Genomic DNA, 72,089 nt, shown 5'->3' with positions numbered 1-72,089 from the left:
AGAAAATATTATAAGCTATTCCAGATAGGAGGTGTTAATGGAATTTCTTCCAGGGAATACATGTGGCATCTCCTCCTCCAAGCAGCATTAGCAACATGGGGCACTACTGTAGATTTCCCTGAGACTTTGGGGATGTAGGACCTTACCCATTTAGGTGGAATCCACTTTAAACCAGAGGGGGTGGATAAGCAGGTGTATGCAAGTCCCCATGTAACCAATTTGTAAGGTCCCACCCTCTTCCAAGTCTCAAGGTCCTCTACTAAAACTGGAGGCTTTTCTTTCAATGACATCTGATTGCTCCCCCCAAAGTGGCGTACGATTGGCAGATTCAGGTTGTCAAAAGAACAGTTCAGAAAATTAAATGTGAAAAGGGTTCTGGACAACCGGATGTGGGGCAGTTCCACTTTCCAGACCTGATGTTGCTGGTCTGGGACTCTTTTGATATCACAATGAGTCCCTTCCACCACGGCTTGACCTGTAGGGGAGAAGGGGATGCCTTTTTTGTGCTCTACTCTACTTTTCCACTGGATTCTCAGAGGAAGACTGGACTCATCTCACCCCCACTACAGGATCATCTCTACTCCAACAGAACCATATCTGTCACTCCAGGAGGACTTATTTGGACTGCTTCCAACACCCTGGCTGACAGGTGTCAGGTCATATTCCTGACTCTGTCAGGGTTTTCTAGGACTTTTGTTTGTTTGCTTGCTTGGTTTTTTTTTGTATTACTGCATTTGCATTTTTAATATTCTTAGTAAAGAACTGTTACTCCTATTCCCATATTTTTTGCCTGAAAGCTCCTAATTGCAAAATTGTAATAATTTGGAGCTAGGGGGTTTTACATTCTCCATTCCAAGGGAAACTCCAGTTTTCCCGGACAGATACGTCTTTCCAAACCAAGACACCACAAAGAGAAAGCCTGTAGGAGGTGTTTTATGGCATCCAAGGATGATTCCCCCATGTGGGCAAAGGCATAGACCGCACCTGAAAAGGTATTAACACTGACATGAACATATTTTTGCCGTCTGAATGATTGTATGTGTGTTACATGTTTGCCACAGTTCACATCTGTTCAACCCCCTCAGGTTTGCTCCCATGCTTATCGTAGGGAGTGTGTGTTGTTGGCAAGTGGGGCATGCGGTTACAATCGCTCTGGCCTGTTCTCAAGTGATACAAAATTGGTGAACTAGGCCAGGTGCATTTTGGTGGAAAAGCTGGTGGCTGATTTTTGCCTGTTCAAAAACATTTGGGAGAGGGGCCATCTCTGCAGGTGCAGCAAGAGCATCTGCCCTTCTGTTGCCTTCAGCGATGAACCCAGGCAAATCGATGTGTGACCTGACATGCATCACATAAAATGGTTGCTCTCAGTGGGAGACTAACTACAAGTTTTGAGACCAATTCGAAAAGTGTGATGTTAGACACTTCTTGCAGTATTGCTTGATCTGCCCTGGATACTACTCCTGCCACGTAGGCAGAGTCTGTAACTAAATTGAATGGTTCAGAGAACCTTTTGAAGGCCCTAATGACTGCAGCCAATTCAACAACCTGAGGTGAACCTTCCACCTCAGCAATGTCCATCTCCCACTGCTGAGTTAGAGGATCCTTCCAAGTCACAACAGACTTGTGGGATCTTCCTGGCACAGCTGTAAAGATGGTTAGAGCCTTCAAAGGTCTCGTGCTCTGAGCACTTTCCAATTTCAGAGTGAATTGAAGCTCTTGTTCAAAAATTTTGTGGGCAGGCCGATGGATAGAAATTTGTCCTGAGTAGGAATCCAGAGCAAACTGCAAGGCTTCATTTTCCTGAAGCAAATGTTCTAACACTGCCTTAGTAATTTGGCCCAATTTTAACCCAATTGGAATGTGAATGCACTCAAAGTCACACCCTGCCAGTTCCCTTATCTGGGTCCTAGCTTTCCGGATCAGTTCTGCTACCAGCTCTTGGGGCTTTGTTATTCTCGTGGACCTTTGGTGACTGAGGAAAACCCACTCTATGATCAAGAGAGGGTCCCTCTGGTCCTGGCCCTTTTTAGGTGTTTCTTTTGTCTTAGGTGTTTGTTTTACCTTATGTGTTTGTTTCTGCTCCCACTGGAAAATAATTCCATGGAGGTGTGGCAATTTACCTGAGATGATAAATTTGAATGGCAGATCAGGCCAACATCGGTTGGCCTGTCTTGTGGACATTGCTGTCTGAACTTTTTCTAGAGCTTTCTGTGCCTCTGGGGTAATAGCCCTAGGAGAACTCAGTTCCTCTCCCCCTTTCAATAAATCAAAAAGGGGGTAAGGTCTTCAGTGGTCAGACCTAGCCAGGGCCTTACCCAATTCAAGGACCCACAGAACTGATGGACATCCACAAGGGTCTTGATCTTTGTTTTGATCTCTAATTTTTGAGGAACAATGGTCCTCTTTCCAATTTCCAAGCCCAAATACTTCCAAGGTGGCATCTTTTGAAGTTTCTTTTCCTGGAGCTTGAACCCTGCAACAATCAATGCATTGATTGTTAGGTCAAGAATGTGGGTGAGTAAATCATCAGTGGGGGCACACACCAATATATCATCTATATAGTGATAGATGATGGCCTTTTCTGTGGCTGCATGCACTGGGGACAGCAAGGAAGAGACATACCACTGGCAGATCGATGGACTAGCCTTTAATCTTTGAGGTAGCACTCTCCAATGGTACCTCTTCCTCGGGGCTTCCCTGTTGAGGGTGGGAATTGAGAATGCGAAACACGGGGCATCGGCAGGGTGTAGGGGAATTTGGAAGAAACAGTCCTTTATATCAATTACAGCCAAAGTCCAATTTTGGGGGAGCATCGCTGGAGATGGCATTCCAGGTTGGAGAAAGCCCATATCTTCAATGACATTATTAATTTGTCGGAGGTGGTGGAGGAGCCACCATCTCTTTTTGTCAGCCTTCTGGATGACAAACACTGGGGAGTTTCACGGAGATGTGGTCTCCATGATGTTACCCTTTTTTAACTGCTCTTCCACTAGCTCCTCAAGTGCCTTCAGTTTTTGTTTAGAAAGTGGCCACTGTTCTACTCAGACTGGTGTATCTGTCTTCCAACTCAGTTTTTGGGTAGGGCGCTTCTCAGTGACCGCTGCCCCAAAATCCTGTGGAGAGTCTGGAATGTCAATTGTGACTCCCCATTGGGCCATCAGGTCTCTCCCCAACAAGGGCTCTGGATAATCTAAAACAAACGGACGAAGATTTGCCAATTGTCCATTTGGCCCCTCGATTTGGATGACGGTCTTAGATTGTCTTGCCAATTGCATGCCCCCTATACCTCGAACGTGACCAGCCACGTTTTGCAAAGCCCAATGTGATGGCCAATCCTGTGCTGGGATTATCGTGCAGTCTGCCCATGTCTAAAAGCATCTTAATGCGTTTTGACTCCCCACTCCCTCTGACATTACACCAGATTTTGGGTTTGCCTTTCCCAATAGCTTGGACCTGGGCGACTGTGGGCCCCTGTTTTTCAGTGTCTTCAGGTGGATTCGGCACCTGGATAGCTTGTGCTATGATTTGTCCTTTGGGAAGAAATAGGAGTGGGTGGAAACAGTGCAGCCAGAGAACGAGTTGCCTGGGATCTGATGTTACCATCTGTAAGAGTCGGTCCAAAGATCCCTCATCTGTCTCACAACTGTCGAACAGAGGCTGAGACCCCAAGGACCCTAAACCACAACACAGGAGTTCTGGCCTGACTAAGGTGGGACCCAGGTTTCTCCCTGCAGGTGCATTCACTGGACCAAGACGTCCCTTCAGAGACCCGAGCAGAAACAATGGGACTGTCACGGTATCTGGGCCGTGTTTGCAGAGCTGTGTTTGCTCTGGACTGACTGTGCTGACCCACCGAGTCCAGCCTGCCCTGCTTCTTCATTGTGAGAGAAAATCTGCAACACTCACGAGATCTCCCCTCCTTCCTGGCCTGTTGCCTCTCGCCTCGAAAAAGGACTATAATAAGCACCCCGAAAAAGAGAGCCTCTGAGGCCTCTCTAGTGGGCAAGACGGATCTATTGGCGCACGCCACAAGGACTGTGAAGATGGTCTATTGGCTCCACTTCACGAGGACTCACGTCTGCTGTCGGTAGCTATAACCCCCTCTTTTTCCTCTCTCTCTCTCTCTCTCTCTCTCTTTCCCTTCTCCTCTATTGCGTATTGTGGGTATCAATAAAGATACATTGATTTTACTTGAACTAAGTTCTCTTTGCCTTTTTTTGCACTTTGAAATCAAAACGAACCATCATGATCGTCCATCAGATCGTGACACCATCCCTGGAGCAATTTCAATCTCTTGTGGTGTGTGCTTGGTGTCCCCAGCGACGATGTACTTACAGCCAATTCTGTGCCAAGTACCCTGTTGTTGCCAATCAACGGAGACAAAATGCCACTCAGTGTCCTTCAGGTGGAGTGGTTTCGTCAGCTGCAACCTGAAAGGCTCTTTGAAAGAAGTGGTGGTTAGAATAGGTTTGCTTAAGTCATAGCAAAGGTTGTTTGGTGTCACATCTACCATTGCTGGTCTTTGCTGCTGCCCAGTGTGCCACTGTGCTGATAGAATGGGTGCTGGGCTGGCAACAGAAACCCTCTGTGGTGGTCTTGGCAGCAGCTTTGGTCTGGTGTCTTGAGCCATACCCATCAGAGGCACTTTCCTGTTGAAAACTAGAAGCATGTCTTTTAATGTAGGGGGGGTTCTAAAGGTAAGCCTAAAATTGCAGCTTTACACTGTTCATTACCATTAGCAAATGCCATTTCCTCTAAAACGTCGTCCCTTGCATTCTCTTTTTAAACTTGGATTTCAATAGCTCTAGTCAACCTTTTTACAAATTTCAGAAAAGGCTCTGATGGTAGCTGTTTGATCTTACTATATGGCTTGAGAGGGCCATCAAGTTGTAGGGCAAAGAAAGCTTTTTCAGCTGCTTCTTTGACCTTCTCAAGGACTTCTACAGGGATTTGTGCAGCTTGGGTTGGGGCCAAAGACCATTGGCCCTCACCGGAGAGATGGTCAATGGTAACTGGCAAACCATTGGCATCAATTGCTGTTCTTGGATCAGCATGCAAGTCTGGGAGAGCCTCTTTAAGCAGTTTTTTCCATGCTAGTTCCCATAGTTTGAATTCTGTAGAAGTCATTAGGCATGAAAAAAGCTGTTTTAAATCATATGGGACTGCTACAATTCCAGCTAGATCGGCATTCAAAAGGCCACGGAAGTATGGACTCTCTCAGCCATACTCCTTGTGAGCTTTGCAAAGATCTTTGATTATTTGTTGTTAAAAGGCTTTACAATTAGCATTTGTGGCTCCTCCCCCTCGCCTTGCATGCTGATGTGTAAGAGGCGAGTGATAAAATGGGACCCTGTATTGGGTCTGTTGTTTCTTGCTCTTCATCTTCTGATTTAGAAGCATTGAATGCTATTGCAGGGGTATAGAAACCAGCAATGGGCGTGTTCCCACTGTGGGAACCAGTGAGGGGGGTGGAGAGACTGTGGGAACAGGGGATGGGGAGACAGTGGGAACAGGGGGCGGGGGCATCTGGTGGCATCACGTTGGTTGACTTCCCTTGGGAGGGGTAGAGAGGCAGAGCTGAGTGAGTGGCAGGCAGGGTGGGGGGAGGGAGGGTATCACGAGGATCAGAATGGGGAAGGGGTAGGAAGGGGGTTTTGGAATACTGAAGGGATTTATGGGAAGGAGGTGACCAAGCAGGGCACTGTGCCATGTGGCATTCGCCATTTTCTTGGCTCTCTGGGGACTGGGAGCCATTTTGGGAATCACTGCTTTCAGTAAAGCTAACACGTGCTCGGGGTTTCTGAGCTGGGAAGACAGGAGGTCAGGGAGGGTTCCATGCGGTCTGGCCAGGACCGGGTGGGCTGGGGGTCTCAGACATTTTAAGGGGCTCAGGGAGCCTACTTCCCTGGGCATGAGCAGAGTCTGCTCTCTTTAAAATGCCGAGTTTTGAGACAGAGGTTTTACCGAGGTGGGGAGAGACAGGGGGGACAGGGGTAGATACAGTATCATTTGGCTTTTCTTTCACTCATGCTCACCTAAGCAATGCTGTTCTTATTTGCAAGCTCCAAAACACATATTTTCCAGTGGAAATTTCTCCTTGCTGCCCTAAATCTAGCAGCCGATGTCCCACAGTGTCCTAGATTCAGAAGGATTCATTCCTGTAACCCATTTGCTGTTCATGGTTTTTCCCTGCCCCCCCCCCTCCCAGGTTTGGGTCAGTCCTCCCTCCCCCAGACCCCCAGAGCCTGTCCATCATAAAAGGGGATTTCCCCCTTCAGGAGAATTCCAGAAAAAGGCATCAAGTGATAGGAAGAAAACAAAGGAAGTCCCTTCCCCCCAGAAGAACACTGGCCCCCCGGGTGTCCCTCTACCTTGGTTAACTATCACCGCGAGCCTAGCTAGATAAGGACACTCAGGAGACAGAGGTCTGGGTTCAGAGAGCAGCAGGGCAGGAGAGCGAGAGCCCGAGAGCCCGTGTTTATTTACAAAACTCAGTTTTATACATTTCCTATGGGACCTGTGGATTGGAGGATGGAATTCCACCTCTCAATCCACATTGGCCAAGCCAACTGTCAATCACCTTTCTCCTCCCACCTAGAAATATGTAAACAATGAAAGACAGTTAGCAAAACATGGCCAGTGTTTATAGTAAGGAGCGTGAGAAGCTGCACACTTCTGCTTTTAATATGAACGCTCAGGAAACTGGGAAGAATCATAGCAACAGTTAACTCCTCCCCTGCCCCCTTGTTGGTGGGTTCCTTACCCCCTTGTTATGAATGAATTCTCAGTGAGTGTGGATGCTCCAAAGGCTGCCCCTGTGTAGCTGCCATGGCCTGAGATGTGGCGGGGTTATGTCTCCAGAACTCCTGAGACTGCTGCCGCCGCCCCCAGCCCTGACAGATCCGCTGCCAGATGCCTGCCACCATAGGCGGGGCCCTGCTCTGGGGGGATGCCTTAGCGGCAGCTGGAGCCACTGCAGCTGCTGGTGTGGCGGCTCCCACCCCTGGGAAGTGGCAGCCCCACCAGCCAGCCAGGAGCCGTGGCTGGGAAGGGGGGGAGTGCCGAGCATGGTTCTGCAGGGCTCTGGAGGGGGCAATGGGAGGCGCCGGTGCCCCAGTGCCTCAGAGACAGGTGACTCCCGTCCCTGGCAGGGCTGAGCAGCCATGCTGCCGGTCCTGCATTTCTGAATTAGCATGTTAAAAGCAAGTTGATTGTCCTAGCTGTGTCTAATGTAATTGGAGCTCACCTAGCCCCCCCTCCCCCACGCTGCCTACTCGAGGAAGGCATATGCAAATAAGACGAACACACAGCATGCTGGGAGAGAGTTATTTGGAGATGAAAGGCATCCCAAGATGAAAGACTGGACACGGTGAAAGATCCAGGCGATGCTCTCGACGAAAAGGAGGTGGACGCACCCCCTGACCTGGTTTGAGAACTCGCCATGACCTATTAAGTCTGACGAGCATGGGGACTGGGCCAGCTCAAAGGACAGAGACAGAGAGCAAGAAACTCTTGAGGTTTATCCGTGAGGGTAAAGAGCTGATGTCTGCCGCTTTGCACTTCAGTGACAGACCTCCACCACTCTGCCTTCTGAGGGTTGCCCAGAGAGAGCTTCTAGCTGTTCCAATGGGAACAAGGACTCGGCACCTACTGCTTGCAGCTGAGTGATGATTCCTGCTTGTCCGGATTGCTACGGCAGCATGGAAAAACTCCGTCAGGCTCTACCACCCAGCTGATCACTTTAATAAAGAGCTGAATATTAATAAAGGCATAAGCCCTGTTCATTTCACCCTGCTCCCACTCCTCCCCTGAAAAAAATTATGGCAAGCATTGTGGTCGAGGTTCTGGTGGGGCTGTTGCAAGATTCAGAGGCCCTGCATGCTTCAATAAAGCTCTGGATTGAAACCCCCCCATCAGATCTGACTTCTTCCTTCGCCATTCATCTAAAGGGCTCTCCAGCAGAGGGATTCCTGAGTAAGAGTGGACCCTCTGCAAAAAGGCAGCTTCAACTCTCTGCTGCTGGGGCTCTGGACATGTCTGGGCTTGTCTCCACATACCCGGTTCCACCGCCTGTAGCATCTGGCAAGCCAAAGGCGTCTCTGTGGAAACTACCGCAGCTGCCGCTCTCTGTCACAGACGCTGGATTTCGGGCAAGGCCGGGCTAGTGCTGTCTTGCTCTGTCTTAGCACTAACAGCAACCATTTCTTTTCAAAGCTGACAAACATTCCTATGGCTTCAGACTTGCAGTGGTGGAAGGTCACGGGCTCCCTTCAGTCCCTTTGGGTCTCTTTTCCATAGATGAAAGGTCTCACTGAGCAACTCAGCTTGGAGACAATGATCCATGAAGAGACTCCTGGCTTTCCAAGAAAATTGTCTGTCGAAATCATTTAAGCAGGATAACACCACCTTCGTTCGAGGAAAAAAGTGTCTTTCACTGCCTGGCTTATATTTGTTATGAAAAAAACCACCTTTCATTCAACTTGTAGCACAATGATCTCATCCTACCAGTGCTACACATTCCCTCTGCCTGAGCCCATGTCTCCTAGCATTGGGTCTCCAGCATGAATAATTGCTCTGCACAGGCTGGCAGTGGGCAGGGAGCAGGTTTTCTTACATCCCTACCACAGGCAGCCTTCCTTCATCCCGCTGGCTCTGTTCCCTCCACCGGGCTGGCCGGGAAGGTGCGGAAGAAGCAAGCAGAGATCGATGTGGTGCCACACGATCCTAAAACAAGCACTTCTGCCAGCATCCCTCACTGATCCACAGTGAAGAGACTCCCAAATTCCCCCAGCTGCCCAAAAATCTGGGCACAGTCCTGCCCTTCCAACATGTGGCTGCTTCCATAACTGGCCAAAACTGAGCGCGCCAGGACCATCCCTGACTGTCACCCTCTCTGGGGCTGCATCCAGTTCCTCCTCCACCCTAAAATGAATTAATGGATTCAGCTTCACGTCTCTCCTCCAAGATTAGCCAGAAAGAGAAGCCATTTTTGGCAGAACTAATTAAAGGGGGGGATGAAAATGCTGGTTAAAGGCAATAAATAATGAAACCAACTCTTAGGTCAGTTGTGATGTGCTTACACAATTCCTGACATCTCTACAAAACAGCCCAGATGGAAATGTGAACCTATCTAAAGGATAAGGGATTGTACTAACAAAGAATGAGCAGGATCCTTGATATTCTGACATTTGAAATATTTAAAGTGAAGAGAATTTCTCTATGAAATTGTCAGCCTTAGTTCAGCCAGAAACTCGGCACTTGCCACAGCAAACAACTCAATCTCACCTTGAGGATCTATCACCCTCCTGGCCTTACAGAGCATCATATGCAAGTCCCACGCCATCCAGGCACTAAAAAAAGAGCTTTTTCCCAATAAACCAGCAACCTGAGTGTCATCCCAACCACCTTCAGCCTGGAATTGCTGCCAAACAAAAACTTTCTGCCTGCCTAAAACAGACATCCTAGGTGAGCACCTGCCTCTACTCCATTCTCCATTTTTATATTATATTCAGTATTTTGCTTTGTTTTCCTGATAAGGATTAAGTTATTACATTTCCAGCTATTTCGCCATAGACATTTTCTTAAATAGCTTACTTTGCAATAGTAATAATCCTTTGGATGGTCCAGCTGATTGTTCACCTAATTTCACCAGGGTAGGGCTGTAAATTAGATCTCTCTTCTCCAAAGTTTTCTTAGATGAATGGTTTCATTAATAAAAAAAGGAACAGAAATCAATTCCAGCATTCAAAAGGCTCCAAAGAAAAATAATTTCAAAGTAAAGAGAACTTAGGAAATTACAAAGCCCAGAGAAAAAAAAATAGGACTTAATCAGTTTTCTATAAAGTCTAGCTTAAAAAATAAGGGAGAAATACAGGAGGGTAAAGAAACTTGCCAAAAATGCAAAAAATTTACAGGTAGAGATTTCCTAGTGTTTCTTTCTTGATGATGCTTTTTAGAATAACTTTAGCCTCTAAACCTTTAAGAATTTTTTTTGTTCTTTTGTTTTAAATCTCCCTTTCTAGTCTCCTGCAATTACTGAATTCTATCTGGCCTTTTATCCCTGCATCCCAAGTAATGTTTCTCTCCCTGTGATCTCCCACCTTTGTCAAGCAGCAGGGACACCCATGTCACATCTCACCTTGTTGGTTCTCCGAGGTTTTGTGTCTTCTGTTGAGGAGGAACAGGGGCTGTGAGGTGTAAACCCAGCTCTGCTCAGAGGTTACTCCGTGTTGAAGAGATGCTGGGATGTTCATGCATTCGTGCACTCCCAAATAAAGGGAAATTTGGAAGGAATTTCTGTTTTGTCGATCCCACAGCTGAGCAGAAGTTTTCTACAACAGGAGCTGCTGGAAAACACTTTTGCTGAACAGTCTTCAAAGTGTCACTGGCAGCAAAACATCCCCTTCTTAGCCCTGGATAATTTGTAAGGACGTTTGGAGGCTTGTGCTGGGGCATAAATCATTGGCAGCACACAACTGATTCATGGAGAATTTCATAGAGTTCACTGTCAACTCCAAACAGTTACCACTGGGCTGATTTCAGAAAATGTCTCTTCCCTTGGGATGAAAGCATCTAAATCAAGCTCAGTTTCAAGCCATAAAAAACTAAAGGCAAGTATTGCCATCCCACTGTGCAGGGAGCTGTGCACATAAATCCCACTTTGTGGAATTTTACACATCACCCAGTTTCAAAATTTATATTAAAAGCTCACCTAAAGTATGAAAACCACATTCTCACATTTTCATTTTCACTTAAAGAAACCCCAACATATCAAAATAATCAGAAAGTCATGGGCTTATAAAACCATGTACCTTTGATGTTGTATTATCCCAGGAAAAGCTTGGATATATCAATTTTTAACAGCGTAAAGTACTGCTCATGCAGGGAGTTGGGGTTGAGAGCAAGGTGTCTTCAGAGCATGTTTTTATCACCACCTTGTCTAAAGGACCCAAAAAATGGATTGGAGACTCCTGGAAGGATTGGAAACTCATGGAAGAACATGTGGCCACAGCAAAGGGAAAACTATTTGTGATTTAGTACATTATTCCAGACTTCAGTTGATCCACTTTGTATTTTCTTCCTCTTTACTTTCCAACAATTTAGGGCTTTTTTTTTTTTTAATTAAATACAAAGGCCTTAGCATGTTTCAGAAAATTAATCACTTTTGGCATTTATTAGCTATTCATTTCTGTTTAAAACATGTTTTATAATTCATTAAAGTACCTCAAAAATTAAATTCTTAACAGCCATAGGCCAAATTTATATTTAAATAAGAAAATTAAGCACAGTAATAAATAGTGAAGAATTCTGAAATATTAATTTGGCCTGTAGCATTTCAAATGTTTATTTGCAATAATTAATTTTAAACCAAGTTTACATTGCCTTTGCCAGGAGTTTGCTGGGAACTTTGAGTTAAGTTACTAATTTCCTCAAATCTGCCCTTATTCCCTCCCTGACAAGCACTGCCAGCTCATTTAAATCAATTCTTTCAGCTATTTTGGAGTTTGATCATTTTCCATGGGGCACAGGGAGGAGCAAGCCCACTCTTCCCAGGCTGGTGCAGGGGGAATTAGCAGCTGGAGCTGTTAATTAACTTGAGGTTCATTTTCTGCTTCCCCTTCTGCAGCAGGAGCCTGAGCAGCTATAGGAAATCTCTTCTTTTGGGTTGGAAGGGACCTTTAAAAACCCTTTAGTCCAACCCCTCTGCCACGAGCAGGAACACCTTCAGCTTGATCATAATGTGATTTTCTAACCTGGCAAAGCAAGATCTTAACTAATTTTTATTCCTAAATTGTTGTCTTACTGTCAGAATTTAATGAGGTTTTCTATAATACAGTTTACTCCAGATACTGAACCCTGGAGTATCAGAGCATTTCAAATTGCAATAAATTTCCTAATGAAAACTGTAAACATGCACAAAGGTCTGTTTACAAGCATACAGGTGTTTAAATCACCTTTCCTAGGGTTTAATAGCTTTTAAAAATCACTAAAAACATACACATGGTGTCTTCTTGGATCCAAAATATTTCTATATACCTGAAAAATCTGCATTTTGAGGTTTTTGCCCTAGATCAGAAACTTCCAGGTTTGCCTCGTGCTGCTGTTTCCAAATCAGAAGTTTTTGTGCTTGGCTGCACCAATTTCCAGCTGCTCAGGAAGAGCAGAGGAAGAGCCACAAGAGGAAAGTTCCACATCCAAGCACTGCCCAGATGTTTCTGTGTGGATCTGTGTGCTGCCCTGGCCCTGCCACGCTTCTCCCTCCTGGATGGAACAGCTCCCCCGGGAATGCTCCCAGCCCAAACCCTGCCAGAGCTCCAGGAGAGTTTGGACAACATTCCCAGGAACAGGGTTGGATTGTTGGGGTCTGTGCAGGGATAGGAGCTGGACTCCTTGCCACGGTGTGACCTCTGGGTTAAGGGAGATGCTCCAAGGTTGGTCCTGCTGGTGCTGCTTCTCTGCCCCTCAGCCAAGAGTAGCAAGATCTGCTTCTGGAGCAGCAGATATGAAGCTGTTCTATTAAATTCTTCGGGATATGGACATGAGGGGATCACACAACTACATCCCACAGGCAGGAAAACAAGAGAACCAGGAGAACAAGACATTCCCAAGAAGGAGAAATAAATAAAATAAGAAAAAACAAACTAATTCCAATAGCACAACTGAACTGCAATTCCCGGCCGTGCATCCTTCAGCTGCGCTGACCCCTGGAGGGTTACAGGCGGGATCCATCCTGGTGGGAAGTCTCTGGGACGGCTTGCAGGGCGCTGCCTCCATCTCCTGGGTGCTGCGGCGAGCGCAGCGGCTGCACCAGGGCAACCACGGCTTGCCGGGACCTGCACCGAGCGGGCACGGCCAACACCGAGAATAGCAGCACGGGACCTGCACATTCCCCGGGACAGTGAATACCAGGACCAGCACAGCAGCGCTGCCACGCCAAGTGGATTTGGGGTCACTGTGACCCTGTAACCACCTGCTACCCATTCCCCCAGAGAAGAGCAATAAAGACTTGCGTTCCCCTTTCCCCACGCTGTTCCTCATCCCTGCTCCTTGGTGCTTTCTCACCCAAGGAGTGACTGAATTCAGCCCCAAATGAGCAGACGATGACACAATACCTGTTTCTAACACCTTGTTATGAGATCAACTTTCAGTTTAGTTGCCAAGACCTCCAAACAAGGCTTTCAGCACAGCCAGGTGCCAGGTTAGGGTAACAGGGCCTGGATCATCACTCCATAACTGCAGTTACCATAGAAAAAGACTTGTGATTCAGTAAAATGGGAAGGGACCTTAAAGCCCATTTCTATCCACCCCCTGCTATGGGCAAGGACACTTCCCCTATTCCACGTTGCTCCCAGCCCCATCCAACCTGGCCTTGGACACTACCAGGGATGGGACAGGCACAAGTCCATCAAAATTATACTGTGATTCCCCCACAAAAACCTTAAGAAGCAATAAACCCCCATAAATTAAGAGATATCCCTCCCTCTGTAATTCCAGCCATCCCCACAGAGACCAGGACACAAACCTGGAAGCTGAGGGCCACAAGAGCCCAAAATGTACCTGTTCAGGAATAAAGGCATTTGCACAATCAGCCAGGATTAGGGCATTACACTTCTTGTTTAAACACAGCTTGGTACAGGATTGCTCTGGGGTACAACACTGTGCATGCCAAAAATCAAAGAGCAGGCCCAAAACCAGCTCTGGAGAGGTAAAGTGTTGCCTTCTCTGAGGCGTGATGACCTGGTTCAGGAACAGCACAGCGACCAACCCCAGGCCGCTCGGGCCATTAGCTCACAGACACCAATGTGGTGGACGGCGAATGGCGTTTATTAGAAGGCGGTATGGGGTTAAATAGCTTGGGTTTAGGATGTCACTTCCGTCTGCTTGCATCACTAGGTAACTGAGGGGGTTAAACTGCATTGATTATTTGAGGGGGAGGGGCTCTGTCTGCCTGTACAGCGCGACATCTTCCGATCGCATATCCCTGATTACCTACATCTCCCCCCGCCATGATTAACTAAAAAAGCTATAAAGTATAAATGCTATAAATGCTATATAAAAGTACAAAAGTTATAAAAATTGGTACAGCAGTCAAGAGTAGAAAACCCCATATAGTTGACTAAAAAAAACCTATAAAATGCAAAACTATTAGAATTTACATAGCAAGTTTTTAAAAAGTGGTATAAAATGCAGTTAGTAGGTGCGCATTAAAGCAATTGCTGGCGGTCAACTAGCAATGTTAACTTTTTCTAAACGGCTTTTAACAAATGACACTACTTGGTTTAGTATACAAGGCCCAAGAATCAGTGTCAGGAGTATCATGGCGAGTGGCCCTACCAGGGTGGAAACCAGGGTGGTTAGCCATGGTGACTGGTTGAACCATGACTCGAACCATCCTTGTTAGGCCTCTCTCTCCTTTTTTCTTTGGGCTAAACTTTCTCTCAATTCGGCCATCGAGTCTCTCACAACTCCAGTATGGTCAGCATAAAAACAGCATTCTTCTTTCAAGGCAGCGCACAAGCCTCCTTGCATGAACAAGAGGTCTAGTCCTCGCCTGTTCTGCAAGACAACTTCTGAGAGCGAGGAAACTGATTTCTCTAGAAAGGAGATGGATTTCTCGATCCTCTGCAAGTCCTCATCGATGGTCATTTGCAGCTGAGAAAGTCCTTGGTGTTAGGTCATGAGGGCTGAGACACCTGTGGCTGTGCCAGCTGCTCCCAGGCTGAGCAGCATCGCAATAGTTACACCTGTTATTATTTCTCTTTTGCGCAGCCAGCTGGGTTCCTCAAAAAGGTGGTACACTTCTTCATCTGAGTGGTACAGGACTCTAGGAACAATTAGAACTTGGACACAAAAATCAGCAGAGTCATTAAATTTGGCAAGGAACACACAGGGACTCACCCCAGATCGCTGACAAACCCACATCCCAGATGCGGATGGGATCACACACTTATTGATCTTTTTGTCGGGCTTGACAACTTTGGTGCAGATGTTGCCTTTCTGCTTTGCTAAGGTTGCATTGCCAGAACATCTGCCCTGGCCCGTGACTTGACTCAGAGTGATTCCTCTGCAGGGAGTGTCCCACCTGCACTGGTGGGGGACGTCGGCTGCGGAGTAACTGAAGGAGGTGTTTAAAGCAACCCCTTCGTAGAAGGGAGGTTTAACATCGTAGCAAAGCCAGCAGGAATTAGTTAGGTTCGGGTTGGATTCGTTCAAAAAAGGTAGCTTCTAGCATGCGAAAGACTGGGTCCAAGTCAGACCCGGCTAAGTGGCCTATCTGGAGGGCATCTATATGGTTGGTTGGGATATCAGTGACCTTTGTGGGCAAGGCTTTGGGACGGGTTGTGGTTTTCCCTTTCAGTGCATCTTCAATAACTAAACTTGGTCCAACTGCTCGGGGCGTTGGCAGTTGGAGCCTGATAATTCGCACATTCACCCATTCTTTTGTCGATTTGAGGACTACTGTCCATGTTCTGCCTGTGGCCCAACTAGGGTGAGCTGGTTGTAAAACGGTCATGTTATACTTGGTACATTTTCGATATTTGGCCTCTCTATAATAGTTTCAATAGAGTCCTCCCCGGAGAGGGGGCTTTTTACAGCCGGTGGGTGCCCAGGTGAACTGTAAAAATTTATCAGGCTCCTGCGGTCGCCACCCCTCTCCTGATGGTCTGGCATCTGTAACAATAGTTTCACAGCCCCAGTACCCACAATACCCTCACCCCGGGTAGTTGCAGTACTTTTTCCCTGGGTTGGAGGCTGGGCACCAGTAGGACAGGTACATGTTCATGTTCATGAGGTGTGGGTGACTGGGGCCTATTTTTGGTCGTCCTGGGAATAGGTCGGTGATGTGGAACACAAAGGATGGGGCGCTCGGTGTGGTGATTTCTTTGAACACCTTGTCACCTGAAAGATGTTGTAGGACCCACCTGAATGGCTGATGGGGGTAATAGTCTGAGTTGGCTCGCTCTCTGGCGACAAGCCCCAACAGCAGAATCACACAAAAACACCATTGATGTCTGGGTCTCACCAGTGCGGGACGCTTGGTGGTTCGTCACTCTCCTCTGGAACAGGGGTGTACAGGGGTGCCCCACGAGCATGTCCTGCAAACAGAAACTCACAGTTTTCATTAGTCTCATTCTGCAGGTCTGGCTTGATTGACTTAAGTGGACAACACCTGATTCTGCCCTCCTTTTTGACAGCTGCATATCCTCGCCCTGTGAGCACCAGTCTCCAGCCCCGTTCCCATTCGCCCAGCTCATTTTTAATTACAACCTGTGGGCCCTCCTCTAGTGCTCGGGTGGCCCAGTGTTTTTGAACAGGACTGTTTGTTTCATCTCCCCTAGGGAATTGATTCAGTGCTAGCAAAGCGGTTGCTAGTATACATGCTTGGTCTCCTGAGGGAATGGAATTGGCAAAGCCCTCTGTTTTTGCCAATACTTCTAACTTAGCTTTCAGGGTCTGATTTGCTCGCTCAACAATGGCCTGCCTGGTGCTGTTTTACGGGATACCATGCACTAAGGGGATACCCCACTTTGAAACAAACACTTGGCTCGATTTCGAAACAAAATTTGGGCCGTTGTCTGTTTTAATCTGTTTTGGAACACCGAGCCATGCCATGGCTGTCAACCAGTGCTGGATGGTTGCTTTGGAGTCAGTTTTCAGGTGTTGCGTGGCCACGATCACCCCACTGTATGTGTCCACAGTCACTGCAAGCCATGCTCGGGGTTTCAGCAGCTGACAAAGCGTGAAGTCTGTTTGCCATATTTCTGAGGCTATGAGGCCCCTCGGGTTGACTCCGCTGGACCACAGTGGTGATTTCTGACAGTGAGGACACGTAGCAACAATGTGTTTTGCATCAGCAGTCGAGATCCCGCACCTTTTTGCCAGTGCTTTAGCCCCGATGTGGAGCGATTCGTGCAACTGCTGGGCATCTCTCAGTGTCCACAGTCCTTTGGCTGCGGCATCTGCTTTGTCGTTGTTGATTTGAAAGAATCCTTTGATTGGATCATGGCTGTTGACATGGATGACGGATATGGTGCCTTTTTGCGAAAAGAGTGCCTCCTCAAGCATCATGGCTGCTGTGGACGTCACGACGCCGGGTCCTGACATGGCTAGACAAAGCTTGGCCACAAACATGGAGTCGGTTACAATGTTGAGGTGTTCTTCTGGGAACAAACCGCACGCCAGGACCATGGCTGCTGCTTCGAGCTGCTGGACTGAAAGCGTAGGGTCGATTGTTTTGATGCATTGCCACTGTTCTCCCGACTGCCACACCGCCGCCGCGGTTGAGGTCACTGAGGACGCGTCTGTGAAGATTGTTGGTCCTGGTTGGGGTCAGTCAATGATTTTCGGCGGGAGGTCGATGTTGACAATTGCCAGCAGCTGAATCCAAGGGGGTTTCACTGCATAGTGGACCTCCCCCCCCAAAGCCGACGAGGGCTAGGGCTAGATGCTCTGAAACTGTCGTTGACTGCGTGGAGAGCTGTTTGCAGAAGGGCAGGTAAATCGTGGCAGGTTCAGTGCCCAAGTGCCTTAGGGCAAGCTTCCCACCTTTCACGATGAGGTTGCCAAGGCACTCGACTCCTGGGGAAAATGCGCGTGACGGCTTCTCCAAGACTACCCATTGTATAGGCTGGGCTTCTGCGGGGGGCCCTTGGGCAAGCGCTCCAACTCCTCCCTTCTTCATGAAATGGACGTACAAATCAAGTGGCGCGCCCAGGTTCCACCTGGCGAGCGTACTCATGGACATCTGCTGTTCGATAAAATCGAGTGAACTTGTCTCTTCTGGTGTTAGAGTTTTCTGCTCCCATGAGTTCTTCCCTTTCAAGAGGTCATTCAGGGGGGCCATGACCTCGGGAGGGATCAGAATGTTGCAAAGCCATTGCAGGGATCCCACCAGCTGCTGCATGTCATGGAGCGTTTTAATGTCTCGGCAGATTTTTACCTGGGGAAGGGTAACGTAGGAACTTGTAATTCCTACCCCCAAAAAGGTTACACATGGTCCCTTCTTTATTTTTGCACTCGCGATTTCAAACCCTTTTGTTTTCAGGGTCTCTGAGACTGCCAACACTAGTCAGTCTACCTGGCTCACTGATGGCATGGAAATCAGGATGTCACCCATGTACTGGATGATGGTTGCGGCCGGGTCGCTGCGCCGAACGGGTGCCAGTGCTCGGTCCACTGTGATCAGGCATATCGTGGCTGAGTTGACCATTCCCTGGGGAAGAACCCTCCACTGGAAGCGCAGGTTGGGCCGTTGGTTGTTTGGGGAGACAATGGAGAAAGCAAACCTCTCTTTATCTTCATCATGCAGGGGTATAGAAAAGAAGCAGTCTTTAATGTCAAGCACAGCACAGGGTTGCTCTCGTGGTATCATTGAGTTCATGGGCAACAGAGTTTGAATGGGACCTATTGGTTGGATTTTCTTGTTCACTTCCCGCAGGTCGTGCAACAGGCGAAAGCCTTCGCCAGACTGCTTGGGTATTACAAAAACCGGGGTGTTCCATGGACTGGTGGAGGGCTCTATATGGTTCCGCTGCAGCTCGCGATTAATTAGCTCAAGGAGGGCAATCATTCGAGGCTTTGACAAGGGCCACTGCTCGACCCACACTGGGTCAGTTGATTTCCATGTTAGTTTGATAGGAAATTGCGGGTACGTGGCAGTGGCCCTCAGAATAAATTTGTCACTCTGACATTCAATAGGGCTAGGGCATCTCTTCCCAACAGGGGTGGACATTTTGACATAACGTATGGGAAAAGGGTGATGGGTTTTTCCGGTCCTCTTTTGGTGTAAAGTGTTATCCCCACCAATTGGGTGCTTTTGCAGGCTCGAGACAAGCCCCCAACTCCGCCCACCATGGGGGCTTCCTGTTTTGCAGTGCAGAGGCCAGTATGTTTCTGGAAAAACACTCACATCGGACCCTGTGTCAGGCCAAAAGGGGAGACTAATAGCAGTGTCGTCAGAGCTGTTGTGGAGATAGCAGACTCCCCACACTACCAGTGGGTTTTTACCCACCTTCATGGCCAAGGCCACTCAGGGATCTCGCTCCCGAGAGGTTGTTCTTGGTGTTCCTGGAGCGTAGACGGACTTGATTGAGCTATCGCTTGAGCTGCAAAATTGGTCATTCCTCCGGAGGGCAGCGGGCACGGGAGCTCCGCACCCCATCAGGGATTGGCATAATTGGGCCACTTCGCATTCCAAGCGGGAGGGAACTGTGTGCGGCCCAGCTGTTCCCTCCCCTTCCCATTTCCCTGAAGCTTAGATCTGCATTCTTTGGCAAAGTGTCCCTTTTTTTCCGCATGCCCAGCATGGTCCTCTTGGATGCATCTGGCTGAGGGGGAACACTGCTGGCGGGTGCCCTGCCTGGGGGCAATTCGCCACAGCGTGGCCTGCTTGACCACACTTGAAGCATGCCATTACACTGGATATTGTGGTGTGAATGGCTGCCTGAACTGGGACTAGCTGTTCTTCTTTTGCGACATGCTTGATCATGTCTGCAATACTGGACCCAGCTGGTAATGACCGTAGGATGTCTTTGGCAGCCAAATTACATTGTTGGCGCAGACATTCTGCCACAACAGGGCCCTTTGCTTCCGAGGGCAAAGCTGAGGAATCAACCGCTGCCTGGAGGCGGTCTACAAACTGCGTAAAACTTTTGGTCTCGACTTGCCTTATTGTGGACCATGGCGATGGTCTAGTGTCATGGGTTAGCACTGGCCAGATGTTAATGCACCCATGAATATATGTTTTTTCCCTAACAACTACTGTGGGATGTGATCAGGAACAGAGCAGAGCAGGCCCAAAACTTGAAAACAGAAAACAAAACTTTATTACATTACATAAGAACAGAAATAGAAAAGAAAAAAAAACCAGAAATGAAAACTTCCCAGAAATTTCTTCTCCCAATTTTCACCCCTTACACGTTACCCTCCATGGACTAAAACCTTGGGTTTTAAATCAAACAATCACTACTCAAAAGCTAATCTTCAATTCAGCAAGGGAGAGAAGAGTCTCTCTTGCACTACAGACTGCTTTTCAGAAAACACAGGTGCACTCTTTATGTGTCACCTATGGCATCACCCGGAGAAGTCTGCCGTGGTGACACTCTCTTTTCCATGTCTAGTGCTCTCACCACTGTCCATGGGTTAAAGCTGCATATAGGGCTCTTTTTAAGGATACTTGCATGCCGGGCTCTCCCTATCTTTCCCCTGGGGCCGAAGGTTTCTTCTCTGAGGGCAGAGGGCGCCACTACACCCTCTTCCTTTCTTCTCTGTTTGCTCTACTGCAGCAAGTCGAGCCGGCTACATTTACCTAAATGCAGTTTATGTTCAAAAGAGACTCAAGTTCAGTCTATGGCTAACATTATGCAAGAAAAGTCCAGCTCAAAAGCCACTGCTCTTTCATCTCTGCCCATCTGGGGTTCTTTTCATCTTCCTTTATCATCTCGGTCCCAGGCTGTCTCTCTCTCTCTCTCTTCTGAAACCACTAGCCATGAGAATCAATGTCTGGGAAAAGTTTCCTTCTGCCTCAGAAAGAGTTAACAGTTCTTGGCTCCCGGCAGGGCTGCAGGCTCAGGCACTCCTAGGCTCGACAACTCCTACACGCAGCTGGGCACCTTCTCCCGGAGGGTGGGGGGGGGTGTGTGACGGGACGGAAAGCACCTCTACAGTTTTCTACTGTTCCATCCTGGATGGGGCCAGCTCAGCTCCAGTCCTGTTCACTCTCTTCCCCCCCCCCCGGGGCTCCAGCTTACCTCAGCCCAGCCACATGGTTCCCCTCCCCCACTCAGCCTTGTAAGCTGAGCAGGGGAGGAGGCGAAGATGTTTCTCTGCTGAAACCGGAACCCAAAAAGAGGCAGACCCTCTGGGAGTCCTTGCTTTTAAACCCTTGTGTTCTCAGAGATGTGTCCAAACTTCCCAGTGGCTACTCCAGGTGCCAGCATAAAACCTGACCACTGATTGGTTTGCCCATAACTTCCTGGAAAATTCACCTCTCCCTTAAACCGAGACATTTAGCAATAATTCTGGAGGCAGAGCGAATAGCATCTCTGGCGGCACGAGTAGTTACTATAACTTAATGGGCCCGTAATTTCTCGGCTTGCGCTTGGGGGGTGATCATGTCTGGGTCCGTGCCTATCAGCCACTGCAGGCTGGAGCCGTGCAGTGGGTAATCCGCCCCTGTCACTAAGGCTAGCTGCTTTGTGCAATTGTCTTCCCATTCTTGTTTAAAAACAATCATCCCTGCCCCGTCAAAAATTAGTCTGCAGGTTTGTTTAATATCAAATGGGAGCATGTCATCCCCTCCAAAAATGCCATCAATGAGGGTGGAGACCATAGCAGAGTTAATACCTTTGTCTGCAATTGCTTTAACAATTGCCTGCACATCCTTGGGATTTACTGGTGAATAAATCCTTTGGTTCCCACCTTGACCCCCAAGTCGGACCGGGAATGCCAGCTTGGCTGACGGAGCCCAGTCCGCACACGCTATTTTGATTTTCCTCCAGTCTGTAAGCTGGGTGGGTTCACATTTTAATTCCCTCTCGGTGTGGGCTGAGGCTTTATTTGACTTTGCTTTAGACCACACTTGACACGCTCCCTCTTTTTTGGAGTCCGTGTCAGTTTCCGACCGCTCGTCCGAGCCGCTGGTGTCAGACCCAGAGCTGGATGTGGAGTGATAAGACACTTCTGGGTTCCAGTGCCTTTTTGTTGGGCTCCGGCCCCGCCCACTCCTCCTGTGGGTGGACCGCTCCTTCCCCCTAGGCTCGCCCCGCCTCCTGCTAGGGGAGGCTCTTGCCTTATAAGGGTATGCTTTCGGGTGAGCCCTCGGGTTGGCCTTTTGCCCCCCTGCTGGACTCTCCCCCCGTCTTCGCTCGCGCGCGTCTGCAATGTCTAACAGACCCTCTTTGTTTTTGCCGGCCGCGTGTGTGCCCCTCCCTTTCTCTGCGGTTCAGCGCCATTTTGTGCTGAATAAGGTGGGGGTCCTTCCCTGGTCCCCCTGTTCTCTGAACTGACGGTGGCATTTCTGGCTTCCTCCGCTAGCTCGTCCCAGAATGACCGTGCCCGCGCTTGTACCTCTTCAGGCGGCCTTACGCTCGGGGGCTCTGGGAGGAGCTCTTGCGCTTGCGAGTTTTTGCACTCGGCAAAATCGCTTTCGTCCTCTGTCTGCGTAGTTGCTCCCACCCCCAGCTGCGGTGTGGCCAGCAGACAGTTTTGTGCGGTTTTCCAGGTCTCTTGCTCCTGGAAGGCCTTTTGCAAAGCCCACACGACTTTTCCCCACGCTTTAAGGTTTTTCCCCAACCCTGAGGACATAGTCTCTTCAGCTAAAGCTTTAGTACATCTATCCCATATTTCTGGGTGGAGTATATCCACCGTTCTGTCAATGACCCCAATTTCTAAAAGCCTCACGACGGCGAGATTAAAGTCTTTTGGTTTACAATCAATACCCCATTGCTTATGAATCGGATACGACCTTCGCGAGAGCTTCCATTCTCTTTCACTGGTCCGGGAGCATCCTCCCCGCTGAGCTGGCCCTGCCGCTCCAGCCGCTGTTCACCCATCCAGGCGATTCCCGTTACCCGAGTGATTCCCGGTTTTCGGCACCACTTGCTGCCTTCTCTGAGGCGTGACGACCTGGTTCAGGAACAGCACAGCGACCAACCCCAGGCCGCTCGGGCCATTAGCTCACAGACACCAATGTGGTGGACGGCGAATGGCGTTTATTAGAAGGCGGTATGGGGTTAAATAGCTTGGGTTTAGGATGCCACTTCCGTCTGCTTGCATCACTAGGTAACTGAGGGGGTTAAACTGCATTGATTATTTGAGGGGGAGGGGCTCTGTCTGCCTGTACAGCGCGACATCTTCCGATCGCATATCCCTGATTACCTACAGTTAAAGATTTGCTCCAAGGCTGGAAATGCAAATGACTCCAAGAGGAGGGAGCTGTGAGTGAGCCCCTGCCCAAACAGTGCCTCAAGGGACTGCAGAACTGACCTCATCTCGGCCAAAAGCTTCCTGAGTCTTTCAAGAGGTCCACAAGAAGCCCCAGCCTCTGAGAAAAGTTCCCCAGAGGTTCTGGGAGAAAATTGTTAAACAAAAGTTAAAATAAATGCAATATTTTGGCAAAACTGCCAGCAGACAACTGTTCCCTCCTCCTGCTACTGCTGGGGCAAGTAAAGGTGGGAACATCTTTACGTTAAAACATTTTACACCTCATAAAAACACAAGAGACATGGGAAGGTGCCTCTTACAGTCATAAAGCTTCAGAGATGAATCATGGGGAAAACGGCTCCCGCGAACCAAAATTTGCAGGAAAACAAAGAGCAGGATGCAATTAAGGCACATTCTGGCATCTTTTTTAGCACTTGGCTCATCCCTGTCCTTGGTTTTTTCAAATATTCAGTAAGGTTGGCTTTTAATCCATGCCTTGTCTCCTCCCACCTAGCAACATCTTCACCAAGCCTCCAGATCCCAATACCTGAGACTCAGGGCTTTAAAAAATTATATTAATGTTTTTGTCCAATTTGATTTGTTTTTCCTGCCTACCTTGAATGAAAATCAAACAAATCATCAGTCTGGGAAACTTGCACCTGCTGCCTCCTCTGTGGGTCCAGTCCCTCTCTTCTTCTGCCACCAGTGCTAGTAAAAGCAGTGTCTTGTGTGAGCAAACAGCACCTGGGAGACGGACGTGAGGCAAAGGTGGGAAAACGTTCCTGTGCATTCAAAAAAATCAAGTATTTATAAACCATTGTGAATACAAACAGCACCAGCAGTTATCAAATACCTCAGGAGGATTTTAAACCTAGTTTTTAATGTAATTCCTGACACTTGTAATGCATCAACTTTCAAAAGATCAGATCTTTGCAGGAAAATTATTTCCTCTTACTTTATGAAGTCCAATTTAATACGTACTTAAAAAACACAGAGGTAGATGATCCCACCCTGAGGTAACACATCAATCCTACCACTGAATGTCTGTTTTGCTGCAAGTGTGGCACGAAACACTTGACTGAATATAAATTTATAAGTAGAGATTGATGTATGTGAGATTTTTGGCAAGGTTTATGAAATAATTCATATACATTTAATTTAGGAATGTTTGCTCATTGTTTTTTATATCCATTTGAAAATCAGAAGCAAGCAAACTTCCAAAGCAGAAGTGATAGATTTCTGTCAATTACCAAATGTTATGAATTTGCAACCCTTTTATTCTAGTACTCAAGGAACTGCCAGCTAATTAAAACTGTACCTTTATGATTATTCAGGGAGTTTGACAAAAATAAATACAATTTTGAGGCTGTCTTTGGTGTGTTGTAATTGAAGGCAGCAGTGCCAAGAGAAACATCTCTGCACTGCCAGACCCAGCCTTGCAAGAAGAGAACGTAGTACAATGCAAACTTTAATGTCAATATATACAGAGCTTTAAAGAAAACATTTCTTTTAAAATTAAATGAAATAAATACAGTATGATACAAAATCCACAATATTCTTAAGAGAAAGAAATGACAGTTACAATATCTGATAATGGGGACCTTGTGTAGTTTCATCTTTGAAGTACCTCAGAGAGCATGGAATTCATTACACACTGTTCTCAATTAATGCCCTTTATGGAGATTTAGCCACGTGCCAGGAGAGTTTCAGCTCTAACCAGAGCATCAGTACAAGATGCCAAAGTGCTTGGGACATTATGATAATGCAATTAATCAATTAATTAGCAAACACTGCTCAAAAGTCTACTGCAAAACACCCAAACCTGAACACTTGGTCCTGCAAAGCAGATCCACCTCCAGTGTCCTCAGGCCTCATGTGAAAAACCCCACAAGAAGATTCAGGATTATTCAAACTCACTATCGGTAATAAGCTATTGCCCAAAAATTAATAATTAAGAGACATAATCAATTAAGTATATTTTAAAGCTTTCAGAGAAAGTTTGCTTTCTTTACACAGGAAAAATCTCAAGAAAACCACTTGCTGATGATTTAGTGGGGGACTTTCTAATTATGCAAATTATTACAATACTCAGTCAGCTTCAGCCATACATTAAGGGTGGGAGTTTTCAAATTTCTATCCATTCTTCTATTTGAAGAAGAAAATATTTTAAAAAATAACTGGAGCAGAGACAGAAATATTGATGCAGAAGGCTGATGTGGTATGGATGAAGTGCAGGGGTGTTACCGATAGCTTTCAGTGCACACCTAAAAGAGCTTTGGAACAAACTTTTAAGGAGAATTTTATGTTTTTAACCCTACAGAGCTCCTATAAGATTACATAAGGACTCCATTATGATCACAGCTTCAGAAGCTTTCTGGAAACTTTGAGAAAGAAAAACCTGCTCCTCCCTCCCCTCCCACAAATATTGCAAACTTTTAGTTCTAGGTAGGACTGAAAAGCTTAAGTGCTACAGAAATACATAAAACCATTGATGTTTTAGCCCAATTTCACCGACACAAACAAGGAGAATTATTATCATCTTGTGTAATTAATTTCACATAGCTCTACAGACCAGTCTCTAAATACATTGCAAGGAAATCTTGAAGTTTGCTAAAGGTTATTTTAACTATTGGGCAGCTGAAGATCAGCTTTGGAAAAGGTATTAAAACATGGAAGACAGAATTCAAGCTCAGCATGGCTGACTTGGGTGAGATTTTGGATGCCTCCTCTGGCTGCAAGAACATTCAAACAACAGAGGCCTGAAATGAACAGCAGGATCAGCCCCCTGCACCTCCTGGCGTGGGCAAGAGGAATTCACTGACTTTGAGCACAATGGGATAAAGAAAACCACACAAGCCACACATCGATGGCTTGACTGGACCCAACCAGGAAAGCTCTCAGGAAGGCCCCTGTGACCCTACCATGGGCTCATCATGATGCCACTGCAGTTTTTGGATATGGAACAGGAATACGACAGAGTTCCTCACTTAATATCCAAAGGATAACTGAACGTACAAATTGAGATATCCTGGGGTGAAAGAACAGCAAAAGACATCCTGAGCCCACTCCAGCTCCAGTGGGAATCTGCTTTCTGTGTGCCCCAGAGCTGGAACTTAGAATGATCATCACCAAACATCAGAGCAGGAGCTTTTTTGGCAGGAAGCCACAGCCAAAATATTCTATCATTAAAGACTTAGTTCTGTGGAAATTCCTTTAGTCTGAATGCCTACTTCTGTATAATTATGAGCCTTTGTAAAAATTTGTCTTTTTTTTCTAACTCAGTAAGGCAGTAAGAACATCACCAGTTTGTAAACTTGAACTGTGCCCAGATGATATGAAATAATTTCCACCAACCTCCAGTCTTTCACTGCAGCCAGAGCACTTTCCCATTTCCCACCTGCTCTTCCATCTCAAACCTTTAACTGACAGCTCATGAGCAGACCATGCTACTTTTAGATATCAAAACCTAAGTTGGGAAAGAAAGGGATGAGAAACAGGCAAGGAATTCCCAAAGGAGCCTCACAAAAATGATCATTAAATATAGTAAAAGTAAACTGCAAGTGAACTCTTTCGTGTTCCTGCAGATCCCAAATAGTCCAAGACTGATATGCTGAAATAGTCAGAGCAAGGGAACTTTCCCCCCAAAATAAGGATTATAATTGGAATACCAGGGTACACTGGCCTGTCAGATATAACATATCCATACGTTTTCCCCAGGAGAAGACAACTTTGTAATGCTGCAATCACTGAAACGTTGCTTTTATCCCTGGAGTACCACTTGCACTAAAGGTCAGTAGTGATATAACACAGGGATAACTTTACAGGAGATGTTTTAAATACTCTGCAATGAATCAGAACATCCACCTTGTTTGTGTTCTTTTCCTCTCACCACCTTTGTGTTGCACATCAAGAACAACTTGAGTCCCTTCAGCTGCTTCCAACTGCTCTTGTGAAAAAAGCTTTTAAGGTGCTTATGCCGTGGTGCTTCTAAGCAAGCTAAAAGAAAATATCAACAGAAACACTGTTAAATGACTCATGGGTAAAGCCATTAAAGACCAGCTGCTGCCTTACAGGAAAGCTGAAGACAATTCAAGTTTGACATTTTCCTGGTATTCCAGGCTTTGTATTACTTCTTATCCCCAACACCACATGACACCTAGACCTGGGCTCAGAGTGTTTAATTTACACCACTTTTGCCTTTTTTTTTTTTTTTTTTTTTTTTTTAGTGAATTAAAATTCTTCTGGCAGTCATCTTTAAATTCACATAAAAATGACCCTGACAGAGTGTAGACAAGAGGTTTCCAGGCATTCTTGCTGGAAAAGGTCTTCAATAACGAAAAGGAAGATGAAGCAGCTGCAAAAGGGGCAGATTTTGTATTAAACAAGGAGCTTTCCAGGAAGCAGTTGTGTTCTTTGATAAGCTTTCAAGCATTTCAAACAGGCACCTCAAAACTAGGCACAAATGACCCCTAAAGCTTCCAACATCTAACAAACACTCAAGAAGTTCCATCTGGGGGATGTTCTGTGTGATACAAAGAGCACACCTATGTTTGCTCTATCATTAAGTCTCAACTCTACATATATTCATACTTAACTATTTGGCCAGATAATGTCCATCTTCCCCCATCACAACAGAAGAAAGCAGCTTATCTAAAAGTACTTCCAACATCACCAATTCCTTCACAGGTATAACCAAAAACCAGCCAACATCTCTTCTGAGATCTGAGTTATCACCACCACTCCTGGTGCTTGGGCCAGAATTCTCCTGGAAGTTTTTTTTTTTTGCTGTCTCAAAACACTGATTTCTGTCTGCCCTGGGGTCTTGCATTTGAAAATTCAATGATGACAAATGAGTCTGAACTATGTTTGAGTTTTGGTCACTTCACAGTCTAATGTCACTAATATATTTAATATTTAAAATCATCCTGCTATGTCACTATAATTACTCAGTGTCTACAACTTTTGAAAACACTTATAAGTATAGCTCTGAATGAACTATCAGCAGTTAGCATTGGTTTTGAGTCAGGAAACCCCAAGGTAATTCTGGCCCTGAAATGAATTTCCTTTCCACCAGAGCATTTAGGAACAGCTGAAGTCCTAACACCAGACAGAGAGGGTGAGTGAGTGCTGGCCACAGGATGCTGAAAGAAATTTGTCCCTAACTGTGAAATTTCTTGGTCAGAATTCCCTCATCTGGGCACACAGCAAGGCTTATTTATTTTCCCAAGCTACTCCTACAGTTAGGCAAAGAGAATTTTGCATTGCTGTTCTGTAATATTTGTACATGTGGCAAGAGAGTAAGAGAGAAGCAACCTTCTATTAAAAATAAAATCAAATAAATAAAAATAAACCCCAAGTGCCAAGTTGGTTATAATAAAGTGTCAGTTTGTCTCATATGCCAAACAAACCTAATATTGGGTGTATTTAGTGGAAAGACTGCTGAGGAAAGTAACACAGTAGTTGTACTAATGGATAGGAAATATAAATAACAAAGGATTGAGCTGCATGATGTTGTTTTGAAGTGGCACCAATGTTTCTGAGAGCCTGAATTTTGACAGTTTTCATATATTGACTTTCTCCAGCTCAGTGGAGGACACAATTTGTGGTAACGACCATAAATGTTCATTTTCCTGTTAGAGGCCATAACCAGCATTTCTTTTGGGTCACAAGAGATCAAATTGAAGTGCAGGATCTTGTATATCCCTTTGGTTTGTATTTCCACAGAAACTCCTCAGTTACTGGCACCATGCAAACACAGACTTACCAAATCAACAGTGATGAATTAACTTTGGCACATCACATTGCTCAACTGCATAAGTCATGGACAAGGGAAAGGAACTGAGTTGAATCAAGGAAGTGCCCAATTACAAAATGAAGAATTTGCCTTTCACAGCAAGGTCTAAAGGTGTGAAGCAAGAAAACTCACACTGACGCTTTATGTACAACTTGGTCATTGGGAATGGTCCCCTAAATTTTTTTTTGTTTTTGTTTTTTTTAACCTGAACCCAGCAAAACTATAAAGAATGTGAAAGAATATTTCCAACACATCTCAAAGGACAGTGTAGAGAAATTCATTATGGTGTACCTGATGTTTAAGTTAACAGATATGGCCTGTAAAACAAACACAGTATGAACCTGTGGATTTTTTTTCTTTTTAAAAAAAGGACTTATACAGAATTCAAGTAGTGTAGCAGGAAACCATAGATGCCTTTTGATCACAGGTCAGGCAAAACAGAGCCACTTGCTAGGTTTCCCCCTTGCTTGTGTCTGCTCAGGTGTCCCAGTGGATCTATAAGTCTGTGGATGTGAGCTTTTTCATGCTTCGTCGCTGAGCTAAACTGGAGGCTGCCACAGGCTCCAGCACTGGCTGAAATGTCTTGTGATTCAGTGCAGAATATGTAGCAGCCATGGCTCCCTAGAGAAAAAGGAAATACGTGATAATAATTCATATATGTAGAAGTTTTAATCAGAAAATAAAGCAAGTAAACATTAAATACTCAACTAGCTCTATTAAAACCAAACAAAACTTATGCCAGGTCATGTGAATTCTCCTAAGTTTGTTAGGAAAAAAAAATCTGTTGTTGAATCCTTCCAATGTCTAAGCATGGGTGCCTGACACTTCTTTCTCTTTCTTTTGTACTTGTTTTGTATCCCTTAGATGTAGGAGTGACCTGTTAATGTAGGTCAGAATTTGTATCTTTCAAGCCAGATTAGAACAAATTTCTCAAATACAGCCACTTCAGTGGTTACTCAGGTCCTGACATAGGAGACAGCTCAAGAACTACCTTACAGAAAACACACACAAAAATCTCTTCCTCTACAGAGGTTAAAAATAATTATTTATTAATTTCATTTGTAGAGGAACTTTACACAGAGGTATGTAGTGCCAGGACAAGGGGAATGGCTTCACACTGCCAGAGGGCAGGGTTAGGTGGGATATTGGGAAGAAATTCCTCCCTGTGAAGGTGGGCAGGCCCTGGCACAGGGTGCCCTGAGAAGCTGTGGCTGCCCCTGGATCCCTGGCAGTGTCCAAGGCCAAGCTGGACATTGGGGCTTGGAGAAGCCTGAGACAGTGAAAGGTGTCCCTGCCCATGGCAGGGGGTGGGTGGCCCAGCTTTAAGGTCCCTCCCAACCCAAACCAATCCACCATTCCATGAATTTGTCTCACTATGTAACTTAAATGTGTTGGTACTACAGAAAGCAAATAGAAAAAATGAGACTTCTGTCTGTAGCTCTAAACCAACTGAACTCCTTGCACAGCCCCCAGCTGAAGCAGCATCCCAGGTGGGTTTACCTTTACTAGATGTGGAGCATCTTGCCTGTTGAGCTGATAATGAGGCAGCTGGTCCCTACAGGCAATCCAGGAATGCTTCAGCACCTGCTCGGCCGTGTACCGCTGGTGGGGATCCACGTGCAGCATGTGTGACAACAAGTCCTGCAGGGAAGGGAAACACGAAAATTGCTCAGTCCAAATCATCTTAGGCGGCCTTTAAAGCAGCAGGGATGGCAGCTATGAGAGAAGCACCCGATGTGGAGGGATTAACAGAATGTCAGCACACAGATCAGCAGACAAATGGGATCATTCTGCACCCTGACACTGCAGAAGGCTGAGAACAATGTGTGGTACTATTGGAGCAGTTCAACAGAGCCAGCCTTGATTGCAAAGCAACTCACTGTTGTGCCTTTCATGTTTATTATGAATGCAATCTTTAAAAGACTAGAAATCCTATTATAATGTAGTAAGCAGATTTTATGGAGGAAAGCTATTATTTGCAAATCTCTCTCCTTGTTCATTCTGCACTTTGGGCTCTGCTGACTCCTTACTACAACTGAATTCAGAGACAGTGAGACACCAGCAAGGAATTTTTCCTTCAAGGAGCCACATAAAGCATAAAGCCAACAGCAATGGACATTTGTTTTTGCCTGTGAGAAACATTAGCAATAAGCTACTGATTAATTACAACAAAGGAGAGGTGGGTGGGAAGGGTGCAGAACAGAGACAGCAATAGTTTGAAATAAAACCAAAATACGAGCAAGCTGACACAATGTTCCCTTTGTTTTAGGTACAAAATGTGAAGCATTCTTAAATACACAAAAGTGAATTTCTCATGCTAAGACAGCAGCAGCCAACAAGCATTCCGAATCACTCCTACTGAAATGAACAAATAGTGCAGTTCCAAAGGATCAGGAAAAAATATTTAAACGTTAATATTTAATATTAATGCTGATCTTTTTAAAAGATAACACTGGTGATAAAGATACCCACAGAATGGGTCAACACCATCCCAGGGAATCCATACTGATTACAGATGGAGTCTTTAAATAAAATGTCGGAGCAGATATCCTTCCCTGCAATGAAGTCTGCAGACAATAATAACAAACTACACTTACAGAGCAGTCTAGCTGATAAAGCTCAGTAGATTTCATTGGAATTCTACAAAAATATAAAACCAAAAAACATTTACACCTTTGCTGCATCTGAAACAGTGTCCCAATTGCCTCCACTTAGAGAGAATTTTCCACTGCCTATCCGTACTAGGATCTCCTCAGGAGTATCATTGGGACCATTGGCAAATGGAGTATAGCTGGTGAAAGAAAAAAACCAACAAAAACACCTTGTTAGATAAAAACTGCAAGAAACTGGTAAAATCTCATGAATCAGAGTCAATATTCCAATGCCAACAGAAACATATCACAGAATGTATACACATACTATTAAATATTATTATTTCTAGTATTAAATGGCAAGTAGAGATTTCTCAAGAGAATAATTTCGAATAGACAGAATTTAGCCATAAGATGAAAAACCTGCTATTTTTCTGTTAGAGCGGTATCCAGCAAACATCTCTCATTTGGCCACTAGATGCTTCCTAGAGCTTCATTAGGTTTGGATTGTTTAGGAAACTCCAGAGATCACAACCCAGAGTGTTCTACACAGGAATGCAGCAGGGGCAAGAGACACAAGGTAAGTAAAGGGGATGGGGTGGGAGGACAAGAGACTGGAGGGTAAAAAGAAACCCACCACATATTTTCACAGACTCAATTTCCTCCTGAAAACTGGGGGAAGTCTTTGGCACCCCCAAGTCCTGCAGTATGGGAAGAGAAACCCTGATCCTACCTGTGAGATAAACATGGTTTATTTGGCTTTGATTCAGCACTGCCTGTCCCACCTGAGTGTCTGTGTCATTCCATGAGCCCATGCCTCACCATTTCTATGGAAGCAAGGATTCAGGCAACATTCTGGGATTTTAGGTAAACAAAAGAGCTCAGAAATATTCTCACCCTGCCAACATTGTGTAAAGGAGAACTCCCAAGCTCCATATGTCACAAGCAGCATCATATCCCTGTCTCATGAGAACCTATGATACAGAGAGCATTAAAGATTTACCATATATTACAAAAAACACCCCAAAACAACACCACAGCCTAAGGAAGGGTAAGACCATCCCTGGATCATGTCAGAGATTTGACTATTGATTTTCTAATATACAGGTTGCAGTAAATACCAAGAATATTTCTTGTTCCCAGGTAATCTCTTAAGATTTTCAACAGGCTCACATCTTATCTTTAAGGGTGGGCTCTGCTGTTTTTAAAGCAGGTTTATAATAAACATGCCCCAGTGTTTAAAAAGCATGTGTGATTATATTTAAAGAAAAGTAGCAGAACTGTTGAAGGTTTTTTCCAAGCATTGCTGAAATTTTTAAGCATTTGATGCACCAAAAACAGCATAAAGAAAACACAGAGCAGCTTGAAATACCTCTGGTGCCACAAAGTTTGCTGTGTAGCAGGGAGTTAGAAGTAGTCCATTTTCTCCTCGAAGTTGTTTTGCAAATCCAAAATCACAAATCCTGATAGAATCAGCATTGTTTGAATCATCAGTGTATAAAATATTACTGGGTTTAAGGTCTCGGTGCACCACCTTTAAGCAAAGATATTAGAAAAGCCATCATTTAGGAGGAGCAGGTACATTTGTTTGTAATTTACAATTTATGAAAGCTATTCTCTAGATTAAGATACTTATGAGAGTTTTAAAAAACTATGTAACTTTAAAGTACCCAAAAATTCTAGTTCAAGTAATGTAATAAAAACCTCCTGGCTCATAACGCAACTGGAACCAGCATCACCATTTGGCAAGGAGAACAGGACAAAAATCTGCTGTTTCATAAAGTGTAGTCCAAAGGGTTTGCCAGGATAACAGGATAAGTTGTTTCTATGATTCACCTTTGTGATAAATACAAAACCTTGTAGCATGAGAACAAGCCAAGCAAAGGACACAGGGCAAGGTAATTTCAGAGCTGTGACAGGGGTGTGTAGTGGGAGGGCTCACTCACCCCCTGGCAATGCAGGTAGTCCACGGTCTTGGTGATGGTGAAGAGCACAGCGCTGGCCTCCCGCTCCGAGAAGAATTTCTGCCTCAGGATGCGGTCCAGCAGCTCCCCCCCCTTCATCAGCTCTGTGACCAGGTAGATGAATCTGCCATCATCATACACCTGGGGAGAGGTTGAACAGTGCACTCACACAAAATACACTCCGAGCTATTAAAAGGCAACATCTGTAGTTACACATCCCCAGAAATCCCCTCCTCCCACAGGAGTAGGCAGCACAAACAGCAGGGACTGCCAAAGCAGGGACTGCAAGGCAGCTCATGTGTCATCCTGGGAGTTCATAACTCAGCTGTTAATTCATCACTCTCAATTCAAGTTGTTAATTCATCACTCTGAGTTACATTTTTCAGTGTAAGAACTACCGTTGGAAGAGGAGAGCAGCCCTACAACTCCCTACTGCTCTTCCCTTCCAGGGTCATTCTGGGATAGACAGGACAACATGCAGGCCACTGCTTTTTTTTTTTTCTTTTCTTTTCTTTTCACCAACACATTGGCTGCTCCTTTGAAACAAGAAGAAATATGGCATTTCTAACCTTTACATCATTTCTCACTTCAGGCTGGTTAAACAGGCCTTAGAAAAAATTAGTACCAGGACAACGTTGTATTTTGAAACACTCCCTCTACTATTACATACTGCTCTGCCAGTAGATTTTTCTATGTAAAAGAAACTTAATGAATCCCAATAAATTGCCGACATCTGCGTTTATTTTTTCAGCACTGTCTAATAAGAGGCAGCAAAAAAGGAGGTACATACATCCTTTAAAGTGATAATATTTGGATGTTGCCCATAACGCATAAGAATTTCGATTTCTTCTGAGGGATCCCTTTTGCTTTTATCAATTATCTGCAAAATATAACAGGAAAAATAACTTGCATAAGCAAAGGCTATTTGCTAATGACATTTTTTTAAATTTATATTCTCATTTAAACAACAGAAAAAAAAATCTAGAGTTCATTACTTCTTACTAATCATGAGTAATTAATCTTCCAGCTTCTAATTCCATTTATTCATTTCTTGCTCTATCCTTGTTAAAATTCTATCACCTATCCTGCTCCACTGAACAAGGAAATGCACTGGTCTGAAACATCACTAATTCCCTGCAGCCCAGTTCCACCCTTGTGAATCTCGTTTTATTTCCAGTGTTCCCATCATTGTACAGGATTTTCAGCTTTCAAGATTGTAACTTATAAACACATAAACAGCCACAATAACTGGGAAATTCACAAATATAAGTTTTCAAATCTACTAGCCAATATTTTCAGAATGTCAGAGTAGAATTTATGCCAATACCTTCACAGCAAACTCCATGTTTGTAGCTATGTGGATACATCTTTTGCAAACAGAGTAGGAGCCCACACCAATATCTTCCTTCAGTTCATAGACATCAGTGAACTGTGCACTGTTTCCATGAAGCTGCTTTAAAAAAAACACAGGCAAATGGTTATCTAAAGCAACAGGATTCTCTTTGCCATTACACTGGTACCAAAAGCAGAAGTTTCTCTTGCTTGCTCATGATTTTTCTTTGAAATTCTGCCTCCAGAGAAACAGTAACTCACTTTTTAAAATCAAACATATGGAAGTATTTAATAAGACTTTTATAACCGTCTCCTCAACAAAGCAAATGTAAATACTGAATATTGGTAAGTCTTTGACATGTGAAAGAAGTTTCCCAAAAGCAAAGCATTACCTGGACTATGGGCAGGATATTGGTGAGGGGTGAAATTTTATGGTCTTCCACAGTAGTAGTTGCAACAAAACTAAATCCCTTGAAGAGTTGATGGGCGTTTGCACTGGGTGGGACCCCTGGAGAATCTGGGGGCACACAGACACACAAGATTAGTGTGGCTACATCCCAGCAAGGCCATTTCATAACATTCAGGAGAGGTATGTTAGAAAAACCATCTTGAGGGGAGGGAAGCAAACAAGAGGAACATCAATGTTAAATAATAAATAAAACTTCTAGTTTGTCATCTGTGCTCTCTTACTTCAGTAACAAACACAAACAAGTATTCCAGGGTTTAGAGAAAACTGCAAAGCACTGCAGGAATTTATGTGTGAACACATGTTTTAAGGAAGAAGTTCACTGAAGCAAAACTACTTATGGAAAAGAAATAAAGATCATTGTCAAAGCTTAACAGCTTTGTAACACAGAAGAGCAACAACAGAACTGCTGGTTCAGTGGCGAATGAGCTGCTGGCAAGGCACAAGTGAGGCAACACAAGAATACCCAAATAGTAAATTTTGACTGAAAAAAATATCCCTGAATTAATAGAATTAAGTTTTCCTCAGGTTATATTCTGTGTACCTCTGAATTCACTGTATGAAATCTCACAGTGAGCACAGCTCAATAATTTTGTGTAGCCTATCAAGAGCACAGACCTTCTCCAAACACGGGAAGAGGGTTTAGAAGCTGGATGCAGCAGCTATATTCACAAAAGAAAACCTCAAGTGAAACTTGAAGCAAACCAAGCAATAATAATGATAATAGTTTCTTAAAGCAAGGCAGTCTCAATAAAATGCTGACCCTAAAAAGACTCACTGCTGCAATCAAATTGAGTTTACTTTAATATTTAATACTTGCCCTCAAACATTGCATGCTTGACTTTAATCATAACTAGAAACATAGTCCAACTTTTAATATTCCATTTATTTTTTTCTTCCCGAGTCAAAGATTAACAAAATATTCAAAGAACAGAAACCTGCTGAGGGGAACATCCTCCTTCAAAGCACTGGAACCCTGGTGCATCCTTTCCTTATAACTTTTTCCCTGGCTTTTCTGCTTGTTGTTTTAGCATTAATTTGACCCTCCTGTCCCTCAAATCTCACCCATTTACAGCTATGCACAGTTACCTTTTGGTGTTTTTGCTGTGAATTCTGGATCAAAACAGAAAGTATCTTCTGGCTTTCCAGAGGCAGGTTTGAATGGAGGCTGAATTTCTCTTCTGAACAGTTTCTGAAAGAGAAGGACAAAGATTTAAGAGTCAATGAAGCTTCCACGGGAAGGACAAAGACCTCAACCAGTGTCAGGCACATCCCTCCTGGCAAGGAACTGCCCATTCTCAAAACTCTATTCCAGGTTTTTCCTAATCCACCAAACTAATCAGGGGAAAATCTCAAATCTGCAATAAATCCCATTTACAGCTAAGGAACAGAAAACTTCATGTCAAAAGATGTTGACTCCCCATGCAAAATTCAGGAATTTCTAAGAGCATTTCCTTGCCATTTTGCTCCTCCTTTCAGACCTATTTTGTGCAGTTTTTTTAAATTTAGCCTTCCTGCACAAAAGCATACAGTATATTTCAGTTAAAAAACCCAAACCAACCAACCCCAAGGAAAAGGGGACCTAAATTCATCCCAAAGAAATAAAGAGGAAAAATACAGAAGTGTCATTGTTATAGGTTGACACATTTTGGCTTTTAGATAAAGTGGGAACAGTTCCCTGTCAGGACCTTGAAATTGTTTTGAGACAGGCACCTATCAGAGTTCATTTTTGAATATTGACATATTGTTAGACCATTGAAGAAGCTGGATGCAACTCTGAGGAACACCCATATAAAATTCTGAGGAAGGGCAAGTCGGCCCTTTCCTCTCGGCCACTTGAACAGGTAACATCAGCCGGGCCGTTCTGTTAGAACAGCCCAGGCCAGCCTGCCCTGCCCCTCCCTCTGTTAGGCAGGGGGAGGCAGCCGGAGGCCTGGTCCTCTCCATGGGCTCCTGGCAGGAGAGGGGAGGTTGCCTATCCCCTGGAGCCAGCTGAGCCTCTGATAACATCTATGGGTCCAGTCACCGAGGGGTGGGCAGAGGTCCCCCACCCCGCTCCGGTGACTACCAGGCAAAGAAAAAAAAGGGGGGTGTGGGGGGGAATGCCTGGCCCTCTGAAGAGCAGCAGCAGGGAGAAGCTGCTGCTGGCAAAAATCACATGACCATAGTAGGCCTGGGCAGATTTAACCCTTTCTGGGCAAGCTGAAGCCTTCAAACTCCAACTCTTTCCCTAAGAGGAAAGAACACAGAGAGACAGTGTTACAGATACACATTATAGTATTGGCTTTTCGCAAATATTAAAATGATTGTTTTATGTGTGGTGCTGAAATAACTCTGCTGTAAGGATACAGATTTTATGTTTTTGCTTAGTCACAGTAGTGGAATAGCTGATTTATAGTTATGCTTGCAATTGAACTGTCTGTTTAGTTAACATCCAATGAACGTGTGAAGAAGACCCTGCTATTGATATGCCAGACTATCAGCACCTGCCACCTGAAGAAAGCATAGATCACAACCCAAACTAGAAGTGATAATGAAGACACAGCCAAGAAACACGCATGCTCTAAAAAGGCGGGACCATGCTAAACAATTCCTGGAATATGGAAACTAGTTTGTAGAAAAGTTTGAATATGCAACAGACTGATGCAATAGAAAGGGTATTTAAAGAAGGTCTCTGAAATAGCAGCTGTGCACTTGGCTAAATGCCAAGTCACCTGGGCGTTAATCCTTTGTTTGATTTCTGTCTCCTAATTGTCTTACATATTTTTTTTATTAAACCTATTTTTAATTTTACCAGGAAAGTGGACCTCGTTTTTCACAGACAGCATGATATGACGTCAGCAAAAGAACTGATAAAGATTATTGGAAAAAAGGGATTGAGGAAGTGGACATTTCTGACTGGACTTCTCTGGATGTAAACCATGGAAACTGGACTAACATATCCCTTCAAATCATGGAAAGATATGCATTTAGGGAGATCTTCAAATTTGTGTGTGGATTTTGAACAAAGGTGTGTGTGATGGACTAAGTGATACTGATCTTAAAAGATGCTTGAACAGAGATAGAGATAAGTCCTTTGTGCTAGTGAAGAAGTGAGATCTCTCTGTTCCCTGAGAAGAATCCTTTGAGTTGTGCATCTTTAAAAGGTGACACCCTAATATGCAAAAGTCTAGACCCATGACCCATAAGCAGCGTGGGAAAACTGCTAATGAGAGGGGTCACAGAAGCAAAGTTTTTTACCAGGCGGCTGTTTTTGTGGCAGTTAAAACCCACGAGAAAACTGTTTTGTTAGTGGGGAAATTCTATGGGACATCAAGAGAGACTCCTCTCCCAAAGTGATGAAAGATTATTTTTAAATGGTGAAACTAAATAAAAATCATAGTTTTGTCTCTCTATGTTGGTTGTAGAAAAGTAAACAGTTTGTGGGGATGGAGAGAAAAGTTTTGAAAGCTTCATTTTTTTCTTCTTTTTTCCTTCCTTTAGTGTGTGTTAATAAACCTAACTTTGTAACCTTTAGGTTGAGCCTGTTTTGCCTTTTTCTCTCCCAAAGTCTATCTCACAGAAAGAAAAAGTAGGCACAAAAACCATCACAAATTTGGTGTGTTGACCAGGAAAAGTCAAAATTGGCGAACGTGAAACTGCTACAGTCATCAACACCACTGGAGTGAAATAAATACAAATTATTGTCAAATTGAAAAAAAAAAGGAAAAAAGAAAGAGCTAGAACTGCTGAGCTTTCAAAGTTCCCTGCTGGTATTTATTTCAACATCAGTCCCTCCAAAAGGAAAAAAAGTAAATAATCAAGCCAAACAAGACAACAGCTTCTGAAGAATATTCACATAAAGCAGAAGAGTTTTGCTGTAACTAAAAACTTGTTGCTGAACAGACTCTGAGGTAGCTGCTGCATGAATACAGCTAGAAAATCACTTTTCAGAAATAAATACAGGAGATAAATAGATAATGATGAGGGGCTTCAAAGAAACAGGTGAGCACAGCACTGCCCTGGGTGGCTGCAATTCTGTCAGCACAGCCACATCTTATTTATTCCATTAACCACTGTAGCATCACAGCAAAGGGGGGATTTATTTCACACACAGCACCTTGGCTTTGAGAACATTTCCGGCAAACACGGATCAGAGGATGAATGAGCCACAGAGCAGAATCATAAAGTGCTCATGAGGAATTGAAGCCAGGAGTTGTGATCTTGTAGACTTTGGATCATCTTGGAGCACCTGAGTTAATTCCTGACCTGTGACTGGGATGGAAGTGATGCAGAGGGAAGTCCAGGACAGTTACAGCCACAAGGAGCTGTTGTGCCCTGCAGGGAGCACTGGACAGACACTTCCTGAAGGATTCCCTGGGAAGACCAGCAGCCTCTCCCACCTATAAATGCTCTAATGGACCATTTCAGCTCGAGAATGCTGCAACTCAATTATTTAAAAAGTAAATGCACAATTTATAATTCATACTCCCTATCTGCAGTAAATACTGCAGCTCCAGATGCCAAGGAATTACAGGAGAAGCCAGGATATGCTAGTCAGCAGTAATGCAGTGTTTGCTGTGCCCTATTGAGATGTAAATACTTATACAAATGCTACAACACACAGAAAAAATTAACAACAGCTTTATCATTCAGATCCTTTTGTACTCACATTCCAGTCAACAGTAGAAAAAAAAGGATGTCTCTTGATTTCTTCAACTCCATCTGAACCAGCTCCTGAACAAAAGAAATATTGTATTTAACACACTTGTGGGTAAAGTCTTTGAAGATTGCACTAAAAATTAGTTCATTTCTAAAAAGTTTGCACAGACATAGTTATTTGAGGGAACTGTGAATACAGAAATATTCCAAGGATGTAAAATACCCAGGGAGGCAAAGAGAGCACAAGAAGCCCATAAATACAGTGTCAATATTCTTTGTTGTGACACTGTCAGAGCTTTGGCTCACTCCTAAGTCACTGATCCCACAATTTGATCATTCCTTGGCCAAATCCAGGAAGTCATGATCCAAGCTAACAGGAAATGGTACCCAAATGTTAGTGATCACCCAGAGCTTGAGAGTCTCTAGCAACTCCTTTTTTTTAATTAAAAGTTAGGCTGAGTTGATTATTTGAAGATCCAAATAAATGAACCAACCTAATCTATTTGATGGGTTCCTTTTAAACAACATCCTCAGGAGACTTTGTGCTTCAGGGCTGAGGAACTGAGGCATTCCCAGCTTTGCTCTAAAAGAAAACAGAGAACAAGTCAGAGGAAGAAACTTATCTTAGTAAAAACTGTCTACATAGATTTCACTGCAGTTTGATGTATCAAGGATCTATTCCAAAGCCTTGTAGAGTGCACATACTTTAATCACCAACTTTTAAAGTTTCCTATTATAGCAGTGGTTTAAAATAAAATGCAACAAAGAACAAACACATCAGACCAAAACCACCAAACCCCACCCAAGCCCCCAAAGCAAGCTTTATATGCTAAAACAGGGTAAAATAATTATCTCAGTATATATAAGTATTTTCAAATATATCTTCATGTCACCAGGAGGTTTTACCAAAATAACTACCAGTAACTCAGAAGAGACTCACTAAATCCCTAATTACCTGCCCTTGAAGGGATTGCTACTATTCTTCCAGGGCTCATTGAGCCATCATATAGAAGCTCACTGACTTTATCATTCATTTTATTTAATGGAAACTCTAATGCCAAGGCAGGAAATTCTTGTGCAGAACTGCAGCATCACTGGGAGCTGCAAGGGAAGCAGCTCGTGGTCTAATCCATCCTTTCACAGGAGCACCACCATGAACTCCCACTCAGGGCAAGCTCAAAGTGCCCTGTGCTGGAAGAACAGAGTTTCTCCCTCCCCCCCCTTCCTCATCACCCCTGAGAGGGCCCAAGGCTCTGCCTGTGCCAGAAGGAAACTGTTAGCTGAGCACAGACAAACAAGAACATATTTGCCCAACAGCTCCACTCACTGAACACCAGCTCACCCAGTTTGTCCAGTCCAACACCTTCTGTTGTAACTGGGGTAATTAGGGATGAGAATTAGAGCACGTAAGGGCTCTCCACACATCTGTACACAAAGTAGCACCTGATCACCTGCTGCTTACAAAACAAGGTGTGCTGTAACAGTAGCAAGGGAGTGTAAAAACAACAGCAGTGTAAATCAAGCTGCTCTCAGTCACTGCGCTGTTCTTATCTTTATTATATGCCTACAATCAAAGTACAGATTCATCCCTGAGACTTTAATTGCTGGGAATACTTAATGGTACTTCACAGTCTGGGATCTAAAGCTTATCAAGGGGCTTTGCTTTTTGCTCCTGTTGCAGTCCAGTGCTCTTAGAATCATAAAATGGTTTGGGTTGGAAGGGACCTTAAAGCTCATCTCGTTCCACCCCCTGCCATGGGGGACACCCTCCACAAGACCAGGCTGCACAAGGAGTTATAACAAGCTGTTAAAACATGTTTAAAATGGCATTTTCAGACTTCTGAATAAGGAAGGAGATATACTTACTTCAGTATCATATTCATAGTCTCATTTCGATCTTTACCTTGAAATGGCAGGGTACCAGTAAGCATTTCAAACTGGAAAGAACAAATGTTAATCTAAATCAACACTTCTTCCCCCAATTGCTGAAACAGTGTTAAGCACTGCACTCTTTCCTACCTCTACATCGCACTGGTTGAACTTGGAAAAGATTATGGATGTGTTCCCAAATATAAAATTCTGCTCTCACTTGCAGTTTACATGATGATAACAGAGGCAAGTGTAGCATCATGATGATGGAGGAATATTATACACCAGGAAGCTACTTGAAAGTAATAAAATCTTCTCCACAACCAGGTTTTAGATGTTGCCATATTCCAAAAACTGCCAAGAATGGTAAATTCTAGAGCAGTAGTTTGCTTTTCAAGTCCATCTGCATGTCAGGCTGATGCTCTAACACATCTCAGCAAGCACAGAAGTGGCAGCCGTTACTGAATTATCTCACTATTCCACTACAGCACTCCTTCCACAGGCTCACTCTCACAGAAACGCCATTAATATTCCTTCAAACGAAGTCTTAAAGTCTGTTTTTAAATTTAACTATCAAGTAACATGCAAAATAAATATACAAAGTGAAGTCTCACACTGACTACAACTGGTTTTAACTACTAACGGACAACACAGGATTTTTCAGGTGCCTGATAAACATTCCTTAGAGGTGAAAAGTCAATTTTATTCCACTCAGTAGCAATTCAGTCATTGAATTGTCCCCCTTATCCAAACATCCCTAATCAGAACTGGACAAGCTTATTCTAAGTGCATTTGTGGGAGCTTAGCAAGGGAAGCAAGAGGCAAATACAGTACCATGAGGACCCCAAAGGACCACCAGTCAGCACTCTGGTTGTGCCCTCGCCTGTTTACCACTTCAGGAGCCATGTACTCTACAGTACCACAGAAAGAATAGGCCTTCTTCTCCTGGTCTACTGATTCCTTGCTGAGTCCAAAGTCTACAACAGCACCACAAGAACACAGCCAGTAAATAACTTCAGGGGAAAACCAATCAATATATGGTAATTCAAAACACAAGGGTTAAGAAGTTTGGGCTGGTTATTTTCACAAATATGATTAGCACAGCTCTCCATGAAACAAGAGACTGCAGGTATCTGGAGATAGCACATTTCGTTTACTACACACCTCCAAAACCATTCTAAAAGTCATTAAATCCATGATTAGCCATCAAAATTATCACTGAAATAACTCAACATTTGAAATCTTACACGTTTAGAGCTCTAAGATACCCAGAAGTTCTCATTTTCTCTGTTTATTGCCTGCTTTATTCACACAAAAAAACTGGATAAAAGTAAAAATCAGTTTCAAAGAGAATGCAGCCTGCAGTCTGGTCTTACTGAATGATGAATAAATAAAATCACACTGAAGTTATTGTTATTACATAAGGCAACATGGTTCTGTAACCTGCCTCAAGTTCAGTGCAGAACAGCTCTGCATTCCCAGAGTATTTAATTCCCAGAACACTTTTTTCCTTGTTTTGAATACAGTGAATACACAAGTCCTTGACACTGGCTCAGCTCTCAAGCATCCTTTTTTTCCACAGAGGAAAAGGATTGCTGATAAATGATCCCATCTATTATTTCCACTTTCAGAAGGAAGTGACAAATTTAGGATTGAACTGTATTTAAATATAGCAGAATTTTTAAAAGGTATGCATTTTATAAACCTGAATTCCATCACCATTATTCTATCAAGCCTTTGAGGGTTTAAAAACCTTAATTTTCTCTTGGAATCTAACAGTAATATCTTAGATTAAAATATATGATGCAATCTCTAGTACAAAATAATCACCTTCAATGTAATTTAAAGCTTTCAGAAATTTATAGTAATTTGTTTCCCAAATAGTCAGTCTTTTATATACATCATTTTCTAGAATATATGTATTTGAATTGTTCCTCACAGAACTATTTTCTGCAATTTTATATGCATTTAAAATTGATAATACAGAAACTCAAAAACACTTATTTACAAAGGGCTGTATTAATGAGTGATGCCTACCTGTTAACTTGATATGTCCTGCTTCGTCAAGCAAAATGCTGAAAATTAAAATTCACATTCACCAAAACACATAAAGAGCGATGTTTACATAAAACATTTAAAATGTAAGATAAAAATGATGACATCCAATTCTGTTATTACTTTAACAAACAAATATTATTTCATTTAAACCAGAGATACATGTTTTATGTTTTGTATTTCTTTACAAAGTCTTAACAGAAACAGTTTTAATTTTTTACAGTGGAAAAGGCAAAGCAACAAGCAAAATACACATAATAGTGGCAAAATACATTTTACTTTACTTTTCTGGCTTCAGGTCCCTGTACACAATTCCCAAGCTGTGAAGGTGATCCAAAGCAAGGGCCAGTTCTGCGAGGTAGAATTTCACATCTTCCTCTGTAAACATAACCTAATAAGAACTGTATAGATTTACCTTCTGATCTTGTCTTCAGTTTTTAAAACTGCAATCTAAAAAAAAAATATAGTCCTGTCTGCCTAAATTTCAAACTTAGTTTTAGAAGTCACTTGTGAACTCATAATTCATGAGTTCAGCCAAAAGAAATGATTTACTAATATCTGTTAATTATAAAATACACAAAGAACTACCTGCAATACTTAAATAAAACCATCAGCAGAGCATTACTGCAGAGCATTAATTTTTAGATAATAAATTAATTGTTATATTTGGTGTAATTGACACCTAGCACTCCTCCTGCCACAATCCCAGACAGTTTTGCACTGCATCATAAAATTTAAGAAATGGCTGCTGTATTGGGTGAGTGTGAATTCACATTAACGAGATTTAGGAAAAAAAGCAAAAATCATTTAGGAAAAAAGAATGGAGAAAAAAACACTGGTGGCAATAACAATAACAGCCTAGGAGTTGAAGAACCTACTCTGCTCTTAGGAAAAACCAATAAAATTAAAGAAGCCTGGTGAGACACTGAAATACTGATGTTACTTCTAGAGCAGAGATGCATTTCTGTCCTGAACACTCCACAGATTGCTTCTAATTTAATATACAAAAACTGGGCCTCCTTTGGCTCTTGTCATGTTCTACAAATTACTAGAGAAGCCTGGAATCTTTAAATGGCTGGACTGTATTTGGGCTTTAAGGGAACTATTCCCTCATTTGCTGGATCCAGCAGGAATGGGGAGTGCAGCCACTCAGCAAGGCTGGAATGGAAGTACCTGGGCTCCCTGATTCAGTGCCACTGCTCTGAATTGCTCAGGTGTGATCTGTTCTCCAGGCACAGAATATTCCCTATTTTCCACAGTGACAGGTGCTGACCTTGGGTGAACAATGAAGCTGTTACACCCCACACAGTGTCACCTTCACACCTTTAAAGAGCAGTGTTCATGCTGGTTTCATCTCTTTCAAAAGAGCAAAGGGAAACCTTGGATTTCATTAACTCCTTGGATTTCATTACTCCTTGGAGCAGCCAAAATGCAAATCTCAGAATATAGTGATGCTAAATGCCAATGTACTATCTCCCCATAATGACATCTAAAGCTGTTCTCTGGGTCAAGCTAAACATGATGCAAGTCAGCTTCATTAAATATTTACCAATAAAAACTTCATTACACACTCATCTCACTGCCACAGCTGAAACTCTCATACCCACATTAGAATTTAAAGACCAACAAAACTCTTATCTTTTAATAACTTCATACTAAACCAAATTAATTTAAAAGAATCCTTGTGGGCAAAGTATGGAATGCCACAGGGAATTTATTTTCATGTGCATTGTCCATAAGCTGTGCATTACCAAGGACTTTTGAAACTACCTCACATTCCCACCAGAAAATAAAAACCTATTTTTTTTTGTATCTATATATATAAAAGCCCGTATAAAAGGTAACTGAAGTGTTTCAAAACACAGATAGAGTTTTAGCAGTAAGAAAACTTGAGAATTATGACTTTTTGATTCCCACAGGGAACATATCCTTCTTTCAACCCCCAGTAAGAGTTCTTATGGATAGTCTTGCATCCCTTATTTAAGAATGTTCCATAGGGGATAATTCCAGCTGGGTTAGTGTAAGAGAACAGCTCTTCCTGCCATTCCAGAATTCCCTCTGGAAATAGACATTCCATATCAAAGCAGAGCCTGACCTCTTTCCTACCTCCTGCTCCAATAACCCGGGACAAGTCAGTCACTTGAAGTTTTTAACAGCCATTTTAGCTTCCAGATTCATTAATTTTTAGCTCAATTCTTAGACATAATCACTGTGTTACTGAGCTCAGCTTTTAACAAAAATGCCTTTAAATTCTTTCTCTTTTGCCTGTTCCTAAAGTAAAACCATTATTTTTATGAGAAGTATAGGGGGAAAAAAACTCTCTCCTGGCCTTACATACTGGGAATAAACAACCTCCTCCATGCCATGAAAAAAATCAGATAACACAGTTCTCTCATTGAAGAAAGTGGCTTTTCCTGTGCTTTGGCAACAAATGGATTTACAGTGGTGAAAACACTGAAACCCTCTCTTGCTGTGAAGCTGTTGAGAAATTGCCACTAAAAATTTAGACCTTTATAAAAGGTTTGCCAAAAAAAAATAAAAGTCCTCTAAACGTGTTCATAACACTTAAGGTAGCATGAAATAAATACTTGATGGCAAATGTTTAAAAAAAAATAACAGCCTGTAGCTGTATCCCATTCCCTCCTCTGGAGCTCTCCCTCCAGGAAATGAAAATAGAAATAAAAAATTCAAGGTCCAGTTGTGTGCCAGGTGTGGACGGAGGGGAGTGGGCTCAAAAGCACTCTGTGTTCCCACTTTGTGGGACTCAGAATGAGCATTTGGATTGCAGCACAAGGCAATTTTACAGTGCAGCAAAGCTCTCAGGGCAGCAGGATTCCAGGAGCACCTAAGCTGACTAAGAGCATGAGAACTACACAATCCCTTCCTTCAGAGCTAAATATTCATTTACTTCAGTTGTGTTTCCCAGCAACAAAACATTTTTAGACAAAAGAACTGTACTTTGCAGATGCCAAATTAAAACTTGGGCTACTCATCAATACACACTCAAGTTTTTTAAGGATAGAACAGAATCTAGAATATGTAAGGAAAGCCCAAAAGTTATTAAACACTTCACTATGACAAGAAATATGGGGGGGAACAGGTTTAGAAGCCAATTCTGTACCAGCAAAACCCAATCCCTGTCTACGAGTCAGTGGAGATAAAATTTTAGGTACTTACCTCTTTGGATAATCGTGTGAATACATCTCCTCCCCTGAGAAAATCCAATATTAAATAGAGCTTCCCTTCAGTCTGAAAGGCTTTAAAAAAATAAAAGTAAATAAAAATTAATAGTTGTATGACAAAGCTACAAAACAGATCAGAATGCTTTTGCAACTAGGAAATTTCAGTCACAGGCAATACTTTTGTTGTGGAACTGAAATAATTCAGCAGCACACAAGGTAATTTACTGAATGATTCCTCGCTTCTTCACAGAAGAAAAGCTTAGTCATGAGAGATGATTAAAATAATGTTCTTTTATTTCCCCTTTGTCAAAAACGGAAACAGCAAGGATGTCAATTACTGTGGTTTGGTTGAAATCAATGAAAAGTATAAAATCTCTGCAGAACTTGAATGTAAAGATTTGGAAAGTTCTTACAAGAGGGCTCAACCTAAAACTTTAATACAGTGTCGTGGTTGAGGTAGAGGTGAATTTTCCAGGAAGTTATGGGCAAACCAATCAGTGGTCAGGTTTTATGCTGGCACCTGGAGTAGCCACTGGGAGGTTTGGACACGCCTCTGAGAACACAGGGGGTTAAAAGCAAGGACTCCCAGAGGGTCTGCCTCTTTTGGGTTCCGGTTTCAGCAGAGAAACATCTTCACCTCCTCCCCTGCCCAGCTTACAAGGCTGAGTGGGGGAGGGGAACCATGCGGCCGGGCTGAGGTAAGCTGGAGCCCCGGGGGGGGGGAAGAGAGTGAACAGGACTGGAGCTGAGCTAGCCCCATCCAGAATGGAGGGGTGGAAAACTGTGGAGGTACCTGGGAGTGCCTGAGCCTGCAGCCCTGCCAGGAGCCAAGAAGTGTTAACTCTTTCTGAGGCAGAAGGAAACTTTTCCTAGACATTGATTCTCATGGCTAGTGGTTTCAGAAGAGAGAGAAAGACAGCCTGGGACCGAGATGATAAAGGGAAAATGAAAAGAACCCCAGATGGGCAGAGATGAAAGAGAAGCGGCTTTTGAGCTGGACTTTTCTTGCATAATGTTAGCCATAGACTGAACTTGAGTCTCTTTTAAACATAAACTGCATTTGGGTGGATACAGCTGCCTCTACTTTTGCTACAGTGACTGGCACTTTAAGAGTAGAGTGAACAGAGAAGAGAGGGGGAGGGTGTGGTGGCGCCCTCTGCCCTCAGGGGAGACCTGCTCTTGGAACCCTCAGCCCCAGGGGAAAGATGGGGAGAGCTCGGCATGCAAGCATCCTTAAAAGAGCCCTATATGCAGCTTTGGCCCATGGACAGTGGTGAGAGCACTGGACATGGAAAAGAGAGTGTCACCACGGCAGACTTCTCCGGGCGGTGCCATGGGTGACATGGAAACAAATAAGGGGTGGACCTCTGTTTTCTGAGGAGCAGTCTGTGGTGCGAGAGAGACTCCTCTCTCCCTTGCTGACTTGAAGATTAGGTTTTTTGAGTGGTGATTGTTTGATTTAAAACCCAAGGTTTTGGTCCATGGAGGGTAACGTGTAAGGGGTGGAAATTGGGGGAGGAGAAGAAATGTTCTGGGAAGTTTTAATTTCTGTGTGGTTTTTTTTTTTCTTTTCTATTTCTGTTCTTATGTAATGTAATAAAGTTTTGTTCTCTGTTTTCAAGTCTTGGGCCTGCTCTGCTCTGTTCTTGACCACATCTCACAGTAGCTCATTAGGAAAAACATACACTCATGGGTGTATTAACATCTGGCCAGTGCTAACCCATGACATACAGATATGTATTTACATTCCTTTTTTTTCCCCAAGTTGCTAGAACCTAATGTGGACCCTCCAAAAGTGAGACAGAACAAGAGGAGCTGTGCCTTCGAGCAAGGAAAGGAAGTATAGGCAAAGAAAAGGAATCTGTACCAACCATAGTGCAGTTTGACGATGAACGGGTGATTTACTTCTACCAAGATGTCTCGCTCCATTTTGGTACGGACTCTGTCCCGAACTGAGGGGAGACAGGAAGAAACAACAGGGTGAAACAAATGCATTTGCTACAACACAAACTCAGCAGAAAGGCTTTGCTGGCTAAAGGAATCTCTTCCCTCATCACCTTATTTGTTTTTAATGTTCAAGTTTCCCACAAAATTCCTCCTTTCAGAGTGAAACTGATTTGCTTCTTGCCTACCCTAACTTTCTTCTTTGCTTCATTATATTTCCAGCAAATCCCCATCTTTTCTGATAATCCTTACTGCTTTCAAGAAAAAAGCTCCCATCTACGTTCCCAACTTCAACTTTTGAATTAACTCTCTGTCCTGCCCATAAAATAGTTTTAAGATTACTTTTTCCCCTTTAACAGTAACAGTCCTATTTACACACAGTGGACTTGCACCCACTGAAGTGTCTCCTGAAAGCCAAAACACTGAATTAAAGTGTTCTGGCTCCTAGAACAAGGGAATGACTTAAGTTTAACCACAGCAGAGTTCTGACTTAACAAAAGGAAAACTCTTTATGAAATTAACTTGTTTTCATATAATGGAAAGTCTAAAAAGAATTAAATAATCTAATTTAAAACTTTGAAAGAGCATTTCTGACCACATAATTAAAGCTACCTGGCCAGATTTAAAATAATACTTAAACATGAATTTACAAGTTACTCTAAAAAAACCCCTCCTGTCAGAGAAGAGTTATGAACTCACTGAAAAATATTTAAGACTAAAAAAAGCTTTTAGATACAGGTGCACTAAACCCCATGGTCCAAAGTCTCAGTTGAAAGACAAACCTACCTTTTAAAGAAGCTTTTTTCAACACTTTCATTGCATAAAGCTGCCCAGCATCAGGCCCAATTATCTTCCTCACGAGGAAGACCTGGCAATATAAAGGCTATTTTTAAATCACTGCAAGCTTAGTAATCAAACCCAAACTCTCACAAAGCACTTGCAAACCTCCTATTAATGTCAGGCAGCTTCCAGTGCTCTGTACCAAGCACACACCTTTAAAGGAAGAGCAAAACTGCATTTCTTGATCAGATCAGAGCTGCAAAGCACCAAGCTCTCTGAAGCATGACACTAGCCATAAACTTTGGATTCTTTCCTGATTTATAGAAGTTCTTACAGAAAGATGCTTCTTTCTATCACTTTCGTGGAGAATGACAATTCTGCCTGGTCTGCCAATTCCCAAGAGGTTTTTGATGTTTAAGACCCAAGTCTCAAATATGAAACATTTATTTTTATTAATGAATTCTGTGCAAGTGGTGAGATGTGTCTTGGTTTGGAAAGACGGGTATCTGTCAGGGAAAACTGGAGTTTCCCTTGGAATGGAGAATGTAGAAACCCCCTCCCCCTCCAAATTATTACAGTTTTGCAATTAGGAGCTTTCAGGCAAAAAATATGGGAATAGAAATAACAGTTCTTTACTAGGAATATTAAAAATGCAAATGCAGTAATACAAAAAAAAACCAAGCAAACAAACAAACAAAAGTCCTAGAAAACCCTGATGGAGTCAGGAATACGACCTGACACCTGTCAGCCAGGGTGTTGGAAGCAGTCCAGATAAGTCCTCCTGGAGTGACAGATGTGGTTCTGTTGGAGTAGAGATGATCCTGTAGTGGCGGTGAGATGAGTCCGGTCTTCCTCTGAGAATCCAGTGGAAAAGAGGATGCTTGGTGTTCCTACAGCTCAGTTTTTATCTTGGTAGGAACGGCTGGCTCCCCCTCCCACTGGGTAGAGCATCTCCCAATGGGATGGTGCAATGTGTCATGCCATTGGTGAGCCTTAATGGCCCATTAACAGAAGATATTCCCCTTGGAGGGTGGACAGTAGTGGAAGAGATAAGAAACACTGCCCCACCTGGTTTTAACAGCTGGCCTATTACCAGAAGGCATCCACCCCCCTCCACCCTGGAGTTACAAGAGATAAAGGAAAAAAACCCCACCAAACATCTCCCCAACTGGTTTCAACAGATGAAACAGAATAGACCTTCGTGGCAGTGTGTTAAATTTGGTTTATTAAGTTTGTTCTATCTTCCTTTGTTCCCTCTCCACCATGTGTACTCCTGCAGCAAGTTACGTAACTGTCAGTTTTCTGTCAGTCATGAAGACGGCGAGTTTTTGTATTTCTCCCCACTCCCCTGGTTGGTAAAAGTTAAATATCGCATCTGTGTAACGGTCCCTAGAATCCCCTTTATTGGTTGTTTTGCCTTTGCCCCTCCCTGATACCATCTAGATAAAAGTTTGCGCAGAACCGCCCCTCGGGGCAGTTGCGAGAGCAGACGCAGGCGCAGTGATAACCCGCTTGCCACACAATAAACGCTGCTACCTCACTGCCTCCCATCCTGCGTCTGCTTCGTCACTTTAACATCACTGCCAAGGATCTCTCGAAACAAGAAGCCACAGGAATCAGTATCGTCGCATGGCGCACGAACTGATCCTCGTCCCGTGTCGCAGTGTCCCAGGCTGGCTGTGTGTGGAGACGCTGAGGTCTCGAAACACAGCACCGTGACAGACCTTTTTTTTTTTTGGTTACATAACCCAAGACAGAGGAAAGCAAGAAAACCTCACCATTTAAGATCAAAGCACCCTTTCCCCCTGGAATAGCAACTTCAACAGATTTTTCTATTTTTTTCTCTCCAGAAGAGTTTTAAAGATAGATGGGACATAACCTGACACTGAGAAAAGCATATTAGACAAAATATTGCAGTACAAAGTTTTGGAGCTACACTAATTTTTAAGCACCAGATCTTCCAATTTACAAAATGGTATGATATGTGCTCCTACTTCTTAACTGCTGTTCTTGTAATAGCAATTATTAGTTATGAATTATTAGGTTTTGCTGTAAAAAACATACAAGTCACAAGAGAAAGCCAAGAGCTTCCCAAAATTACCTCTCTGATCTCATCCAGACTTTCATTTACAATTAATTTATATACATCTAGAAGTTATATATATTTTTTCAATGATCTTGTCAAATTTTCCATTCTAGAATCAGAAATTCAAGCACTGTCATGACTAAGTTGTGCAAGGTCGGGAGAAGGGTTGTTTTTATGTGAAGCTCTGGTTAGAAGAAACATGTCATCATGTTTCAAGGTTGTCTGGGTTTTTGTTTTAATAAGTTTTGCCCAATAACTGACCTACAACAGTGCTCTCCTATAGGCCAAGGTGATAGAAAACAATAAAGAGAGTAATTTGAACACCAGCAACTAAGAAAACAGCTGTAGATGAATACAGTCACAACTATAAAATATTAATAATAAGCACATAGGAATATTTTAATCTCAATAACCAACAACTTGTGAGAACATAAGGAATTCACGTACAAGTTACAAATTTTAGCTAATAAGACCCAAAATAGCTGAAAACTACTGAAGCACCACCTATTTATTTAATTTGCAGACAAATCCTCCATAACTCCACATCTGCTTTAAAAGGCACATCATTTCTCAAAGAATGAGGAAAGAAATTCAGTAACTCAGAAGGTTTAACCTTTTATTTCTATGGAGGTGTTATATCCTGCACTGATGTCAAAACCAGGTGTCTTGGTTTGAGGGAAAGTGACTTTTTCAGGAGGCTGTGGTCAAACCAATCAGTGGTCAGGTTTGAATGTTGGCACCTTTAGTGGCCACTGAGGGGTTGGACATGCCTCCGAGGACACAAGGGGTTAAAAGTGAGGCCTCCCAGAGGGACTTCCTCTTTCTGGCTCCGCTTTCAGGAGAGGAGCATCTTTTCCCTCCTCCCCTACCCAGGCTGGGTAGGGGGGCCAAGTGGTCAGGCTGAGGTAGGCCCGGGCCCCGGGGGGGCGACGGGGAGAGAGAGAACAGGACTGGAGCTAGGCCAGTCCCATCCATCCTGGATGGGTGGAGAACTTTAGAGGTGCGAGGTGCCTTCCGTCCATCTGTCTGTTCCCCCCGCCACCTCCCCCCCCATGGAGAGAGACTGCTGCTTCAGAGTTTCAGAGTTTCGAACACTGGCAGCAGCCAGCAGCGAAGAAAGAGCGGGGGGAGGGGAGAGGAGAAGTTCCCAGCTGTGTAAAGAGGTGCCAAGTCCGGGACCCTGCCGGGAGCCAGGAACTGTTAACCCTTTCTTGGCAGAAGGAAACTTTTTCCCAGACATTGATTCTCATGGCTAGTGGTTTCAGAAGAGAGAGAGAGACAGCCTGGGACTGAGATGATGAAGGAAAATGAAAAGAACCCCAGATGGGCAGAGATGAAAGAGAAGCGGCTTTTGAGCTGGACTTTTCTTGCATAATGTTAGCCATAGACTGAACTTGAGTCTCTTTTAAACATAAACTGCATTTGGGTGGATACAGCTGCCTCTACTTTTGCTACAGTGACTGGCACTTTAAGAGTAGAGTGAACAGAGAAGAGAGGGGGAGGGTGTGGTGGCGCCCTCTGCCCTCAGGGGAGACCTGCTCTTGGAACCCTCAGCCCCAGGGGAAAGATGGGGAGAGCTCGGCATGCAAGCATCCTTAAAAGAGCCCTATATGCAGCTTTGGCCCATGGACAGTGGTGAGAGCACTGGACATGGAAAAGAGTGTCACCACGGCAGACTTCTCCGGGCGGTGCCATGGGTGACATGGAAACACATAAGGGGTGGACCTCTGTTTTCTGAGGAGCAGTCTGTGGTGCGAGAGAGACTCCTCTCTCCCTTGCTGACTTGAAGATTAGGTTTTTTGAGTGGTGATTGATTTAAAACCCAAGGTTTTGGTCTATGGAGGGTAATGTGTAGGGGGTGGAAATTGGGAGAGGAGAAGAAATGTTCTGGGAAGTTTTCATTTCTGTTTTTGTGTGTGTTTTTTTTTTTCTTTTCTATTTCTGTTCTTATGTAATGTAATAAAGTTTTGTTCTCTGTTTTCAAGTCTTGGGCCTGCTCTGCTCTGTTCTTGATCACATCTCACAGTAGCTCATTAGGAAAAACATACACTCATGGGTGCATTAACATCTGGCCAGTGCTAACCCATGACACCAGGCTCCAGGAAACCACCCCTATATTTGCCAAGCCCAAAGGAAGGACCCTGGGAGTAGAAACTGGGAAGACAAAACACCCTGAAGGCAACAGCCACTGATCCTCCTGGTTTGTTTTCTCTTTTCAATGGAAAGAGCAGAGATAAAGAACTCTGAGCTCAAGCATGCAACACACAGCGTGCAGCTCCTGAAGCTGCTTCCTGAAGAGGCACTGCCAGGATTCCAAAGCTCCAGAGCATGTCTGGCCAAGCTGCTGGGACTCCAAGCAGGCGCAACTCCTCAGGCTGGCAGAACCATGAGTTCTGGGATGCCAAATCTGAGTCAGGGCTGGCTGTGCCAGCTGTGCTGAACCCTGAGGGAGCTTCAGACATCTCAAGTCAGGAGTAATAAATATACGGAGCCTTTCAGGCTCCTATATAGTGAGAACTGTGTGAGTGAATTGTCAACCAACATTACCAAGTAAAGGAATGTTTCTGAAACCTCAAAATATTAAGAAATATTTAAAGTCTGTTCACTGTCACTTATGCACAAAATGCCATCCTAATGTCAATTTCTTCCTCTCTCATTGCACTCTATGCAGAGGTTTGTTCATGCTTAGAGACACACAGAATCAGCAGAAGAGCAGGAAAATGGGAACAAATGTAAAGCTGACTGACTACTTTAGATGTTGCAAAAGATGTAGTTTGAGTATGGTTTTAAAAAATTAATTACCTTCCTATACACTAGGATTAATATTTCAACTACTGTGTTTCAACACAGGGACTGAAGAGATCAGATTTTCATTTCTGCAAAGTGACATCCAGTGGCACATTAGAAAAGGAAAATATTGTAACAAAAACTCTGCCATGTTTCTTTGTGCCATTTGAATAATTAGTGTCTTTTAGCTGTAGATCACTTGATAAATACAGCAAACTAGAAAACCTGGAATCCATTTCCCGGGTTATTTACTTTAAGTTCCAAACTGCCACAATCAACTCTTCTGTAGCTACATAAATACAGATTTTGTGTTTTGAAAAAAGCCAAACATTCCCAGCATGTCAAGTGCCACCACTAAAAGACAAACCACCATTTCCTTCAGAAGGTTCTGTCCGTGGCACTGGAGCAAGGCTGGGAAAGGATTCAATTACTCAATACATTTTCAAACATTCCCAGCAACTCTGCTGGCCACTGTTTCCCCAGAATGTCTGGACAGGTCTATGGAACAAGTTTATCATCTTACCTTTCCAAATGATCCCTGTCCAAGGACCTTAAGTAGTTCAAACTGTGCTGGATCTGCTTTCTCACATCCTTCTTTCACATGGTGTGTAATAGGAATTTCTTTCACACTTCCTTCATCCTGTGATTTCAAAGCAAACAAAATACAACAGTGAACAGGCCTGCAGTAACTAAGTCTTGCTAAAAATGCATGTAAATACCTGGTTTTTTCTTTGTTTAGTTTTATTTTAGTAAAATATTTGAAATTCTAATAAGGCTTCAAGGAAAACTGTTCAAATGAAGAGTTTTCCCATCAATCTTTTCTTAAATAGATGCATCTAAAATTTCTAAACTGAATGAAAATTCTCAATGCTCACCTTTCCTTTTGCCATAAATATTTCAACTACAGAAAAGTTGGATTATTTTATATGAAATGAATAAATGCAGATTTTTAAACCATGACTTCTGTGCTTCACCTCTGCTTAGCAGCTTTAGTTTTCCCAGTGATTACTCTTCTCATCTTTCCCCCTTCCTGAAATAAGTCTTAATGAAAGTCAAATTGAATTTCATCATTTGGGGTAATTATTGCTTTTCACAGCAGCAAATAATAACTCTGGTCATCCATTTGTAGCTGGAGGAACAGGCAGCATTTGAAGACCATAAATAAGAGATGAGTCATCTTAAGGACTCAGAATTCTGGCATCCAAGAGAAGAAACAGCTCTGGGGTACAGAGCTCCTGGGAAGATTATGCTGTGTGGGGACCTCCTTCAGACAGCTGAGGGTAATTCTGAGCTAGGTGAGTGATTTAATGTTCTCTTGACTTTCTCATGTCTCTCTCATCTTTAGCAGAGCAGGGCACAGCAGCCCCAGTTGTGAAAAGACAAAAGTTTCTGATGACAACAAATCCCATGATGGATTGCAGCTTTTATGGTGTAAGAGAAGTTTCTGAGAGCCGAAACAAGCAAGGTGTCAAAATAAACACCCTTGAAATTAAAAGCTGAGGTCCACAACAGCAACCTCAGCTTGCAGATAGAAAAGGAGCAGCATCCTCAGCCCTATCACAAATATCAATAAAGTTCTTGTACACAACAAAATCACAAGTGAAAATCCCATCTGATTTGCAGTACTTCACTTTTGGGGCATCAGATGATTACCAGCTGTCTCCTTATCCTCATCTTCAGGCCTTCATTGTGAAAGCTTCTCTTAGCAGAGACCAGAAAAACACCCCACCAATCTCCCGTGAGTTACAGCCCCTCGATGAGAAGTGCAAGTAGCACCAGGAAAGGACCTGAGCACTGGATGAAACAGCTGGGTTTTAATAGCATTCTATAGTCAAGTGAACTTACTGCCCGGACTGTGAATTAAAACTTTTAATCAGCTTTATCACAGTTCATACAGAAGTACCTGGATGAAATTCTGGTTTTACACAGAAATTCAGAGTAGAAATCTGCTCATCTGAACTTGTACATACTGCAGGGGGAAAGGGGACAGGGGAAAGGGGACAGGGGACAGGGGAAAGGGGACAGGGGACAGGGGACAGGGGAAAGAGGAAATCGTCGCACTGCATTAATTGCTTCTGCCTTAATTGCTTTGTTTGTCCAGAGGGGGAAAAGAAAGAGTTCAAACAAACATTTTGGTATATTCCCAAACTGTAGTCCAGCTGTTATTGCACACAAGTCCTTTCCCCTTCCCTCTCTTACTTCATCCTCCTTCTGGGAAAGGCCTGTTTGTTCTGCCTGCTTCCCACACAAAGGTGAGTATTAACACCAGACACTGCTGGAAAACAAATTCTATAATTCACAACTGTGAAAATCGTGAGATGATTAATTCATGTTCTTATGATAAACTGGAAAATTATAAAGCTGTATAAATTTATATCAGGTAAAAGTCTATGTTTCAGGAGGTTTCTGCAGCAGATAGTGAAACTGACCACCCTGAAAATCAGGCGTCTCCATTCAGAAGGGAACAAAAGACTTTGCAGCCTTCTCAAGTATTGGGAGGGGACCTGTTGAGATGAGCCGGTATCAGCAACTCACACCTCGGGAGCCACCTTCACAGACCATCAAGCAATATTACCCATATCTCGAACATTCATCAACTATAAGGATCCATAAAAACTGAATATTAACACATGGACTTGGGAGGGGAGCTCTTTTTCAATCCGACCGGAGACGAATTTGGGTTTGAATAGCTAACCAAGAAACAAAGGGAAGTATGGGGAAATATTGCCAGAGGCAGAATAAAGAGTATAAAAACCAAGCCTCGAACATGGCAAATTCGTGAACCCAGCTAGATACACCGACTGCCAGGTCCTGTGTCTCTGGGGTCACCCTTGGCTCAACTTTTCCCGGGAGAACTTCTGTCAAGTAAGTGTCGCTGTTTGTGGGGCTCGTATTGTTTTGTTTTTATTGCTTAAAATTGTTATAATTTGATTCCAAATTTTGTGATTTGAATTTTAATAAACCAAATTATTGAATTTGGCAATAAATTTGTCCTGGCATTTATAACAACAACCAAGCTACTTTATATCCCTCTTTGGTCACAAACCCCCATCACACACTCATGACACACTGTAAACATCTCAACTTCCCCTCATCCGTCCCCCTTGGTGACTGCATTTATGCACTCAGAGGAAAGATACACCTATCTTTTCATTTTCCTTGACTTTTTAAACACATGCCTAATTTAAGGCAGGTAAGAACAGCAGCATTTCAGTCATCTGATGACAGATGAAAGCAGAAAGTTGTCTAATTACACACCACCAAGTTGTACAACAGACTTAATGGCTGCTTCTTCCTATGAAATATGTACTCTATTTAGAAGCCTTTTTTCTTCACCATCCTAATTTGTATTCCTTAACACCGTGAAACTTTGCATGAGAAAAGCTCTTTAAGAGTTCAGCCCCTCCTGTGTTTATCACCCACCTCCAGCCATTAGCCTGTGACATCACACTGAGAGGATTACTAAATGTGAACTCAGGAGAGAAATGTTTTCCATGCAAATAAAGACTAACTTGAGATGGATGAAATGAGGGTTGTTTTTTTTTTATAAACTGTTTTATCGTCAAAAAAGATGCCTATATAATTTTACTTACTTATCTATCATTAAGGTACTAAAATTTTGCATGACTGAGGTATAGAGACCTCTTCATCACTGCCAAGGAATGAGCACACAGCTGAGCAGCTCCAAGCCACTTTCATTTTCATTTCTCCTTTGGCCTCTACGAACTGCAAATGTGGTTATCTCATTTTGTGTTCTGCTGCTTGAGCAGCAAATTTCTTTCCAAGCTGAGGCACCAGCTCTTACCCAGTGGCCTTGCAGAAGAGGGAATTCTTCCCCGCTCCCAGCAGGTTCACTAGGAGCCAAGGAGCCAAAGGAAACTCTGGGATCAGTAACGATTTGTCACAGCTCCCTGAAATGTGGCTCCAAGCACCCAGAAACCTCCTCCTCTTTCAAGAGCAGTAGAAAACTCAGACAATCCACTGGTCTTTTCTTTGCTACACTAGGAAATGTCCAGGCACCATGTGGATCTATGCCCAAGACTGCATTCTCCAAACCCTTCCTTATACATATCATTATTGTAACACAAAGCAGTGGTTACAGCTGGTGACAAGATCTACTTATCCCAGAATCCCAGACTGGTTTGGGTTGGAGGAACCTTAAAGCTCATGCAGTGCCAGCCCTTCGATGGGCAGGGACACCATCCACTAACCCAGGGTGCTCCAAACCCTGTCCAACCTGGCCTTGGACACTTCCAGGGACTCTCTGGGTAACAGATACTGTGATGGTGGGTTTTTGTTAAGCTGTTTTGAGTTCTGTATCTCAATGGTTCTTGTTCTTCCCTATTTCCCCCCGCTCGATGGGTCAGGTGCTGTCCAGGCATGTCCCCCTTTTTGTCTCTTTGTCTACCTCTCCTACCCCTGCCCTGTCCCTAGAAGCTTCGGTCAGCTGTCCATCTTTCCCCTGACCCTGCCCTATGTTATGAAAAAAGCCCTGTCCATCTGTTCTGGGACCAATCACATGCTTGTTTCACACCCCCCACTCCTCGGTTTTAAAAGCAGGCTCGGGCTTTGTCTCCTGCTCTTTTTCGCCCCCCCCCTTGGGGAATAAAGGTCTCTGAGAAATCGTACAGAAAAGAGTCTTTTCTAGTCCTTGCTCCAAAGCCTAGACACCGCAACACCTGTTTGCCGTAGAAGAACACCCTTGATCTGCACCATTACCTGAATCTGCAGGCGCATTTGGGATCGGTCCTTGGCACAGCCGGGAATCAGAGCTAGCTGGGGTTCTACCGGCCGTGTCAAGATACCTTCATGAACCTGCATGAAAATACAAGGATGAATGTGTTGAGAAATGCTGGCCAGTATTTCCATGAGAAGTCAGGCATTTCACCACACACAGGATGAGCCTGAAGTTTAGTCCAAGGTTTAGCCAGCACACAGAATACTCATCACACTTCAGCATCTCCGAAACAGGCACTGGAAAAAACCCATACTCAAGAGGGGCTTACCTGGGGTATTTCTACATATAAGCAAAATTAACATAATGGTATACATATTAATTCTGTTCTAAAAAAGCAGAATTAAGTACCTGTAATAAATATGGTATATTAATTTGTGGTTTTGGTGTATGTAGAATGTAAATATGTTCTGTAAAATAAAATGCAAGCACGTCCAATCTCAGGACAAGCAACACCCAGGGGGCGCTATTCAGGGAAGGACAATGCCTTGCTGGGAATCGGGAGCCCGCTATTGACATCAGAATAAAAGTCAAATCAAGATCAAAATCAGTCCTCCAGGGGCAGCAGAACTGTGAAACGCCCAGCCATCACCGAGATACAATCAGGGGGATGCCTTTCCATTCAGAACTTGGTCTCCCATTCATACAAGGGAGGAAAGAAATTAACACTCATTTTTTCATGGGGAAACCCCATTCAACAAGCCAGATGAATTCGAAAAAACCACCCTGAAAACAAAGAACTGTGGGAAAATCCTCTGCCAGGGGCCAAATAAACTGTATAAAACAAGGACCCCGAAAAAGCCCAATTTGTGAACGAGGGGGTTACAATGTGATAGAGGCTGTAACTTGTTCACCCAGTGTCAATCCCGGGTATCAGCACTGTGCTTCCGATTGTTGGTTTTGCCTAAATTTCTGTCTTGTAATTCTTTAATTAATAAAATTTTATTTTATTAATTGGAATTGGATTGGCATCTATAACATACCTTTGAGCTGAAAGTACAGCAGCTACACTAAAAACTACAAAGGCAGAACAAATTATTGTAGCAAGAGCATTATTCAGCACTCTGTATGAAAGGTTCCAGGTTGGCCTGAGCATTTCTGAGGTTGAGCGATCAAATGCTCCCTCTAGCACAGGGAATCTTTCCATAAAGCTCTGCCTCATGCAGCAGATTTTCCCAAACAAGGCATTTACAGTCCTTACTCAGGTACTAATTTCCAAAGCCATCTTTGAGAATTAGAGTCTCCTCAGATATTATTCAAATAAAATGATGGGTTCAGAAGTTATTAAAGAGCAGGGAATGCATAAATTTTGCTTCAGCTGAAGGTCATGCTAATGAGTGGCCGAAGTGAGCAGGAATCAAACACTTACGTGGTAGGAATATGGTTCACCTTCTTCCATAGGCTCATCTGCCATTTTAAGGCCATTTAGCTGGAGAGGGGAATGCAGGGGGAAAAAAAAGGCAAAAACATCATTAAGACCTAGCAATTTCAAATTAATAAGAGTTCAAAATTCGACCAATTTACATTTCAGAGCACACGAGTGAAAATCGATGATGGGGTTGCTCTAATTTAAAGCTGCAGTTTCAAACAAACACTACTACTCAGTAGTTATATTTAGCACCTCCCTTATATATCATTTAGCACTTCCTTTTGTAAATGCCATCATTATTATTATTATGCCAGTGTTATTTAATTGGGATTAATTTAAAACTCCTTTAAAAGCTACAGATACCACCCCTACAGCATGACACTAATGCAGAATTCCTCAGTTATGCACGAAACTTATGCTGCAGATTCTTTTCAGAAACCTAGAATCCTCTAATGAAAATTATTTTGTAGTTTAAATAGAAAAGATGCAAGTGATTCCAAGCCTTTTTGAAAATACCAAGTTTACCGTTGCAGTAAAAAAAAAAAATAAAACTTAGTTTAAACACTCTCTAAGTCACAAATAATTCAGTGCTGAAACTAAAAAAAAAAATACTAAACCCCAGAAATATGAAGGACATGCTCTGTTCAGACATGCAAAGCATCCATTAAAAACTGGAAATACCAGACAAAAATGGGTGATTGCCATTATGGATTTTGCTAGTAATAATTGCTAATTTATTTATATATATATTAATTGTTCAGCATCTCTACCTTTATGTGGCACAGGTCTCACACTAAAATAATAACTAGAAATGACATAAGAAAACTTAATATTTTTTTTGCTGAAAACAGAAGTTGAACCAATTAAATTCTTAGGCTGGGTAACTGTTGGGAAGGATGAAGTAGAAAGACCTTGCAAACATGGTGGTTTAGATTCTGGGAGTATGAGTTCAACAAGCGAGATAGAAATGAAAGCAAGCTTTGAGATTTAGGGTGTGGGGTACAGGGCCATCAGCTAGTGAATAATGATGTGCCTAGCTGAGGGCCAGCTCCCTTGATTAAACAATACCCTTCTGCTTGCCAAAGGTAATGGGACAGTTCTATTGGCTGTATGTAAATGTTGTTATCTTGTATTAGATTGTCCAACACAGACTATTCAACTTGGAAAGACATTTATTGTACGGTATTCAGAACCTCCACCTCTTTTCCCTCTCCTCTCTTTTTCTCCTCTTCTTTCCCTCTCTTTCCCCCTCTGTTCCTGCTCTCCTGGCCTGCTTTAGCTGTGCCCAGCAGCTACAAGCAAGGCCCTCACAATAAACCACGTGCTACCCCCGCTACTTTGCTTATAGAGATACTTTGTCGCCGACTCTACCGTCACAGAGTAACTCCTTCAGGTAACAACTTTTTTTCTGGTACATCTGAATTTTTCTAAAATCCCTGCCAAAGATACTGGAATATGGTATTACTGTCAGCATGGGAGTTGGTAAAACCCAGGACTACAAAGAAATGCCCCACAGATTCCTCTGTTTAGAACCAAACCCAGAATCTGGACAAACAGGTGGGGCTGCAGGGACAGGTTTGTACCACAACTGTGTCACCCGGGCAAACCCTCAACCACTTCCACTGCTGCTACAGACTTCTGGTTTTGAGAGCTTTTAAGAGCTAATTCACAAATTAATGCTTTTGATAAAATTAAATCTTCAATTTTTGTAGCAAGATACTGACACTTATTTTTGGACTATATCCTCACTGGGGGGGAAAAAAACAAAACAGAAAAACAGATCAAGGAAATAGCATTTATTTTCACTCTAAAAGTTTCTATTTATCATAACTCAGTTTAACCAAAGGTACCTCCAACCCACACCCATCATTGGTCTCTCATGTGTTGCCACCCCAACTCTAATGGCCAAAAATCAGTCATGCATTACCCTGGATCCAGAAACCAAAGCTACTCATTTGCTACATAACTTATTTCTTTTTTTGCACAAATATTTTTTTCCAAATTAGACACTGGGAGGGACAAGACACTCACTATGGTTGTTACTGTATGGATTAACTGAATAAATCCAGAAGTAACACCAAATTTCAGCCCAGCTCTGACCTCCAACCTCATTTCCATGCAATTTCTTTTCACACCACCATAAGATTACATTCAAGTGTGAACCAATGTGAAGCCCACCAAAATTGTCCATAAAGCTTATTTAGAACTAGGAATAAACTGAGTTTCTATTCCAGGTACTCAGAAATGTAATAACATTGTTCCTTCATGGACTTTAATTCAAAGTGATTTTATTGTCTATTTCACCTTTTCTTTCTATAAATATGGGCAACATTTTCCAAGTTTTGTTACTTAAATTTAAGCTCTGGAACCAATGCTACCAGCCAAAAGAACTGTAGATACACTGAAAACAATACAGATACAAGAAATGGGGCTAGAATGGGGTTTTGAACCCAAAATCAGTGTGTTATTTCATCTAGGTTGTTCCTGAGAACACCATTTAATGTACTTTCAACTTGCTGGCAAATCAAGTACACTAAGCTATTGGATTTTTATGGCAGGTAATCATCTTAATTAACAATTTCCTATCATGCACTTTTCCCCTTCACTGTTGCTCCTTGGTTTGTGTTTGCTTTTTCCTGTCCAGTCTCTCTGTACTGATACAGACTGGGACACCTGCCAATTTGTAGTACAAAGAATTTGATGTTCAAGGGCATGAATGTGCTTTTATTGCTTGATACACACAAGTACATTTTTGCCATATTTGTTTGTGAAGCCTGGTCACTGTCCATTAAAAAAAAAAAAAAGGAACAAAAATCTGCAAACTTGTTGGAATATAACCCAAAGTCTGTTAGCTTATTAAGTAATTCAGCTAAAAAAAGAGTCAATGACAAAAATCAAATCATTACTGTCTTGTACAGTCACTTAATTGGCGAAGTTTCAATAACCAGAAGCTGGCAAAAGAAGAAAAGTGACAGTTAATACTTATTTCCCACCTCTGTGGAAATCAGATACAAAATGCAGCTTCCACAGCCAAGTGAGGCTCCTTTTAGTGATTTAATCATGAATATTTATGCATAAATATATATAGAACAGAATAATTTTAACCTCTAAGTCATTACTTACTAAATATCTACGAATGCAGAAATGTAAGTTATTATTGACAATTACAAAGTACAGCGCTCCATAAAAAGAACAGGTGAAAAAAGCCAGTGCTATGATTGGGAAGGAGATTCCTTCATCTTTCAATCATTTTGCTGTTCAGTGCTGCTCAAGTCCTACAACTGAACATTTTAAACATCAACTCCCATGAAAACATAAACTGAAGTCAGACATTTAGGCAAACACTAACTACTTTCCAAACACACATTCTGGAAATGACACAAAGTAGCCCGGGTTGTTTAATATACAATAAGAAAAGAAACTATGTAAATAGATGAGCTCAAAGTTTAGGTGAGAGCACCTGGCAGGTCAGACACTCACTTTTGCAGAGATGCAGGCTGAGGGTCCCAACTGCCTTGCAGGGAGCAATGTGCCTCTGTATTTAAATAGTGCCATGGATCCCATGGCTGGGACCATCCCTGTTACCTTGGGAGAATATCCAAACAGCTTCTGTGGGCTAGGAAAAGGCTCAATGACTATTGCACCTGTTTTTGCTCTGATTAGTACAACAGAACAGAGGATTCCCAGTATTACCAAAGATTTGAACCATCTGCCCTCCCCCTCTCCCCCATATTAAGGATGTTTTCACTGTTTACATGGTAAATGCCTTAGGACCTGGTGGGTCTACAGGTTTTGGTTGAAAGAAGCCAGGCAAAGGTCAGCAAATATGCTTAATCTCAGGAAAAGCAGTGGAAGATGTAAAGCAGGTTCATCCTGCCCTGGTTTTACATGTCCTCACTGAGTCATTCAAACAGAATTTTAAAAATTCAAGAAAAAGCAGAACTGGGAATTTTATCATCATACTACAATTAGAAGTAAAAAGCAGTATTCAGCACCACTCACCTAAAATCTTGTCTGGCTTCAAACAGGTAAAATTCTACCCATGGATCACCAAGACCTCCTGTATCCTCCACAGCTCCTCCTTCCCTGGGCTCCATTTGGGATGTTACTGTGGTGTCCCCAGAGCTGCACCTCAGTTCTCCCACATGAACACAGGAATAAGCAGCTTCCTTCCCCACACACAGAAGGAACGCTTCAAATACTTATTACAAAATATTTGAGTGGAAGCTTACATTGGAAATCCCAATTTTGTCAAAAAGACTGAAAAAAATACCCTGACAGGATGACCACATTTGTTCCTCATTTATTCTTAATTACATCTATAGAGAGTTTGCATCATTAATTTAATTAGCAACACATTGGCCTACTGAGGATTTCCTGAGATAGGTCTGAGGAATTTGAGGGTTCTGGGCACATCCACTCCCCACCTGCACAAACTCCGGGCCAGTCACAGTCGCTCAATTCCCTCCACAACAGAAAGAGGCCTCTTAACTCCCTCACACTCTTTAACACACCAAGAGAGGGAAATAAAGCAATCTAAACCACCTGAAACCCATAATCAATTACTGGGGAGAGCTACAAAGTTCTTTGCCTGTGGCAAATAAATCATACATTCAGACAAGACACCAAACCTTCAGCAACATATAATTAGTGATTTTAAAAGAACATTTTGATCCTTCCCATTATCAGATCAAGGGAGAATTACATGTGCCTCCAACAAGTTATAGCTCTGACAAGACACAAAGCTGACCCCAAGTACAGGGATCACTGAATTAGCAAAGGACTTGAGATCTTTTCATTCCTGCTTGTGTACATGATCTTAACTCCAGAATCAAAGGGCATAAAGCAGCCAGTCTCCAAATCATGCTTAATGGCAGGTAATTAGGGGAAAGGGTAAGATTTAAACTTGAGGATAGCAACTATTTCAGGTTTTTTTTCTTAGTGAAGTACTACATAAATAGCAGGATTCTACCTATGATGAGTAAACAAATCATACCATTTTTTGGATTTAGGGTTATTGCAAAGTGTCTCCAAAGGTATCCTACAGGAAGCAAGGTGAGCTACCGGCAACAGACTCCTGGCTGCCGGCAGAGACTCAGAATACTATAACAGATTTCCAAAATTAATGTCAGAAGTGGTAAACAAACCCACCATCACTATTACTGTATTGCAGCACTTTTCAATGCATAAAGACACTCATTGTTTCCCCTTTAAGAGCATTAATGTGAATACTTTTTTTTTAAAAGGCAACCTGTTCTTCAAGATCTTTACAAAATCTGTACATTGTTGCAATGGCTGAGGGCACTCAAATTAGGGGTAATGTTTTACTTTCTTTCCTTAAAAGAACACCAGCCAATTGTGGAGATTCTGAGAAATGCACAAAACTAGGTAGAGCTGAGTCATCCACGTCACTGCCAGTAATTACTCACAAAGGAGTTATGCAACTCCTAACACTGACAAAATTCAGTGGCCTTTGACAGACTGGGCTCAGAATGTGCTCCAGAGGACAGACTGAAAACACTGGCCAAAATCAAAGATGTATTTATTTCAACTGGCAAAGGCAGCAGCTTATGCACAACAGCAGCAGAGCTCAGCTCAAGAAAATGCCTTTTGGAGGGCAGCAACTTTCAATGCAGCCCCATTTTCCAGCAGAATACTTTAGTTTTCAGTCACTTTTTTTTGTTTCAGCCTTGTCTTGCTTGTCATAATCAGGCAATTATGCAACTGATTCCTGAAGTATTTATTACAAAAATAAGTATTTGAGAAGGAGGTTGCATTTATACAATGCACAATATACATTACTTGCTTACAGCAATTGCACAGCTCATTGTAAATGCAATCCTCCCAGTTCAAGGGGCAGAAAGTGCCCAAATTCCTGTATTCTGCCCAATTCCAACTATTTCTGCATTTCATTCAGCTTGGTCAGTAAAATGTTAATGTTTACTTTCCTGTTTCTTTGTAGATTATAATTACATGTTAATAATCTGGAACAGTTGATTATAATCAACACCCTCATACCTATTTTTATTACCATGGAGATACTTATTAATCCAATATCCAGGGGGAAAGAAGTTCCCTGAATATTTGAAGCTTTAACAGCACAACACTGATCCTTCCTACCTAGGCTTAAGGAATTCCCAGAGTCACAAAACAGCTTCACAAATGATACTGTCACAGGAATATAAACAGAGGAACAGCACAGTGCACAGCCCCAAATCCTCAGCACTTCAAAGACTCCCCAAAAAGGACAAAATAATTCAATCCTGACCTTCAATGATTTCTTCCAAAAGTTCATGCTGTTCTTGTCACTTGAAGCATGAAAATTTGTTTCCTACTTTCAAGATCACCTCCTGTCCTTGCCAGGTGTTTTTACTCCAAGTCAACACAAGTGCTACTAGAAATGCACTTACTGCTAATAACATAATCCTAAATTTAGTCAACAAGCAGAGTCCTCAGAGAAAATGTTTCCTCTGATTTTTCCTCCTGTGCCACAGCTGATGGACTAGAGCACCAGAAGGCACAAGTTAATCTTCAAAATAAAATTCTATTTCACAGTAGCTTTGTTGACTATAGTTCCAGCAAGGCCAAGGTCAGAGATCTCTCAGACTGCCAATACAAGGCTGTAATGAGTACTATGAGCTATACTTAATTCTATAAAATTTAAGTCAAAGTCCAAACTAAAATTCATTTTGACATAAAATACACCTTTGTTGAATCCCCAAGCCACCTGGATGTAGAAATCCAACAAGTGAGAAGTGCAGCATACCCCTGAGATCACTTATAGAAAGGGTTATGACAACACAAGTATTTGTTCCTGTAATTTGGGAACTTTGCACTCAACTTGAAGAAACTGGTTTGGCACAACTGGGCTTTAAGTGCTGCTGGCAAAACCTAACATACACAACAAACACCAGGTCTCCTTTTAATCAGAGCACAACTGGAAGAGCTTTACCCAGACCTTGTGAAATAGCTCAGGTACAGGCCTAAGGAAAATACAATTTGAAGAGTGCTGCAAACAGTTGCCTTCAGATGTTACACACACACAGCCCTTTCAGCTGGACACCCCTGTCCTGTGCTCTGCTGGCTCCCCTTGCTGGAGGAGCTTGTCCAGCCAAAAAACACCCAGGGATGCACATCCCAGCTCAGCTGCAACACTCTACACTTGACTGTTTTAGCACTGATACATCATAGTTTCCAAACATTTCCTAAAGAACCGATCAACAGGACAAAGAAAGTTCTCAGACCTTTGCTAAGTTTCATACCTCAATGACAACAAACTGCTTTTACAGACAATATGAACGAATAAGCCTTAATACTTCTGCTGACTTTCTGATCCTGTAGCTTCACTAACATAATTAGGAGTTCTCTGATATTAAGGTAGAGGGACTGCAGCAAGTATTATTAATCATTAGAACATCTGAAAGTGTTAAGAGTGCAGCAGCCATATGCATATCCAGTAATTACAATACTTTGCAGTGGTACTAAAATCCCTAAATACTAAAAGCACTAAGAAATTTGGGGTTTTTTTCCCTTTCAATTTTTATCAGGGAAAAAAATTTCAACAAGACCCTTTAAAGGACATCCTTTCACCCTTACACACTTTGTACTTTGAGATGATCTTGCTACAGACCCTTTTCACTTACAATAAGAAGAGTCTAGTGCACTACAGAAAGCAAGTCGGACCAGTTTGAAGCAGCTTTATTTAGATAACATCTTTTGTGTGTCTGACAGACCTAGGTGTAATCTTTTATTTGTCATAGCTGACTATACCTGATATGCAACCCTTCACTTCTAATTTCAAAGTGCAAGAGTTTTAATATTCAAGCACCATGTTCTGCTGAGACTCAGCAATCATTGCAACAAAACCAGTTTTACATTTTCTTCTAAATTGCATTTGCTCCTTGCTGATGAAGCACCTCGAGCACTGAGCAATACCTCGAAGTCGTTCCTCGTTCTTGAGCACGTTTAAGCATCCAAACCTCAGCCAGGCACTCCTGATTCTCTCAGGTCGTTATGTGTATGATAAATAATGCATAGTTATTCCAGGAGAAGGCAAAGGGACCTCCGTAGTGACAACCTACCTGGATGCGCAGCCACATTAGCACGAGCAAATTTCCAGCAGAAGTTAAAGTAACTTCTCACAGGAGCTACGGCCATAAAAGTGAGTTTACAACCCCTTGGATGCTACATGGGGACGGACACCTGGGACACGAAGCAGCCGGGAGGCGACACAAAGCACCGGCCTCCCGCGGGCGCCGGTCCCGCTACCTCCACACGTGTCACGGCCCGCGCCTGGGGGCCGCCGGCAGCAGGCCGCCGGGGCCGGGCAGGGCGGCCGCGGGTCGCGGTCGAGCACAGGCCGGGGGCGGCGGGGGAGGCGGGGGAGGCGGGGGTGCGACGGGCAGGCTGAGGGGGCAGCGAGGCAAGGCCGGCGCAGCCCCACGCGGAGGGGCCGCGGGAGAGGCCGGGCCGCCCCCCCCCTTCCGCCCCGCACTGACCTCAGCGGCGCTCACGTACAGCTCCATTTTGTGGCAGGGCTGCGGCTCGTCGTCCAGCGGCGTGCACGGCACCATGTCCTGGCTGTGAGGCCGCGGCGGCTCGGCCGCTACCAGTGGCCGTGCGGCGCGGCACGGGGCGCAGGCGCTGCCGGCCGGCGGGGGCGGCACCACGCTGCGCTGCCCCGCGCGCGCCCCCAACATGGCGGCTCGCGTGGGCGGGGCCTGGGCCGCACCGTGGTGACGTCAAGCCAGGACGAAGAATCCCCTGCATGGGGGAGGAGGATGACGCGCGGTGACGTCACCGGGGCCGCGGGCGGGCGGTGCTGCGCTGAGGGGGATTGGGGATGGAGGGTTTGGGAATGGAGGGGTTGGGGGTGAGGGACAGGAATGAGGGGACAGGGATGGTTGGGGGACAGGTTTGTGATAAACGCCAATCACTCGCTTTTTTGAAATTTATGAATATTTAATAAAGAATAAAAATTGGTTACAAAAATATTAATACAATAATAAAAGTTTAAAAAGTTTTCAGAGACAGGACAAATAATGAGGCAACAAGAGCAAAGAAGGTAGCCCGGGCTTTTGTCCCCCCTCCCTCCCAGACAAAGGCTAGGAAGGAGAAGGGCCCAGAACAAAGAGAAGTCTTCTTTTTTAAGCCTTCAGTTTATGACTATTCATATCTTACGTAAAACAAGTAATTTTCAGCTGTTTCTTGTCACAAAAGCTTTCTGTTAATTAAAAGAACGCATGAGAGCATACGTCCTTGAGAAAGTTAGGTTCTGTGGATAAGAGGCCATAAATTCTTCTTCACTAGAAGGTTTAGAGGCCTCTGTAAGGTTTAGGGGCCTCTGTGAATGTTATCTCTGTGCTGAGGAATTTTTCTTCTTGAGCAAAAAAAATATAACACACATACACAGCTTCTATTGTACTATAACTTATTGTTAATTACAAAACTACATTCACTACATTATTCTAATCTTAATATAGTATAACTTTTCTATCTATCAGATTACATATAGTAAATGTCTGCGTAGAGCCACATATACAATATGCCTTTTTCACAGGTTTGAGGGATCGCGGACTGTCAGTGACCAGCACTGAGGTGCACCGGCTGCGGGCCCGGCACGGGGAGGCTCTTCCTCGCACGGAACTGACAGAAAAAAAAAAAAAAAAAGTTTTGGTTTTTTTTCGAATTTGCGAGGTGTGGGGACAGGAAGCGCGGGCGGCGAGGAGGCACAGCCCGGTCCCCGTGGGGCCCGCGGCGGTGGGAAGCGAGAAGGTAGGAGCCGGGGCAGCAGCGGAGCCGCCTCGCAGTGGTTACAACAAACCGGCCCCGACGCCTTTGTTCGCAGGCATGTGTTCGGAGAGAAATAGCAGCGCTGCCGAACGGGGGCAGGAGAAAGAGCGTGCGTGAAAAATTATATTCCCCCTTCACCGTTCGATTTTAGGAGCTCAAAGACACTAGATGATACTGTCAAAAGTGTGTTTTTAAAGGATAGAAAACTGCCTCAATGACAGTTTGTATTTGAACACGTTGTATGTTTTATCTATAAGCCCTGCCCTTTAGATAAAGCAAAAGAAGACTCAAACCGTTCTTAATTGCCAAACAATTTGGATGAAATGAGCACAAACAAGGGAACAAGCTGGTGCACCCCATGGCTCAAACACTTTCCACGCTGATCTTTTTGGCTCAAAAGTCAACCACTGCTGTAGGATGCTATGCTGCTGCAATCCTTGATTAAATCTGATTCCCAGTCCCCCAAAGCTGCCCATTCCCAGTTCCCTGTGGCTGAAGAGTTGCTTATTGTGAATGTGTCACTGCAGCAGCCGCCAGCTGGCACGTCAGCATTTCCATTGCAAGCCTATTTTTAAAGGTCTGAAACTCCACCATGGAAGACAAATTTTCTGGAGTGTATATCGGGAAAGTTTGTCCTTCAGAAAATAAAAATCAGGTGAGAAAATGGAGGAGCAAAGTCACAGGTAGTTAATGTTGTCAGAGAATTTATGCCTTAAATATAGAATTGTTCAGGCTGGGTCACTATTTCTGTTGTAGTAGGAGTGTGTGAACACAGAGATTTTACAGCAATTAAGTGACAGGAGATGAAGGGACAACTTTGCAGGCTGTTGGTGCACACAGCCATATTCCAGTGCCTCTACTGGTGACACTGGTGTAGCCAAATCTTCTGTGAGGTTAAATCTGTACATACTTCATCAATGCCATCAGGCACTTAAATATAAAGGGAATCAAGTGAGAAGTGATTTTTGAAAGTTCTTGGAGTGCTCAACAAGAACTTGCATCTAAAACTCCTGTGGCAGATGCTGTTTTCCTGCATCTGACTCCTCTCATTGCTCCAAATAATAACAGGCTGCAAACAAGTGTTCTGCATCCCCAGGGATTTGAGAAGTTCAGAGGAAAGCAATAATTAAAAGAGTTAGGATTATTTGTGTCAAAGACTAGAAAAGGGAAATTATTATGTATGTAGCTATAAGAAAAAGGAAATTCAGAATTTCTGTTACTCTGGGTCTCACAACCAAACAAGCAAAAGGTATTCAATAAAAAAGCAACAATATGTCACTGAAATGTAGCAATGCATCTGTGTAACAGGTCATTTTGATGCACCAGCCAAACTGTTCGTGAGAAATCTTATCAACCCACCTGCAGTCTTGTTTTCAGGGCTCTTAGGAATTGCATCAAGGTTACTGGGAAAACAACAGGATTAAAATAAGAACAGAGAGCCTGATAAACTGTCCACAAAGAATGTAAACCCTAGATACAGAAGGCGCGACGTGATGATGGACATTTGACCAATTAGATGTCCTGAAGGAGATGTACCTGCCTCTTGAGCAAGCAACTTAGCCAACCCAGAGATGTGTGCCCACATGGGCTGGAGACTTAGAATCTGTAATTGTAATTGTATTGTAAACAATAAACGGCTTCTGGTGAAATCATATTGGTTTGCTATTCAGTGGCCCATATCCCCCTGCACTGAAATGTAAAAATTAACGATATCTCCCTCAAATGCTGTTTTAGAGAGAAATAAACCATCAAAAATACATTAGCAAATCACTGATTTAG

General features: G+C 43.3%; 1 protein-coding gene across 9 annotated transcripts; it reads right to left on the bottom strand.

The window, feature by feature from the left end:
- Positions 1–24,371: 24,371 nt before the first annotated feature.
- LOC134564926 (ribosomal protein S6 kinase alpha-6) lies at positions 24,372–69,254 on the bottom strand. Of its 9 annotated transcripts, none has more exons than XM_063424225.1 (23): positions 69,017–69,254; positions 60,519–60,578; positions 59,134–59,229; positions 54,938–55,054; positions 49,548–49,629; positions 48,689–48,769; positions 46,813–46,892; positions 44,051–44,085; positions 43,618–43,655; positions 42,415–42,557; positions 41,578–41,648; positions 40,206–40,294; positions 39,722–39,786; positions 36,160–36,262; positions 34,997–35,121; positions 34,600–34,725; positions 34,063–34,152; positions 33,255–33,413; positions 32,681–32,842; positions 32,206–32,282; positions 31,391–31,508; positions 30,218–30,358; positions 24,372–29,338 (listed from the first exon to the last, which is right to left on the bottom strand). In XM_063424225.1, exons 1-23 carry the CDS (start codon positions 69,215–69,217, stop codon positions 29,213–29,215), a joined length of 2,385 nt encoding a protein of 794 aa, XP_063280295.1. In that variant the 5' UTR covers positions 69,218–69,254; the 3' UTR covers positions 24,372–29,212. The 9 variants fall into 9 exon arrangements, with proteins under 9 accessions (XP_063280295.1, XP_063280293.1, XP_063280294.1 ...); XM_063424223.1 differs by lacking the exon at positions 44,051–44,085 and adding an exon at positions 43,920–44,026; XM_063424224.1 differs by lacking the exon at positions 44,051–44,085 and adding an exon at positions 43,920–44,026 and having other exon boundaries at positions 34,600–34,722; positions 69,017–69,253.
- Between the last annotated feature and the right edge of the window lie 2,835 nt (positions 69,255–72,089).

The sequence above is a fragment of the Prinia subflava genome (genome assembly GCF_021018805.1).
Source record: "Prinia subflava isolate CZ2003 ecotype Zambia chromosome W unlocalized genomic scaffold, Cam_Psub_1.2 scaffold_22_NEW, whole genome shotgun sequence".
NCBI classification, from domain to species: domain Eukaryota; kingdom Metazoa; phylum Chordata; class Aves; order Passeriformes; family Cisticolidae; genus Prinia; species Prinia subflava.
The sequence above is the reverse complement of the archived record's forward strand: the minus strand, read 5'-3'. Positions and strand labels throughout refer to the sequence as shown.

Bases quoted from the DNA above. Each gene is read 5' to 3' on its own strand.
- LOC134564926 (XM_063424223.1), bottom strand. From the start codon at position 69,217: ATGTTGGGGGCGCGCGCGGGGCAGCGCAGCGTGGTGCCGCCCCCGCCG. The intron at 43,656-43,919 runs GTAAAGTAAAAT...TTTAATTTTCAG, and splicing joins AGGGACCTGAAGCCAGAAAA to CATTTTGCTTGACGAAGCAG. The intron at 39,787-40,205 runs GTTGGTTCATTT...TCTTTTGTTCAG, and splicing joins GAACCCATCAAATAGATTAG to GAGCTGGTTCAGATGGAGTT.